The sequence below is a fragment of the Pseudorca crassidens genome, chromosome 6 (assembly GCF_039906515.1).
Source record: "Pseudorca crassidens isolate mPseCra1 chromosome 6, mPseCra1.hap1, whole genome shotgun sequence".
NCBI lineage: Eukaryota > Metazoa > Chordata > Mammalia > Artiodactyla > Delphinidae > Pseudorca > Pseudorca crassidens.
In genome coordinates, this window is record NC_090301.1 from 15,428,648 (window position 1) to 15,500,736 (window position 72,089).

Here is a 72,089-nt window from a genome sequence, read left to right on the forward strand (position 1 = left end):
GAATATCTAATTGGCGAAAAAGTATGGGGAAAAACTGTGATTGTGGTTAAGGGAAACAGTGCAGGAATAGAAGAAAGAAAGAATAAAACAGAGACCATTAGAAACTCCAGGAAAGATGAAAAGGTGGATGAAAGAAAAGGCAATCAGAGCAATAAGCTGATTCTGCAGTGAACAATTTTTACACAGACATCACCATTGGAAACATACTGACTGATTTTCAACTTGTAGAAACAGCCTATAGACAATATATGGAGAACTAAGTTATGGTTACAGAAGAAATTATAAATGGTATTGACCTTGGCAGTGTAAAAGGAAAACGACAGAAGATGGAAGGAGAGAGGACAACTAAAGGAAAGGTTAGGGGTGTTTATATCTTCTTTTGATAATTAGGGGATCACAAGATCTGGGCTGTAGTCTAGAAGAAATAATGGTGCTTAAATATTATTCAAACCATAAGTGTAACTTGTTGAGACCATAGTGATATCATTTGATATGTTGAGAGAATGAAGGAATGGAGAATAAAAGGACCAGAGCCCAACAGATAGTGACTAGAACTGAGTCAAAACAGCAGAATCCTATTAGTTAGCAGTTTTAGACGTATCTACCGGAAGAAATGACTAAGAGAGGAAAAAGTGATTGCCTCTGGGAAGCAGGCTAAGGAGGTGCAGGGGACAGATCAAAAGGCTATTATTTTTCACCATAAATATTTCACTTCTACTAGATTTGAAAAATAAAACTGTATGCCCAGGTGACTTAGATTTAAAAATCATATTTTAAAAATCTGTCGTATGAATGAGGCCAAAAAGAATGCTTCCTTATTGTCACATCCCTTGTTTGCATAAAATTCACTTCAAAATATAATAAAGCTTTTTATGAGTATGCTACCAGTTGTGTAAAAGTTGGAGTGTGTGTGTGTGTGTGTGTGTATGTGTGTGTTATGATGGTTAATTTTGTGTGTAAACTTGACTGGTATATATAGATATAGATAGATATAGATATACCAGTATATCTATATACACTTATACATGCATAAAATATCTCTGGAAAAGCACAAAACATTGCTTGCAAGGAGAGGAACTGGGTGGATTTGTAGCTGAAAGTGGAGATAAAGTTCTCACTCCATATCCTTTAATATTTAAAAATCTTAAATGTTAGAAGTACACCACCTGCACATGATATAAAATAAAATAAATATGTAAATTCAATAAGATTTGCTACGTTTGGTTTCTAGCTAATATTTTTAATTAGGATCCCGTAAAGAATGTATTGCTAAAACATACATTTCTGGAAATTAAAAAACAAAACTAAAAAACGGAGCCAAAGTTCTTTTTTCTTTTTGCGGTACGCGGGCCTCTCACTGTTGTGGCCTCTCCCGTTGCGGAGCACAGGCTCCGGACGCGCAGGCTCAGCGGCCATGGCTCACAGGCCCAGCCGCTCCGCGGCATGTGGGATCTTCCCGGACCGGGGCACAAACCCGTGTCCCCTGCATCGGCAGGCGGACTCTCAACCACTGCGCCACCAGGGAAGCCCCTTTTTTATTTTTCAACATTTTATTTTGAGATAATTTTAGACTTACAGAAAAGTTACCCCCCAAAATGACAGAATTCCCATATATCATTCACCCAGCTTCCCCTTACATTAACATTGTACATAAATATAGTATAATTACCAACAGCAGGAAATCAACATTGGTACAATATCACTAACTAAACTAAACAGAACTTGTAGCCAAAGTATTAACCTTGATGCCCACACAGCATTTAGAAATTGCTTGCTGACTGCAAGAAAAGTCTAGAAGTAAATAATCAGCCAGTAAGTTTATAAAATGCTCTTTTGTTTTTTCCACTGTAGCACCCACAGCAATTTCTTCCATTGTCTAGATGGAAGAAAGGATCATGAAACTCGTTGATTGTACCATTTTTCTTGTCCCTAAACGAGTGCCAGTTTCTGATTCCTTGTCCAGTGCTCAGCAAAGCACTTCCATGATTTAAACTGCAGTCCATTTCCAGCTGACCCCAGGCATAGAGGGGATGTGTACTTACATCTTACCTTCACCATCTCTTCCCCACCTTTCATTGTCACTTTCTGATTTGCCTTCAATCCAGGCAAACGACTTCTTCAGGGGAGCCTCAGGACTGATACTTCTGTACCCCACCAAGACCCACCCTGTTCCCCAGCTCCCACACACCTTTTCATGTCAGGCTTGCATGGCTTCAGTCTCAAAAATGTTGGTACTGGATTGATATGCTGCTCCAAGAGGAATTCACCTGCAATATGGGAGTCCTATAGGCAGCATGATACACTGGGACAGTGTTGATGCGGGAGGGGCAGGGAGCTAAGGAAACCTGAGTGTCTCTAGAACTGTCACTAACAAGTTTGGTGACCTTGGTCAAGTCACTCAACTGCTCTAGGTTTGCATTTCCGGTAACATAAGAGGATGAGGCTAGATGCACATTTATTAATATTTTTGGCATTAAAGATATCTTTGAAAATCTGATGAAATAAATCTAGAGAACCATACTTTCAGAAAAACGCACATTGTGCCTAAATATTTTTGTATAGCTGAAAGGGACAAAAATATGAAATTATAGGAGATCACAAACTTTCCTCTTCATTTCACATCCTAAAGAAGATACTGTATCAGTTCTGCTTTCCTCAGGGCCTTTGTTATACAGTTCAGGGTGATGCGTAGAAAGGAGAATCAGAGGTAACAAGAGAAGCTAGATTGATTTACCTAAGGGTCAGGGCACTAATGCAGAAGGTGAGTAAGAATAGATCTAGGGTAGATAAAGTGTACTTAATCAAAATTAAAAACCTTCGTGCTTCCAATGGCATCATCAAGAAAGTGAAAAACAACACACAGAATGGGAGAAAATATTTGCAAATCATATATCCAGTAAGGGACTTATATCCAGAATGTATGAAGAACTCTTGTAATTCAACAATAAAATGATAATCCAATTCTTTTTTTTTTTTAATTTATGGCTGCGTTGGGTCTTTGTTGCTGCGCGCGGGCCTTTCTCTAGTTGCGTCGAGCGGGGTCTACCCCTCGCTCCGGTGCGCAGGCCTCTCATTGCGGTGGCCTCTCCCACTGCGGAGCAGGGGCTCTAGGCGCCGGGCCTCAGAAGTTGTGGCTCACAGGCTCCAGAGCGCAGGCTCAGCAGTTGTGGTGCACGGGCTTAGTTGCTCCATGGCACATGGGATCTTCCTGGATCTGGACTCGAACCTGTGTCCCCTGCAGCAGCAGGCGGACTCTCAACCACTGCGCCACCAGGGGAGCCCTGATAATTCAATTTTAAAATGGGCAAAAGACTTGAATAGACATATCCCCAGTGAAGGTATACAAATTGCCAATAATATCATGAAAAGATGTTCAATATCATTAGTCATTAAGGAAATGCAAGTCAAAACCACAATGAGATGCTACTTCGCACCCACTAGGATGGCTATAGTAAAAAAAAAAAAGATGGACAATACCAACTGTTGGTGAGGTTGTGGAAAAATTGGAAGCCCCATACTTTTCTGGTAAAAGTGTGTAAAACAATTTGGAAATTCCTCAAGAAGTTAAATATAGGGACTTCCCTGGTGGCACAGTGGTTAAGAATCCACCTGCCAATACAGGGGACACAGGTTCGAGCCCTGGTCCAGGAAGATCCCACATGCTGCAAAGCAACTAAGCCCGTGTGCCACAATTACTGCGCTCTAGAGCCTGCAAGCCACAACTATTGAGCCCATGTGCCACAACTACTGAAGCCCATGTGCCTAGAGCCCATGCTCTGCAACAAGAGAAGCCACCGCAATGAGAAGCCTGCAACGAAGAGTAGCCCCCGCTCACTGCAACTAGAGAAAGCCCTCGTGCAGCAAGGAAGACCCAACGCAACCAAAAATAAATTAATTTTTTAAAAAAGTTAAACGTAAAGTTATCATAGGACCAGCAATTCTACTCTTAGGTTTATATCCAAGAGAACTGAAAACTCATGTTCACAGAAAAACTTGTGCATGAATAATTATAGCAACATTATGCATAATAGCCAAAAAGTAGAAAAAATCCAAATGTCCATTAATAGATAAACAAAAAGTGGTATATCCACACAGTCGGATATATTCAGCCATAAAAAGGAACGAGGTATTGATGCGTACTACAACATGGATGAATCTTGAAAACATTATGCTAAGTGAAAGAAACCAGACCAAAAAAAGGCCCCATATTGTATAATTCCATTTGTGTAAAACGTCCAGAATAGGCAAATCCGCAGGCAGTAGATGAGTGGTTGCCAGGGGACAGGGGAAGGAATAACGGTAAGTGACTGCTAGTGGGTACCAGCTTATTTACGGGGTGATGAAAATGTTCTGACATTAGTGGTAATGGTTTCACAACCTTGGGAAGACACTAAAGCTCACTGATTTGTAAAATAAAAGATCTGGGGGCAGAGGGGGAGAGAACAATGAGAAAGGGAGCCAGCATGGGTGGGAATTTGGGGAAGAAAAAGAGAAGAAAGTTTAAAGCACCTGCCTTATATGAGATATGGGAGAGATGGATGGGTAAAGAGGACTTTTAGGAAGTTTGATATGTATTGGGGATATATCTCCACCTCCCAGAAACTTTACAAATTACATATTTTAAAATTAATTTTGGAATTGGATTTGTGGGTTAGGGGGATGGGATATTGAATTTAGACTGGTTCCAAAGAATCAATTTATTTGGGGTTTACACATTCATTCAGTCAACAAATGTTTATTGAGCAACTACTGAGTGCCAGGCCCTGTTCTGTGGACACTAGGGTGCAGTGGTGAATAAGACAGGAGGAGGTACTGCCCTCCTGGAGCTTACAGTCTAGTGGGGTGTGTGTGTGTGTGTGTGTGTGTGTGTGTGTGTGTGTAGCAGAATGAGAGGCTCAGGCACAGACAATGAGGAAAAGTAAAAACATGATCAATTTCAAGTGGTGATAAGTGTTTTTACTAAAAAGGCAAAGAAAAGGAATAAAGAGTGGCAGGATTCTGAGGGTTACATTTTAGGGGTTCATGGAGTCCTTAAGCCCATGCGTTGAGAGCCTCCAGATTCAGAATCCCTGGACAAGTTAATTTCTATGTATCCCTTTTATCTAAAAAAAAAAAATCTGTAATATATGGAAGAGGTATGAGAGTAAACGTGACAAGAACTCAAATTAAATACGTTAGCAATTTGGAACCTGCCAATTTGGAATTTGTGCTAATGTAAAGAAGAGCTCGGCTGAGATTTAGTTTATATTATCAATAAAGAGTTTGTAGAGATTTCCCTGGTGGCACAGTGGTTAAGAATCCGCCTGCCAATGCAGGGGACACGGGTTCGAGCCCTGGTCCAGGAAGATCCCACACGCCGCAGAGCAACTAAGCCCACGCACCACAACTACTGAAGCCCGTGCGCTCTAGAGCCCGCGAGCCACAACTACTGAGCCCATGCACCACAACTACTGAGCCTGTGTGCCACAACTACTGAAACCCACGTGTCTAGAGCCTGTGCTCCGCAACAAGAGGAGCCACTGCAATGAGAAGCCTGCGCACCACAACGAAGAGTGGCCCCTGCTCGCTCGCCACAACTAGAGAAAACCCGCACAGCAAGGAAGACCCACCGCAGCCAAATATAAATAAATAGTTTGTAAAATAACGATGTTAAAGGGAAACCACCTAACTCCCTCAATTAACTGCAGCATTTCCTCAGGGTCCACCGTGCCGGAGGCATTGAGATAGACAGGGAGGCCCACACTTGGTGGATGATAAAACTGGAAGGAACTTTGGAGACGATCTAAGAGTGACTTCAATCCCTTCATTGTACAGAGGAGGAAACTGATATTCAGAGGCTCAAGTGATTAGCCAAATTTCCACGGTTTACTAGTCACAGAGCTGGGATCACAGTTCAGGTGCCCTAATTCCAGGTCCAGTCAGAACATTCATTTAAAAATAATTGATATGTTAATGCAAGATTGTCTATTTACTAAATCAAGGACCTAAAGTTCCCTCTGAAACAATACATTGCTTCTTTGTTCTGCTTCTACCCGTTAACAATAATGAAACAGCATTTTGTTTGGTGATTTTTTTCACTTATTCAGGTTCCCTATGAAACAAAACATTGCTTCTTAATTGTGTTTTTAGTTAACAATAATGACTGATTTTTCCATTCATTCAGCACAATGCTAGGCACCCACTAGGAACAGGAACGTCGTTCAGATGTAGCCCCTGACCTCAAAAAGGTAAACATCCAGGGCTTCTCTGGTGGCGCCGTGGTTGAGAGTCCGCCTGCCGATGCAGGGGACGTGGGTTCGTGCCCCCGTCCGGGAAGATCCCAGATGCCGCGGAGCGGCTGGGCCCGTGAGCCATGGCCGCTGAGCCTGCGCGTCCGGAGCCTGTGCTCCGCAACGGGAAAGGCCACAACAGTGAGAGGCCCGCGTACCGCAAAAAAAAAAAAAAAAAAAAAAAGTTAAACAGAGGAGAAAATAAGACATGTTCACAAATAATTAGGATGTCGGATAGATCTTGGTAAGTCCATCAGATGCTACCATGTGTCAGGAGGTTCCAGAGGATCAAAGTCATGTCTGCTTGGGAGAAAGGAAATCAGGAAAACACATTCTGACTTTACGAAGCTTCAGAGAAATAACTTCTGGAGTTCATGGAAATTGTTGAAGTCCTTGGGCAACAAAAAACACAGAGACTACAAGGGGAAATCAGTAATTTCCTTAAAAGTACCCAAACAAACCTGTCTTTATTTAACCACAGGACACATTTTCTTAATTGACTGCTGAAACTTTTAGAATATTTAACCAATACTCTGGGAAAATATTTATAATTGCACCCAAGCTGACCTCAACTGTGACTACATTTAGAATAAGATAAATGTACTTAAAAATTCCGTTCTTTCTAAACTTTAGCCTTCATATGCTAAGTTGGCCACCATAACCGTGTAAGAACCTTTTCAAATGACAGCGTTACGTGTGATTAATGAGACTTGATAGTTGAAATGGAATAAATGTCTTTTTAAAAACCCTCAGGTTTGTTCGTGTATAATTTAGAGACAGTAAAATTCGCACTTTTTAGGTGTATAGCTCCATGAGTTTCCACAAATGGGATGATTTTACTGTGATTCCTACAGTTAGCTATCGGCACAGTGAAGACCTACAGAACTGAATGGAGACAAACAGCCTAGGAATCAATGATACTATACAGCAAACATCTCCACATGCACTGTGTGCTCGGACAGGGGAGCGTGCCCTTTGTGTGAACAATCTCAGCTCCTTCTTCCATCCCTATAGAAAATGTTCTTTTATAATCTCTACAGCTGAGAAAAATGAAGCTCAGAGAAGTTGAGTTTTTTGACCAAGGTCACATTCCCAGGAGGTGGCAGGCTCCCAAACAGGGAGAATTTCCTGCCTCTGTCACTAAGTGGTTTTGAGATTTGGGGACATTCATTTGGCCTTCTGGGGCTTTGTTTTTCTCATCCTCATAAAGAGAAGGTCCTACTAGCTTTCTGGTCCCCCAGACCTCTTTGATTCCTTATCAGAGCCCCACCATCTTGATTCACAAGTGGAAATAAAACATCTGACCAGCAGTAGACTCGGGGCTGAGAGTCTCAGACAAACAGCCCCAGAAGTTAGAGAAACAAGTAAGAAATGCCACGCACACTTAGACGGAGCCCAGCCTGCACCCACTCAAACTCTTCCCCGTTTTCTCACCTTGGGCAGCTGGCATGGGGCGAGGACAATGCCATCTAGTGGAGTTCAGGAGGCCAGAGAAACAAATGGTGAGGAAGTACGTTCCGCCTCAGTCCCGCAGAACAATGCGGCCACTGTCTTCTGTCCCAGGTTCTCTGGTCGCATCACATCCTCACCGACCACAATTACAGGGATTGGAGCTGGCCGAGCCACCCTCATTCTCCCAGCTTTCAGTTCTGAGGTTGGCAAACCATCCTCCAGTACATCGCCCCACTAGCTGCCTCCTGCCATGTCTCTTTCTCGCTGTGAACGTTCGTTATTGTCCAGTCGCCTCCGAGGGAAGCGGTAACATGAGGATGGAGAGCTGGGAATAATAAGTGTGCCTCTTCTCTCCGCAGCTGTAGAGGGAGTCTGGAGACCTACTTCTGAATTCTGACTCTGCCACCCAAATGGCTGTGGATGTGGGCACTCCATTATCTCTCTTTTTTTTTTTTTAATAAATTTATTTATTTTTGGCTGTGTTGGGTCTTCGTTGCTGTGCGTGGCCTTTCTCTACTTACGGGGAGCAGGGGCTACTCTTCACTGCGGTGCACGGACTTCTCATTGCAGTGGCTTACCTTGCTGTGGAGCACAGGCTCTAGGTGCGCAGGCTTCAGTAGTTGTGGCTCGCAGGCTCAGTAGTTGTGGCTTGTGGACTCTACAGTGCGGGCACAGCAGTTGTGGTGCACAGGCGGATTCTTAACCACTGCGCCACTAGGGAAGCCGTCCATTATCTATTTTTATTTTATTTTTTTTAAAAGGGACTGAAGGCAGGAAGTAAACTATTTCCTGTATAACAGTTTGTTTCTCTTTGGGGTGCCGATGTTGAAGGACCTGGGGAGGAGTACTGCTTCCTCCTGATCATTCAACATCCTGTGCTTCACTGTCCTTCAGACTTTAGAGCAACCTTTTTTTTTTTTTTTTTGGCCATACCATGTGGCTTGAAGGACCTTAGCTCTCCGACCAGGGATCAAACCTGGGTCCCCTGCAATGCAAACACTGAGTCCTAACCACTGGACTGCCAGGTAGTTCCCTAAAGCAGCCTTTATCCATGTAAAACAAAACAGTATCACACCATGCACCAACATAATAGGCTGAACGCTTTTCTCATTTTTGCCTGTTTCTGGCTGGTTTTTTCAGGGAACTTCAGGTCACAGGTCTTCTCTGAGGCCTTGAAGGACATAGCAGGTGCTCAGCAAACGCTTGCTGATTGTCTGTCATGGGAATCAACAGATAAAGATGGAAATGACCCAACCCTAGAGTGGGGATTTCAAAAACCTTATTTTGTAGGATAAAATTCTTTTCTTAGTGGTAGCATGTCTGATTATTTTTTAATCCTCAAATATCTAACTTATCCAGGGACTCAGTTTCTACACTTGGAAGAGATTAATAATAACTTAAGAAGGTTCCTGTAAAGACCAAGAGAGATAATGCACGTAAAGGCCATGAGTGAGTCCCAACGCATGGCTTCCTGGCACATTTTACTTGATGCTACTCAGAGTAAAGGATGATGTTTGTACAGTGCATTGAGGGTAAATGGACAAGGCAACCAGAGGGATCTATCACCGCCCCAGGGGCTCCAGCAGCCCTAAAGATTCTTGCTACTCCAGTCCCCTCGAAGCAACCCCCAGGAACGAGGGAATCATTAGTTCATCACACATACAACATCTGTGTCCCAAGGTCCACTTCTTGAAAAGCTGTTTTGAACTTTCATACAAATGGACAAATGTAACGAATGATCCTATTGATGTGAGTGGATCATTTTGTCTTCCTTCACTCAGTTGCCACGGGGGAAACTGCCTAATCACCAAGATCATAATATTATTTATGAAAGTAATACAATGACATATTTGGACCAACGGTGAAAGCAGAAATGCTTTTGGTCCCTCCCTCCAAAAAAAAAAAAAAAAACAGGCAAGACAGATTCACTTTGGCTTGGGAAGACTTGAGTTACACAGTTACTGATATTGGTTTGGGATTTGTTGATGCCCAGGCTTTGGACTGGTGTCTTTGGAAATTCCCTTGGTCATGCCCTTGTGGTTGGAAGACGTCCACAGAGAGCTGGAAAATGACATCATCACCCTGTTCCAAGCCAGCCTGCAGAATGTCTTTCCCAGTGCCCTATCTCCCCATCAGGAAGGACAACACTTCCCAGAGGCCCCTAAGCAGACTCCCTTATATGTCAGTGACCAGAACTGGGCCACGTGGGCACTCTTAGCTGAGACTAAGACTGAGAAAGCAAGTATCTGATCTGTTTACTGGGATGCCAGTCAGGGAGAGGGGGTTTTGAGAGGCCAATCAGTAGCGTCTGGCTTGTTGCTATGCAAAGCACCTCTGGTTGTAACTCAAAGGGAAAAGCAAGTCTTCATTCCCCAATATTATCTGAACAGACTTCCCATTATTAAAATATACAAACAAAAAGGTTTAGTAACAGAGCGTCTGTAGTTTCTACAGCACCTGCCAACCCTGTTGATATTCGGCAGCTTGGTCCATAATGATTTGCTCAGATTTCTTAAAACAGGAATTCCCACTTTTCCTCCTGAAAGTTTCAGGATTCTTTCAAATGCCTTCAGATCTTAAGCCCGTGAGCTCCCTTGTAAACTGCTTCTTCCCCCTGGTCCATCGTGCTGCTCTTCTCACTAATTACTTCACACAGAGACTTCAGGTACATTTATAGCTCAACATCTTATTGGGAAGCAGTCTTTTTTTTTTTTTTTTTTTTTGCGGTACGCGGGCCTCTCACTGTTGTGGCCTCTCCCGTTGCACAGCACAGGCTCCGGACGCACAGGCTCAGCGGCCATGGCTCACGGGCCCAGCCGCTCCGCGGCATCTGGAATCTTCCCGGACCGGGGCACGAACCCGTGTCCCCTGCATCGGCAGGCGGACTCTCAACCACTGCGCCACCAGGGAAGCCTGGAAGCAGTCTTCAAGAAATGAGATATTAACATTTTTGCTATTTTAAAGTATATATAATATATTTTAGAATAATATTAAAACTAATAAAAATGTTAAAACACATTTTAATGTTACATGCACGGTTTTGTAAATCAAGTAAGTATTGGCTTATAATAAACAGCTGCAGTCTCCTGTCTCACCTTCACCACCCTCAGTTCCTACTTCCAATCAATAATTTTCTACTCATTTAGCTTTCTTTATGTGTTTTTATCTATATGCTAAATTACATGCTTAAATTGCTATTTCTTGACTTTTAAATTAGACTCCATCTGTTGGCTCTATTCTACACAATAGGAGAATTTGACTTCCTCATACATACATTCCCGCACCTATTTTTCTCCTCCTCCCATCATCCCTGTATGGTTATGTCACTATCTTTTTTCTTAATCCTCTTTTTTACATAGTATTATGTTCTTGTTTTATTGTTGCAAAATTTTCTCTTATCTCTCTAAAGATATAAATTATCATAAGTTTTCTTCCGCTGTCTCCATCTCTCCCACGTTCCTCATCTGTTATATTTGCTCCCGTTGAAGCCTTCCTTGCAATGTCGGTTGATTCTTGGATGTCCGTTACTGCCACTAAAAAGCTGGCCAGCAGCTCTGTGTAAATAGAGTTTATTCATTGCTCGGCATCATGATATTGTGGCAGATGGGGACCCACAAGGACTGGAATCTATATGTCTTCTCTCTTGGGTTGGTTGCCTTCCCCAAAGAGGAATTCTCCAGTCTCCCTTTGGGGGTAATAGAAAACCGGCTGCCCGGGATCATGGGAACCTAGTGTGAGAAGGAGGCTGTGGGAATTACCGTTCAATATGAAGATTGTCACTCAATCTGCTTTAAAGGCGCCTCACCACCCCATTCCCCTCCACTGAGCTTGGTGCCCCAGAGTTCAGAGTTCCTCTAGAATTTCCAAGAGCAAATCTCTTGTGCTATATTCAGGTAGGCGATGGACAGGCTGCAGAAGCTAGGGCAGGGAATCTGGGAGCTGCTTCTTCAAGAGAACTTCGACTACTCTCTGTTTTTAGTCCCCTCCACAGCCAACTTTTTTTGTTGTTTTTTGTTTGTTGGTTTGGTTTTTGGCTGTGCCGTGCGGCTTGCAGGATCTTAGTTCCCCAACCAGGGACTGAACCTGGGCCACGGTGGTGAAAGTGCCGAGTCCTAGCCACTGGCCCTCCAGGGAATTCCCCTCACCCAAATTTTGATAGGTGGTGCCTTCCATCGTTTGGCCTTTCCGAGAATCTGCAATGGGAATCAGCTTGCTTCTCACTGGACATTCCCCCTCAACTCTGTGTGGCATTAAGTTTCTGTTTTTTCTGTTCTGCCTAGTCAGTTACCACTTGTTCACCTGTTTTCCACTTTGCAAAATAGGGTTGACATCACTTTCTCCTCTTATTCCTCCCCTGTCCTCTTTGACTTTTCAACTGTTCACTATTTTTATCTCTTTATTCTCATGTCAGTAGGGTTTCATGAAAGAGTAAAGATTAATGCAAGGGGCTTCCCTGGTGGTTCAGTGGTTGAGAGTCTGCCTGCCGATGCAGGGGACACGGGTTCGAGCCCTGGTCTGGGAAGATCCCACATGCCGCGGAGCAACTAAGCCCGTGTGCCACAACTACTGAGCCTGCGCGTCTGGAGTTTGTGCTCCGCAACAAGAGAGGCCGCGATAGTGAGAGGCCCGCGCACCGCGGTGAAGAGTGGCCCCCGCTTGCCACAACTAGAGAAAGCCCTCACACAGAAACGAAGACCCAACACAGCAAAAATAAATAAATAAATAATTATTTTTTTTTTTTAAATGTAAAATGCCAATGTTATTGTATAGTTGTTTGTCTTTCCAGAATCCATTCGCTCTGATTTTCCTTTGGGGACGCGCTTATCCTCAATTCTCCGACCATGTGGTTCAGGCAAACCAGCCAGCTCCATAACATCGCCGGCTCTAGGGAGGGACACTCAACCACACAGCCCAAGCCAGGCCAGTCGGCATATTCCAACCTCTTGACCACAGCGATGTGTTCAGGGGTGAACACATGATCCAAGTCAGTTCAGTGAGACCCAATCCTAGGGAAAAGAACAGGTCTTTTTCCTCTGGGAATGCTAAGCTGGTAGGATGTATGCCTGCAGCTGTAGGTGCCCATCTTACCACCATTGAGGGAGTCTGAGCATGAAGTCAACACAGTGGAGAGAAGAGAGGAGAGATGATGCAAGACTAGTTCTGATGATATCACTTGAGCATCTGGAATCGTGCCTGAAGCCCTAGACTCTGCAGCTACATGACTCAATACATTTCTTTTTATAAGAAGGAAGCATCAGATTACATAGATATGTATATATTATACATCTATATATTATCCATAGTATATATATTAGGATTATTTCATATTAAAATGATACGTATATATTTAAATATTTATATAGAAATACGCAACATAATTATAAAATTAACTATGAAGTTCAAAAGAAAACAGAAAATGAACATGTAACAGTTTAGAGATACTTTCAAAGAGAATAATCATTAGATCAGTGTCTCTAACACATCACTCTCCTGTTTTAACTAGTACCTAGGGTAATTTTGTCTCTGAATTTTTATGAAGTTGATGCAAACAGACCTTTGAGGGATTATGCAAATGCTTTTGTTATAGTGTCAGTAATTTTCTGGTTACAGTTCTAGACTGTTCTAGAGTTTTCTCATGTAGAGTCTGATCCAGTTTTGCAGTCACTACAGGGCAACTTAAAACAAAATATGTAAAATATATAAGGCTTCCTGACCCAGGAAATCAGCAGTACAGATTTCCTGAGTTAAATGAATCTGGTAAACGTCACTGTGTTCATGACAAGGAACATGACTGGGAAGCAGGTGCTTTTTGTTGATCTCAGGAAAATTAATGTCTGCTTGATAGATTGAACGCGTCAGCACTTTTCAATAATCTGTATTCAAGGTATAGGGCCTATTTGCTGCAGCACGTGGTGGGCCTTCCAAAGCCATTCACACCCTTCTCTCACAAAGGACTGGGGTTCTGTGTTTGTATAGCCCAGGAGCCAAGGATGATTTCCACACTTCTAAATGGTGGAAGAAAGATCAAAAGAAGAAGAATACTTCATGAATATTACATGAAATTCAAAATTCATTGCTCACAACTAAGGCTGTATTGGAACACAGTCACATTAATTCATGTACACATTACCTATGGCTGCTTTCGCATCACACGGCAGAGGTGAGTAGTGGTACCAAATGGCCTGCAAAGCCTAACATATTTACTGTCTCAGTCTTCAAGTTTGCTGACCCCTGCTACAGAGAATGGAAAGTCAATGCTCACTTTCCCAGAGATATTTGTAAGAGGAGGGGAAAACCATGTGACCCAGTTCTGACCAATAAAATGTCAAGGAAAGTTTGTAAGAGGGATGGTAGAAAAGATAGTGCAGATCCTAATAAAGTAAAAGAAGAGAGTAGACTCCTCTCTCCTTCTTCCTGCCTTAAACACAGATGTGATGTCTGGAGCTGTGGTGACATTTTTGTGACCACGATGAAACAAGCACAAGGTTGACTGCATTTTTATCTGATATATTACTTTTTTGTTCAAAGATCTAATGCTTTCTTCGGTCTCTGGCGTTGGAATTGATTTGAACCAGTCTATAGTTTTTCTAAACCTAGTCTAAACAATGGTCACTGGGGAAAGAATAACTTAGACAGATGCTTCCCATGGGAAACTTTCCATTTCTTTAGGAATTTGATTGTGGTCACGTAACCCCAGGCTCCAACTGAGGGGAGTTCAACTTTAGCCCGAGTTAAATTTGCCAAGGTACTTGGGGTGGGAAGGATATAAAACGTTTAAGAAGCTGCGTTCCAAAATTAAATGTGCTCATTTAACTGTGGCAAAGATGTAAAAGCATCAATCACTGCTAGTTCCTACTACTCAGTGAATCTTCTATAAAAGAGAGATAATTTTATTATTGTACGTAAATACTCAGCTGCAATTTGGTATTCTCATATTCAATTCTCCTTTTTATTAAGTTTCATAAGTGACCGTTTAGATCATGAAATCTCTAGCAGAGCTATTCCATCTATAGTCCTTCTGGGAGCAAGGGAGGACTTCCCTGGCAGTCCAGTGGTTAAGACTTCGCCTTCCAATGCAGGAGGTGCAGGTTCGATCCCTGGTCAAGGAGCTGAGATCTCCACATGCCTCACAGCCAAAAAAACAAAACATAAAACAGAAGCAATATTGTAACAAATTCAATAAAGTCTTTAACAGTGGTCCACATCATGGGCTTCCCTGGTGGCGCAGTGGTTGAGAGTCCGCTTGCCGATGCAGGGGACATGGGTTCGTGCCCCGGTCCAGGAAGATCCCACATGCCGCGGACCGGCTGGGCCCGTGAGCCATGGCTGCTAAGCCTGTGCGTCCGGAGCCTGTGCTCCGCAACAGGAGAGGCCACAACAGTGAGAAGTCCGCGTACCGCAAAAACAAAAACAAAAAAAAGTGGTCCACATCAAAATCTTAAAAAAAAGATTTATTTGAATGATATATATATTTATTTTAAATGAAATATATTGTTAAAATAAATATAAATTTATAAATAATAGATTTATATATTTAACATGTACAAGGCAGAACAAAACAAAATAAAAACTTGGAGTAAATGCTATATAAAGATTAGGGCATTTTCTAATATTTCAGACCTCTAAGTATACCTGGAGTTTCAAAAGTCCCAGGGTCTAGGCACCCATTCATTTAAAATATTTTAGAAATCCATTATAGGAGAAAATAATTTCTCCTTGTAGAGAGAGAAAATGAAGCTCAGAAAAGACAGTCACAGTCACAGAATAACTCTCTCCACAGGACCCAGACTCTTGGGGAATACTCACTGTCATTAATTTTGAGGCCACTTGGACAAAAGAGGGCATTAAGGGGAACTCATGACAAAATCTCACTCAAATGTATGGTGACCTTCCAGAGCCTTAAGCCCATCATTCACACTGAATTCCCAGTAGATGGGAAATTTCAGAGTATTATAGGCTATATAGCTAAGCTGGAATTATTCATTTTCCAAAGATTGGTTTAAAAGCTGTTAATACATTCAAAAAAAAAAAAAAAAGCCTCCCTGCCATCCCTCCTACAGGTTGAGGTAGCCACTCGCTCTGCCTTCCTGCCTAGGGTGGCTGACCATCCCACTTTGCTTGGGATTGAGGGGTTCCTAGGATGGGAGCTTTCACTGCTAAAACTGGGAAAGTGCTAGGAAAACTGTGACAAGTTGGCCACCCTATCCTGACTCCTCTGCCTGAGATTCTCCTTTGTGCTCACCGAGGTCTTCCTCAGCTTTGCAAGCCCAAGTCGATTCCATTCCCTCCATGATTCCTCCCGGATCCCCCAGCCATAACTCATCTCTCTACATGGCCAAAGCTCTGGGCTGGTACTGATTCTGTGACAGCTGCTTCCCTCTCTCTCCTGTAACACACTTTCTAATTATGGCCCCGTAGAGGGCAGAACACATGTCTTGTGCCTTGGTTCTTTTCACTGAGTCAGTGCTGGATCAACATTGTCAAATTGACTGAGCAGATGTTCAGAACTGGACCCCAAGCATCTTCCTCCATGCTGTGCCCAGACTTCTTGCATTTACTTGTAGAAATACACCTTGCAGCTCGGGCCTTGGCCCCTCCAAGAAAATCTTTGATTTGCCAGGAGAGGCAGGAAATTGCGATTGAATCTAGTAACTACAAACAAATCTGAAAATAATTCTTCAGCGGATTCTTGCCAAATAATTCTGGCAGGAAATAACCCTGATGGAACTCAGTGAATTAGGAGAAAACACATTATATACCTCAGAGAGAGGATCAGACTGAAGTTACTGCATGCCTTTGTTTCACAAAAAACTAGAGCCCTGAGCAAAGAGACATCACAGACAGGATGGAAGAGAAATTTCTCCTTTGAAATAATGGCCCTGGGGCAGTTTCTAAGCCTATCAAGATGTGGAAAGGAAAATAATACCTGCAATAAAGTCAGGCCAAAATGATGTGCTAACAGCTTCAGAGCAATTCAAAAGTTCAGTACCAATAGTTCATTATGAAAAGGGGTTTCTCTGGCCACAAATGACCACTCAGGCACACTGCTTTGCATAAGCTCTGTCATCTGAACATCTAAACTCAGCAAATTACCCCTAGCCAAATTATCCTGATGGTTTGTTTCACCGAACTCTTAACAGTAACCATGCAAATACATAGTTCTAATGGTCACATTGCCTAGGCAGATTTAAACACCATTTTACTATTCTGTTTTCACTTGACTATTTGATCTTTGGGCTAGTTGCTAATATCATCTGTCAACCTGGCACAGTATTGGGGAAAAAAAATACTTTCAGCTAAGATTTTCAACTGTCCAGACGTCTAGTTAAGAGATAGTGGATTCCTAACAGTCATCAGGTAAATAGCAAAGATCCTTATCATAGTGGTCTGGTAGAGCTAAGAAAATGTGAACTACTAACGTAGGAATCACTCCTTCACGTTACCAGGAAAGGGCCAAGAAAAAGATAGACCTTCCTTCACTGGGGCACCATTTCTGAGATGCCATTTCACTCAGGCAGCACCAGATGTGTTCCTGTCACCTGTTACTGAAATGAAAGTCCTCCAGGACAAGGACACACCATGGAATGGAATGCGAACAGTCCTTTAACGTAAAACGTAGAATCGTGAGACGGCCTCCTCCTCGTGCAGCCCCATTGCTTTCTTATTAACTCTTCCTTACTTTCATGGTCCTTGACCTGACCACTGGCAAAAAGTAAGTTTCTTGGTTGCTTCTTGCAATTTTTTTGTTTGTTTGTTTGTTTTTCTGGACGCGCAGGCTCAGCGGCCATGGCTCATGGCCCAGCCGCTCCGCGGCATGTGGGATCTTCCCGGACTGGGGCACGAACCCACGTCCCCTGCACTGGCAGGCGGACTCTCAACCACTGCGCTACCAGGGAAGCCCTGCTTCTTGCAATTTAACTTACCCCTTCACTTCCTCTTATTTTTCTTTTTCCTGGATTATAGACAAAGTAGAAGCCAATGTTTTGAAAAAAACCTGAATAACAGAAGAAGATAGAAAAGGGGAGGAGTGTGGGTGGGATGTCTGATCAAGGTCTTCCCTGGTTGGGAAGGTCACCCCTCCCTCTGGAGCTGCAGTGCTTTTCAGGTGCAAATATGCTTGTGTCCTGGTTTGAAACAGTACACTATGTTGCAACTTCTGGAAACACTGTAGTGTCACTATGCCATATCTCCTATGTTTACTGGTAATAATAACCACACTAAGTTCAATCAACTATATATTATTCAAAATACCATAAATCAAATCCACCTTTAAAAGTAGAGTTAGTTCCCAAATGAATCACATTTACTTTTCTTCTGAGTGATTTAAAATTTCCTTTGTCTGGATATTATTTCAGTAACAGTAATGAATATATATATATAGCTATACATCAATGCCTGTATCTATAGCTATAGAATATATAAGCCCTTCTGCAAATCTCACTAAAATTATTTAATATGACTTACATTCCATATGCATGGATTCAATGTTATTTTAAACTTAAGTGAATTTGAAATTACAAATTATGTGATCCTGCTTTTATAGAGTCAACCAATCTAAGATAGATCACAGCATTGCTTTATTTCAGCATCACATGTAAAATGCCAGTATCAGGTCAAACTAAAGATCAAACTTCCTCTCCATCTTGAATTTTTTTTTTTTTTTTTTTTTTTTTTTTGCGGTACACGGGCCTCTCACTGTTGCAGCCTCTCCCTCTGCAGAGCACAGGCTCCGCACGTGCAGGCTCAGCGGCCATGGTTCACGGGCCCAGCCGCTCCGCGGCATGTGGGATCTTCCCGGACCGCGGCACGAACCCGTGTCCCCTGCATCGGCAGGCGGACTCTCAACCACTGCGCCACCAGGGAAGACCTCCATCTTGAATTTTTAAAGATGTTGTGGTGAGCTGGAGAAGACAGGGAAGGAGACGTCAAACAGGAGACATTTCTTCTTAAATGTGGAACATGCGGCAATTGTATGGAGAAAAATTTTAAAAGGTACTTAGGAACACACGTATACATACACACATGTGATAAAGAAAATGAATTTTAAAATACAGTTTGGAAGGGGGGAAGGGCTAAATTAGGAGTTTGGGCTTAACATACACATACTATTACGTATAAAATAGATAACCAACAAGGACCTACTGTATAGCACAGGGAACTATACTCAATAGTTTGTAATAACCTATAAGGGAAAAGAATCTGGGGCTTCCCTGGTGGCGCAGTGGTTGAGAGTCCGCCTGCCAATGCGGGGGACACGGGTTCGTGCCCCGGTCCGGGAAGATCCCACATGCCGCGGAGCGGCTGGGCCCGTGAGCCATGGCCGCTGAGCCTGCGCGTCCAGAGCCTGCGCTCCGGACGGGAGAGGCCACAACAGTGAGAGGCCCGCGTACCGCAAAAAAATAAAGAAAGAAAGAATCTGAAAAGAATATATATATGACTGAATCACTTTGCTGTACACCTGAAACTAACATACTATAAATCAACTATACTTCAATTTAAAAAAATAATAAAATAAAATACAGTTTGAAAAAATGATCTTTCCCCCACTAATGCTCTATGTAGTAACAGTTTCCCCCCAAAATCAAGACTTTTAATTAAACAAGTATTCTTCATATAACATTTTAAACTTTGACAACAAATATTAGTCCACTGATGAAACTTCCTCACTCTGTCCTTCTAATGGCAAACACAACATTTTTCCATCTCACAATGGGTCCCCAGAGTTGTTCTCAGCGCTGAGAATGGCTGCCATGCCCACTGGGTTTGGGGAGTGGCCTGGAAATGTAGACGTTTTAGAATAGAATCACGTCTAGGTGGACCTATAAGGAATCTTCACAATCACGTCCCACCTCCTCATTTGATAGGTAAACAATACAAGGTCACTAACCCAGAGTCACGCAGCCAGTTACTGAAAGAGATGGCACACACCCCAGGGCTCCTGAGCCCTACACCCAAAGCATTGGCCCTGGCCGGAGGCCCTGGCATCATGTCTGAGCTCCACCACCCGCCATCAGTGTTGCTTCCACTAGAGCCCTTAGCTGCTCTGAGCCCCAGTTTCCTATGGGATAAAAATAGTACCAATCCATAGGGCTATTTTAAGAGCTAAATGCCATAACTCAAAGTACTCAGCCCTGAATCTGGCACATTGTAGGTGGTCAATAAATGTTGATGGTTATCTTTACATGATAATATTTACTTAGTCTTCAGCTATAGTATTAATAAAATACTGGGGAAAATGAAAGTCAAACAGTATTTTACACCATAATAAAACGGCGTGTTCTTTATCCAATAAAATACTTTAAAAGAGTACTGAAAACACCTATTTTGAAAAGAAACAGCAGAAACACCAACAGGTCTCAAAAATCAAGGTATAAACTTTATCATTCAAAGCGCTGGCATCAAAGGGAGGCCATTTCATTTTTGACACATTAAACAAAAGAATTTTTAAACTTTTTCCTTTATTTCGCCAAGTGTCTGATTGACTTGAGGTTAGAAAACGTCCTTATTGAGACATAATTCACATACCATAAAATTCACCCATGTAAAGTGCAGAGTTTAGGGGTTTTTAGAATATTCACAGAGTTGGGCAACCATCACCACAATCTAATTTTAGAACACTTTCATCATCCAAAAAGAAACGCAGTGCCCACTAGAAGTGATTCACTTGATTGAGAACCTGTACATTTTTTGACCGGCTTTTTAATATTTCTGGATCTGAGAGGTTTCACACTTACTCCAACCACATGAGACCACAGCAATTTCCTGCCTTGTTTCCTCTCCCTGCCCTCTGCTCATGCTTCACCCTGCACACCTGCACTTTTTCGTTAGCCCTGCCCCTGCTTTCTGTCTTGACTTTTATCCCATCATGTGAATTTAAAGGACTGACTCTTCAGTAGGAGAATTTGCAATGCTCACCTTTTCACTGCATTTCCCTTGCTTGTATTCATCTCCAAGTCCAAGTTAATTCAGCCTTGTCAAGGTGTGAGAAAAGGAAAAGCATTCCATCCAAGTGAAACACCACACCCACACAATTGTAACTTGAGCAGAAAACCCATTTATTGGTGAAAACTTTACAAAACGAGAGCTTTTAAAAAGCACACAGCCACACACCCAATAATGAAAATATAAAAATTCACCATCTCCTATAAAGAGTTTAACAAGTAATAAACTGTTATGCCCTAGTTTTGAATGATATAAAGGAGGAAGCCTCATAGATAAATTTCTCTGATTTTTACTTAGAGATTTAAATTATTTCTTAAAAACACCATGATGAAAGGTCACTGTGAAGAAATTTCAGTAGCAATCTGTGTTTTATAAATAACAAGAAAGTGAGACAATCGTTTGAACTCACTACATGTCTTGGAGGAACACAATCAAATGAGGATGGTACAGGAAAAGGAAAAGTCATCACATAAATCTGCATCTCCAACTAGATGTCATCACAATGACCGAAAAAAGGCCAGGGAGAGACCACAGAGATAGAGCCAGAAGGAACCTCGGAGATCATTCACTCCTAACTCTATTTACATAGGAAGCCACCGAGCCCACGTCACACAGCCAATTAGTGGAAGGCCAGAGGCTAAAGGACGATTTGAACATAGAAGCCTGGAGAGCAGAAAAGAATGCGATAGTTACTTTCTCTGGTTGTCTCAACATGACTGCATCCCCATAAAAGAGGGATTGAAATCCAACCAGCAAGACCTTAAGCTCCACGTTGGTTTGGAAATGGAATAGGAGAGAATCACGCCAATTCCCAATGCCTTCGGGAATACAAGGAAGGTCGGATTTATCTTTATTCTCAAGAGAGCCTAAGATAATTCATAACCAGAATCTAAGAGCTATTAAAAAAAAAAAAAAAAGCAGCTGTGACAAGCCAGCTGGAGGAGGCTGAAGCCAAAATGGACTGGGGCTTGGAGCAGACTGTGAGGTGACAGAAACTCTGCTTGCTCCCCTGTCTGAGGTTCTGTCACCCGCCCTGGGCCTGAGGCAGCCTGCCCCATCCTGCTGCTCTTATAAGGCTCCAGTGGCTAAGCCTGTTGTTGGAAACTTGGGCTTTGCCCAGGACACATCACCAAAATAGCTCTTGCAAAAAGGAAAAGTCAACAATGCAGTGTACTGATCTCAAGAAAGGAAAACGTTCTTAATACCAATAAGACAGAGCTTGCTGCAGAGCTGTTAAATTCCTTGCCTTAAGTGTATTTTTAATCGTACTCTACTTCTTTGACACTTTTGCTTTATAGGAGGATTCCTGGGTTTACTAATCTACAGTCACAGAATAGCAGTACCTCCTGTTCAATCTGGAACATGGGGTCAGTTCCAATGCGTATTAAACCTCACTGGGGTTCAGCTGCTTCATCTGCAGAAGGAATATCTGACAGACTATGAAGTCCCTTCTAGCTCTAAAACTGGGCTTCCACGGCACCATCCGTCAAACTTCCTGGTCGATGCCTCAAGCGTTCACGGAGAGATGGCAGAAGTCGGCTCTCTTTGGGCCAGGATCGAAACACACGCAAGGCACCGTTTCTGCCACTGAGGAACTCATCACCCCATGGGTTAACTATGGATTGAGATAAAATTTCTTCTTCTCATAGAAGATTATTAAGGCACTAAGTTGATGGTGTTTGGGAAGGAGTAATTCAAATAACTAAAATATTGGGTTGGCCAAAAAGTTCGTTCGGGTTTTCGTAACATTGAAATCTGGAACAAACTTTTTGGTCAACCCAATACGAGGCATTAGAGAAATCCCTCTGTTTTAAATATAAAGAACTGCTTCTGTGTTTACCATCCTAGAGAAACAGGAGCAACGACTTGGTTATTTCGACACTGCCTTGTTTTTCTCCTTTAAAAAGATATACACATTCTACTAGAAGGAACTCTCCCAGCCCCACAAACAGACATTTTATCACCTAGCTTAGAAAAAATATATATATATATGAGAACTAGCAAACTTGGGCTATTGGAGAAAACCAACCAACTGACAGATCCCATCCACATTTTCTCCTGTTTCAGAGGAAAAGAAGACGAAGATAACGCACCACAAACATGTTTTCAGATTTATCACCAATTTGGCAGTCTGCACCAGTGAGGTAGTTTGGAAGAGACGCAAAGTTACAGAAGTAAGGGCACTGAATCTAGATTCCACCTCCTGTGCTTCCCTTGACAGAAATATACCTTCTACTGGAAGTAGGGATTTTACTTTTAACCCTACACAAATAATAAAGGCTCACTCATCACCCCTGACTTATACAGACTTTGACTGTTTTCACAGTCCTGGTGAAGGGTTTGCATAAATCACGCAGCATCCCTTGCCCCGGTTCCCCTTGAGACAGAGCAAAACTGGTTGGCTTTCATAAGCACCAAAGCTGCAAACCTCATTGTGAACGTCACAGACCTAGCTGGGTAGGGACAATTTCAATACTTCTAGCTGCAAGACAAAGGAAATGACTCAGCCTGCACCTGGTGTGCAAAGGAAACAGGAGAAAGAGATGTCCAAATCAAATAGCATAAATGCACATTTTCTTAAGGCAATCTGCCCAGTTTCTCTTCCGGTGTTCTGGGGTTATTTCTGTTGTTGTTGTTGTTCTTGTTATTTTGTTTTGCTGTTTAAATTTTACATGCAATTATATATTAGATGAGAAGCTTTAAAGTTGAGGAGATCTCCATCCAACCATACTAGTGAATACAATACATGGCTCACGTTTGTGTTGTAGCAAAAATTCTTATAAAAATATTCATCTGCGGGCTTCCCTGGTGGCGCAGTGGTTAAGAATCCGCCTGCCAATGCAGGGGACACAGGTTCGAGCCCTGGCCCGGGAAGATCCCACATGTCGTGGAGCAACTAACCCCAGGAGCCACAACTACTGAGCCCACGCGCCTAGAGCCCGTGCTCCGCAACAAGAGGAGCCACTGCAATGAGAAGCCCACGCAGCAACAAGGACCCAACACAGCCAAAAATAAATAAATAAATTTATTTATTTTAAAAATACATATATATTCATTTGCAGTCTGTAGGACTGTATGGAACTTACAACTATGCTTTGAGTTTATGAAAGGACTTCTGGCTTTGCTGGATTAAGACCTCTGGAGATCAACTCCCTAATACGTACCTGAAAATAAGATTTTATGTATGCCAAAATTAAAGTTGCCGATGTCTAGATTTTTTAAATGGCATAATTCTAAATAAATTCATCAGAGCAGAACTTTTCCCAGTTTTCAGGGCCTCTGCTTTCCACACATGGGCTTTAACTGCTTCCTAGACAATCCAGTGGAGGTTGGTGGTCATCTTGGCCCCCTCACTACTGAGTGTGAGATTAAAATTCATACCTTGTGAGATCGCAAAAGACTGTGTCATGAGATTTTCATAAACTTCTCCAAAGGAATGAAGTTCATGGATTTTATAATACTTAAAGGCCTTTAGTTGTTGTGGTTACTTGGGCCTCACAGCTCTGTCAGAAAGACTTACCCCTGACCAGCTAGGGCATAGTTTTATGTAAATGGCGCTCCTTTTACATTTGTTTGGTATTGAATAATACCAAAAAGGATTTATCGTCAAATTATCCGCATCTATTAAAATAGGATGTGTCCTGGGAATTCCCTGGAGGTCCAGCGGTTAGGACTTGGCATTTTCACTGCCAGAGGCCAGGTTCAACCCCTGGTCGGGGAGCTAAGATCCCGCAAGCCACAAGGAGAGGCCAGAAAAAAAAAAAAAGAGAGAGAGAGAGAATAAAATAGGATGTGCCCTGTTCCCTGCTTTGACGAAAGAACTGATCTAATTTTAAGGCCTTGGGTCAGTGGCCTCCTGGACTGCTCAACCATATGAAGCCAAAGGGATGCTGGCCTAAAAGTCTTCTATAGAACAATTGAGAAGGTTCCCTTTTTCGTGTGTGAAATGCCTTTCTACTCACGGCATTACCCAGCATGACTGTGTTTTGCTGTTGCTACACCCAATCCAGGCTCTAGCCCAGGGCCTGATGTTTTAAAAATTAGGGGTTTTAACACATATTAACAGTAAGTTAGAACAACTCAGTAAAGTTGCCCCCAAATACTGAGAGTGGAGGAGGTATAGAAAGACATGTGGCAGTGGAGATCACTTGGAAACTAGATATTCTTCTTACTTACTGGATAATTACTTAATGCTTAGTGACTAATTCTCAGAAACCCTCCTCAACTTGCTCTTTACAAACCAGTCTGCGATACTGTCAATTACTGGCACGGGACAATCACACATAAATTACCTCCTTCGGAAAGTACGTCTTTTCTGAGAATAGGTTTCATACTATGGTACAGCTTAAAAAAATTCTTCACCTATGGCAAGGTTTGTGAGTCCACCTAGAAATACGCCCATTCAACAAGTACTTATTTCATGCCTACTACGTATCATGAGCTGACCCAGGCACTAAGGAGACATCCATGAACAGGAAGGACAAGGATCCCGCCCTCCCGGACCTGACATTCTGGTTTAGGGAGAATCATATAACCGGAGTCAACTGGTCCCATCTCTCCAGAGGGCGCTGCCTCTCAGAGCTCATCTTACTCGAAGAGGCCATATTGGAAGACAATTAAAACCCCTCCTTTTACTGTGAAAACCTTTTGGAATTTCAATGTCTTAAAACCCGTCCAAAGCATGTCTTCCAAAAGACCTCCTTACCGGTAGCAAATGAACATATTTCTAAGCAAATGGCAACAATGAATATTTCTAAGCATAATTAGAAAAGAGAAGACATGCTCTCATCCACATGCGTTTCCATATGGTAGATTCATCCTGTTTCCAAAATGGCATTAAAATTCTGCAATATTGTATAAAAATGCGTTGGTTGATATGACCTAAAGGATCAAATTATCTAAGTCTTAAAAGTAACATTATTCACTAATAAATGGTCTGTTCAAGCAGAAAAAAAAATGATGTCCTCCAGTTCTACATGGCAAGTTATTTTACACACTGTCTCGTAAATGTTCCAGCTGTGCTGAACAACAGCTGTCATATTCAGTGAAAAAGCCACATTAAGTTATTGTAATATTTAGTAAAGGGGTCTAATTATTTTTTTTGAAGCTGTCATTTTTTTTAAGCACATGAATAATTTTGGGGGTATTTTGGCTGCGTTGGGTCTTCATTGCTGCGCACAGGCCTTCTCTAGTTGTGGCGAGCAGGGGCTACTCTTTGCTGTGGTGCGTGGGCTTCTCATTGCAGTGGCATCTCTTGTTGCGGAGCATGGGGTCTAGGCACGCAAGCTTTAGTAGTTGTGGCTCACGGGCTCAGTAGTTGTGGCTCGTGGGCTCTAGAGCACAGGCTCAGTAGTTGTGGCGCACAGGTTTAGTTGCTCTGTGGCATCTGGGATCTTCCCAGGCCAGGGCTGGAACTCGAGTCCCCTGCATTGGCAGGTGGATCCCTAACCACTGCGCCACCAGGGAAGTCCTGCACGTGAATAATTCTAAACCTTTTCTTAACCTGTAAAATAATTTTTACCTTCCTAAATGAGGAAGACGATTAAAAGGCTGATAATCATCTCCAACCTTACCCTACAGTCACCCACTGGATTTTTAGTTACCATAGATAAACATCAACATCTGTCACCATACATAATACTTCTCAGTTGCAAATCTGATTCCTTCATCAAAGAAAAAATTTAATTTATTTAAAATATTTGTTCTTCCAACGGGATATTCTCTCGCCCTCTTGCATGCCTTCGAGGAGGAGGGTTATCTAAAAATGAGAGTTTCATTTTCTGGAATACCATACTTCCCTTTGTGCTCCTCAAATAATTTCCTTAGCTCGTCCATATAGGTCTGATGCAACTCCTCAATCTGCTCTGGGGTTGGGTGCAGGGTCTGACGAACAGGGATTGGGCGGCCAACTGCAAAAACAGAGAATACATCATACATAAGAAATCAAAACCACTCCACCACAAACTACCACCTCTAATGGACAGCCCTAGAAAGATCTCCCAATCAGAATCTGTCAGGCCTGCCAGCTCCCATCCCTTTTTCCTTTTACTGGCTGCCTGCCGTAGTCACACCATCTCTTTTGGTAGCAAATAAAGAGCTTTCCTTCTCAGCAGACGCTGGATTGTCAGGATGCTTGTGGTTTTGACTTTGAGTCAAATGAACTACTGTGCTGGCTGCAGCTGGGAGATAAGAGGACATTGCTGTGTGTGCACGTCAGCAGCTCGCTCCTCTGGTACAGCTGACAGCCAGACCACAGTGCTCTATTATCACTGCCTGGGAAATCTTAGCTCATGAGGCAGCAGCCCTCTATTCTGGCTCTGTTTAATGTCATCCTAAAAAAATGAAAAGAATATATATCTTCACTGCTAAGTATCTGTACCAGAAGACATACATAATCACAAGGATTCCACTGTCTGTAATGGTGGAAAACAAAACCAACCAAAAGTATTAATAGAAAAACACATTAAATAAACCACAGACCATTCATTCAGTGGAATCCTAGGCAGCAATTCTTTTAAAAACTAAATGATATTTTTGTAACTGTGTATGGTGACTTATTGTGGTGATCATTTTACAATATATACAAATATCAAATCAACACTTGAAGCTAACTGTTATATGCAATTATATCTCAATTTAAAAAATGAGATGTCTAAAATGTTGTAGGTGGGGAAAAGTTGTAAAATAACATAGTATGATCCTACTTATTAAAAATGTCTCTATTAGGTGCATTATAAGCTTTTAGTGCACTAAGCAAATCTACACTGATAGCCCTTACCTGGAGGGAGGGAGGAAGAGCTGGGGGAATTTACATTTTATCTGTATTGTATGAATTTTCTACAATGAGAAGGCATTGGTGTTATCTGTATAATTAAAAATGAACTAATTAATTTTTTAAAACCTAGCAATTTCTACATGTATTTTAAGGCATTTATATAATAAATAACTTTTATCTCACTTGTGTCAGATTTTGAGACACTAGATATACATGGCCCCACCTCCTGCTGCCCTCAGTCCTCTCTGCTACTCATAGCGACCTCTGCTGGCCTGATGCTGCTACCGACGCCAGGAGTTGAAAAGGTACAGGATGTTCAATGAACGGCAAACTGCTGACTGCATTTGATTAGCTTGGGCATGAGGTCAAATGGGGCTGTAGGTAACAGAATGGCACTCGCAGGGCCTCCTTTGCCCACCCGGAGTCTCCCCACGCTACATCCAAGGTTCGATCCATGTTAGTAACAAAAGGTGATTAGTTAAGAAGGTACCAGAGAAAGAAGGAAGTGATAAATAACAGTAGAAGGAAGTGTGACAATAGTATGGGAGGTAAGGGAGCACAGAGAAGGGAATGTATACACACAAACACACACACATATATTATAATATATTATATATTAAGAAGATATCTATCTATATCTATCTATATTTATATACAATGTTACACATAATCTATATATCCTATGTATAGATATATAACCTCCTTATCACAACATTAGTATTCTCAAATTGCTACGTTTTTAACCATATATAGCCTCAAGAAGCTCCTATGCAGTTTTCCTTGAAAGCTTGGATGTCAAACATACATAGTAGACATCAGTCCTTTGTAATTTAACATAACTATCTCGCTGTCAGTGTGGTTGACTTTTTTTTGTTGTTGCCACACAGCTTGCAGGATCTCAGTTCCCTGACCAGGGATTGAACCCAGGCCCAAGGCAGTGAAAGCACTGAGTTCTAACCACAGAATGGCCAGGGAACTCTCATGTCATTTGTGGTTGAGATACAGACTAGGAGAGGCTGAAATGATGGGGTGGAATTGGGGGTTGGTGTTGCACAGGAAGCACCAGGCTAGACCAGATCCAGTGCTAGCTCACCAGCAGGTACACGGAGCTAGTAAGTAACTTCTTCTCTGGCCTTAATTTTCACATGTATGGAATAAAAGAGTAGGCAACCTTGAAGCTTCCATCCAGCTCCGATGTTTGTTGTTGTCTGAGGAAAGAAACTGAGAAATTTACGTGCTCATTGAGAAATCTACCTGCAAATCTACTAGCAAATCTGTGGTGTTACAGAAATAGCTTCTGTTTTCTTAGTGAAATTATCCCAAGGAGAGAGGTTAAGTGCAACTATTCTGGGTGGGAAGGGGGATTTATAAAGAGATACAGTGGTCCAAGAAGATGAAGAGTGCTGTTCCCAGCTTACTTCAATTAGGCCTTGTGAATTCTGAATTATTGAGTCTTATTTCCTGAGATATCCTACAGTTAATTCCAATCCTGTTCTTTTCCTATTAAGAGTTTTATTATATTTCAGATAGTTCTTCCAGAGGGCTCAAACACGCTCCTCTAAATTGAATTTAGCATCATTAGATTTTTCCCTTTAAACTGTGAGACAAACACAGTCATACTTGTCTTTCTCTTATTTACACACAAAGAAACTGAGATGCTGAAAGTTTCTAAACTATACATACACATACACAAAAACAAACAAAAACCAAAGGAAATGAAGATTTAAACCCAGCACTTCTGCCTCTCGTTACTAAACTAACCCAAAATTGGATTAGAGAGCAAGAACCTTTCTCAATTACTTTTTAGGGATACAGACAGAGGTAACAAAACAAAAACTTGCAAATCTGAGAAGGGTCCCCGGAGCCCTAGAAGACCAGAGTTCCCTCTCTCCACAAAAAGGAGATTTTTACTATCAAGGAGAAGAAAGCTGTCTTCCACATAAGACTGGGTTAGTTAGAGACTGCTGCCTGACTCCCTTTTTATAACACAAAGGAAAAACCAGCTGCATTAGATTGCTCTGGAGGTAGAACTCCTTGCCCTGGAAAAATCAGCTAACATCTACTTGTGGCAGAGTCAGGAATCTTAGCTCTTGTTTATGTTTCAGTGCTTTTTATAGCTGGCATGCTCCTTTGTTCCCTTTTCAATTCCATCCAACAATTCAGGATTAGTTATGTCTTTATTGCCTTACACAGCAGGCTTGCTCTAACTCCTGTGATGCTGCGCTGTATTTACCTAGATGGAGAATAAGCAGCTTCACGAGCTATTGTATTTGCAGCTGGAGAAGAGCTTGGAGATGGGAGTTATTTTCTTCTCATTGAGGCAAAGAGTTGGTATTTCTCAATAAGGAGCCTTTTTTCTATTTCTCTGTAATTGTGAACATTTTGCAGTTTTCTCTCTCTAATGGTCTCACATAGGAATTGCTCTTTCTTTAGATGCTACATAGCCATACACAAGAGACAGACCAGGCACAGAGCTGGGCGGAGTGGGATTTGGGAAGAGTCAAAACCTGGGTTCAAGTAAACCTCTGGCTTATGATGGAGTCTCAGAAGACGCCCAATGTAAGTATGTGTGTATATAAGTGTGTATACATATGCACACACACACACTCATGAACATTTACTGAGCACTTAATACATTGTACTGGGCACCATACTAATTCCTTTATTATTACCTCCTTTAATCCCTACTTTACAATTAAAATTTAAATTAGGATCCCCTTCCTTCCTTTCTATTTCAGAAAATCCATTAGCCTGCTTTTTTTCCCATTAGGATAGAATAATGACTTGAAACAAAATGGACTACTTTTGTCCTCAAGTGGTTCCAAACCAGTTTTATTTAAATAAGGTACATTCCCTTCCCTAACTTTTTTATCAAAAAAAAAAAAAATTCAAACCTATAGAAAAAAATAACACAATGAGCACTTGCATGCTCTTCCTCTAGACTCACCAGTTTTAAACATTTTGTGCACACACACACAATATGTATACGGATATACACACGTATTATTATTTTTATTTTTGTAGAACCATTTGAGAGTAAGTTGTAGACATCATTGATTCGATCATGCTATCTGCCTTAAAACTGCTCATGCTATAAAGACGAAGTTGAAAACCTAATCCAGCTTAAAGTAGGCTAAAGAAAGTGAAAATTAAATGCAATGTATGATCCTGCTATGGGAAAAAAAACTGCCCCCCACCAAAACACATAGCTAAAAAGAATGTTATTGTGGCAACTGATGAAATCTGGGTATGGCATGTACACTAGTTAATAGCATTTAATCGATGTTCAATTTCCTGAATTGTACTGACATTATAAAAGAGAATAATCTTGTTCTTAAGAGATAGACATAAAAGTAATTAGGAACAAATGGTCATGTTGTTTGCACTTAAACAGTTCAGCAATAACAACAGTAAAAGGTGTATTTATGATACCATTAGAGAGAGAGAGAAAAACCGTAGCAAAAATGTTAACCGGTGAGTCTAGGAGAAAGGCACACAGGAGTTCGTTTTACTACTCGTGAGACTTTTCTGAACATTTGAAATTTTTCAACATGACATTTTAAAACTTAAATCCAACACATACTAGGACACATGAAATTTCCTCCTTTAAACAGCAAGTTTCCCTTGTATTTTACTTTCTTACCCAAACAACTTTCTGTCATACCACCTGTACTGGCTCTACGACTCGAACTTAATAGTAAATTCATCTTAAAAAATTTTAATATGTACTTGTTCTATTTCTGAAAACTTAAGAATTATAATCAGACAGGCCTAACTAAAGACTAGACTTTAAGAACAGTGTGTAAAGGGTCACAGTTCCTTGCAAGAATGTTGCTTTTGTTTGTTTGTTTCTGCATCACAGACCTCCAGGAGGGCAAGGATTTTGCCTTATTTGTTCTCTGCTATGTTCTCAGTGCCCACAGGGTAGGAGCTCAAGACACATTTGTGAATCAACGAATTAGTCTTTAGTTAGTTCCTTGCAACATTCTTGCAAGGAACTGGACCCTGTACACACTGTTCTTAATGTCTAAACTCATTTCCTTTTTCTCTCCCAGTTGTCATGATGGATGTGACATTGAAATCAGTTTCTCTCCATTATTATGTAATAAAACATAATCTATGTGAGCACTTTATTGTACTCGGATAAACTGATAATAACCCGGAGAAAATATATAAATGACATACTATTTGTGACACATAAAGAAAATGTATGGTAGCTTCTTTATAAATTATGTCCATTGAGAATGACCCTCAGGAAAGAGGAAAGAAGGTCTTGATGGAAGATGCAGAGAAACCTGATGGTTTAGCAAAGTCTGGTGTAAGAAATATGCAGAGACTGATGATGGCATCTTAGAATTAGCCAGAGCACATTTTTAAAGGGATTTTAACTAACAGGACATTAACAGACAAAACCATTACAGTCCTAGGGAATCTTAGTGAATCTTGCTCACACTACAATGAATGCTCTGGGGACTTCCCTGGTGGCGCAGTGGTTAAGAATCCGCCTGCCAATGCAGGGGACACGGGTTCGAGCCCTGGTCCGGGAAGATCCCACATGCCGCGGAGCAACTAAGCCCGTGCGCCACAACTACTGAAGCCCGCGCTCTAGAGCCCACGCTCTGCAACATGAGAAGCCACCGCAGTGAGAAGCCCGCACACTGCAATGAAGAGGGGCCCCCACTCGCCTAAACTAGAGAAAGCCCGGGCACAGCAACAAAGACCCAACGCAGCCAAAAATAAATAAATAAAATAAATAAATCTATTTTTAAAAAATGAATGCTCTGGTTGAAGTTGCTGATGAAGTGGGGTCTGAGAGACATGGGGGAAAACTATTTACAGGATGGAGAATCAGAGCATCTCTGGACACCTGGGAGTGAGAGGATTATAGATGCAGTAATGATTTAGGGTGAATTCAACTAATATTTAGTGAGTTCTTGTGATGCAAGGTGGAGTTAACAAACTCTTAATTAAGTAGAAGGGGGAGCAGAAGGACCCCAAAACAACTTGCCACTCTGGACGCTGCCTGAATTCTGCTTGGGGTGTGTCAGGGAGTCAGCAGAGAAACAGCTCTGGGTTTGAAGTGCACTGATTTAAAACAGAAATGAGCATAGCAACTTAGATCATGGTTTCAATATCATATTGTGTTTTATTCTCTGGCGCATGTGAATGATACATAACTTTTGCTTTTGTTTATGGAACTGTAAATAACTTAGCCCTAACTTGTGTTTCTCCAAGTAAATAAAAGTCTTTAAATACACATTGTCTGAGGGTCTGGTTCACACAAACCAGGCTGCTCTCAGCCATCTGGCTCCCACCTGATCACCATAAGAGCATGCAGCTGAGTCTTTATGCAACATGCATATCCTTAGCTTGGTTTTTAAAAGGCTTCACATAATAGCAGGATTCTGAGGATGCTAGAGACTAGAATTGGTGTTTCTGATGTAATCGTTCGGGGGGTAAGTGGAAGGATGCACTGAAGCAATTTTCTTTTGTTCTGAGTCTTTAAGAGATGCATGCTTGCGCTTCCCTGGTGGCGCAGTGGTTGAGAGTCCACCTGCCGATGCAGGGCACGCGGGTTCGTGCCCCGGTCCGGGAGGAGGCTGGGCCCGTGAGCCGTGGCCGCTGAGCCTGCGCGTCCGGAGCCTGTGCTCCGCAACGGGAGAGGCCACAACAGCGAGAGGCCCGCGTACCGCAAAAAAAAAAAAAAAAGGAGATGCATGCTTGACAGGCATTAAGTAAAAACCAGAGCTATAAACACGGAAGGACCTAGAGATGATCATACTAAGTGAGGTGAGCCCGACAGAGACAGACAAATACCATACGATATCGCTTATATGTGGAATCTAAAAAAAAAAAAAGATACAAATGAACTTATTTACAAAACAGAAATAGACCACAGACTTATGGTTACCAAAGGGCAAAGGACGGGGGGAGGGATAAATGAGGTGTTTGGGGTTAATGTCGTCGTCATCATCCTCCCCCATTTTAATCCTCCCACACGTGCCATTTTTAAAGATAAAATCAGTCTATATTAGGATACATGTATCTAGTTGGGGAAAAAATGCTTTTGCCGTATGAACTGATGCCTATGTGAACTGAACATGACGAAGACATCTATTACACAGAAATGTCCACATATTAATAGACTCTGATGTAACATGTTCAAAGAACTGCTATGTTGTAATCTGCTAGTACAGAGAAATAGATTCATCCTAGAGTATTAGAAATTCTATTTCTAAAATTGAATTCTATTTGTAGTTCAACAGCAATATTTTTAAAATAATTGATTCCCATTCAAATGGAAAACATAGTCATTTCGTAAATAAAAGGCAGACTGTAACTGAAGCTCAAATAACACCTATAGGATTATTATTTTAGGAAGGTCTTACTCAAAGCTATCTCAGTAACAATAAACATAGCTCAGAGCAAGGTAATCCTTTTTACTCAGTCTTTGATGTACATACCAACAGTGTGGATGGGCTTCCTATAGGGCATTAGGCCAAAATTGTATTGAAAAACTCCTCTGGCGTGGAACAGTGGCAAAGCAAATCCCATGATCTTCTGTAGTTTCTCCTGCACAGCTCGAAGCCATGAGCCTTCAGGGTTGCTAACTTGTTTAAACAGTTCATTTTCACCAAAAGAAAAAACTGGCACCAAATAAGCACTGCAAATAACAAGGAGGAAGAATAAGCATTTTCAATGAAAAGGATTTAAATATTTCATTTAGCCCAGCTGACTTTTACAACAGAGTCCTAACAATCCTTTAACGTTCCCAAGCCTCCCTATAGCGCTAAGTTCATGTTCCACACATTGAAACTGACTTATACCTGAGGTCCTTTGGGGAGGTACCTCAGCAGCCTTAGTGGTTTGTGGAATTTTATTCTATAGAAAATCAAGGTTCCAGGAAGCTTCTTTGTCATCTGTGGTTTTGGCCATGGTTCATTTGTTCATTTGGCTGGGAATTTATACTGTGCCTATAAAATTTTGTGTTTTTTGGTTTTCCTCTTACAGACAAGTTGAATTGCTGGATGCCATGACATTGAATTACCTTAGTGGGAAGGTTGTATTTCATTCCCCATAAACATCCACACCTGCTTTCATTGGGAAGCCGATTAGGAGCTCCGTCTTTAAGGGCCAGAAAAATTACTTCACTTCTTTGTGTTCATTTAATAATGTGTTAACTACCCTGACCCAGTTGCCTGAAATGAAAAGCCACTTACCCATGGGTCAAAGCAATTTTCACAAATCCCTTCCGCTGGCGGATGAACAGAGTGAACTTTCCAGGATGGGCATCCAGTGATTCCTCTGCACCCCCAAGCACAATGACTGAGATGTTTCCACCTCCTTCCTTGCTCAGCACGTGAGACACGCTTCTCCTGGAAACTGAGACTGGCCCTTAGTGAATAAAACAAAAGGTGTTAACTAACTACCCTTTTACACTCTTATCATAATAGTCTACGGCACCAGCAAATACGTCACAGACTTTCCTAGACTGCTTACATTTGGAGCAGTTTGCAGGTTTATAATTTTTTCATAGCTGACTCTTTGGTAATAGATTCCATTAATAAGATCTAACATTCTGGCAGGGGACAGGGTTAGGTCTTTAAAATGTCACTTGCTTATTACTAGGTCTATCACTTGTTCAGGTAGGTTGTGTACTGCTCATTTCTACAGATTCCATTCATATTGCATTATAAGTAAAAGGTGCCCCCTGGAGTTGTTCAGTGCACAACCCTGCACAGCTGTATGCGGTAATCTTGATCGTTATCCTGGCAGATCCTTGCTCAGAACCAAACAGCATAACCTCCAAGAGGTTGGCCTGGATCTTTTGAACACACAATGGTCTGTTTTCAGGTATTCTTTATGGATTCTTATTTCTCAGACATGGATGCATAATGTAAATGGGTTCAAAAATTCAGACATCTGACAAATAACCTACATCAATTGCTAAATCTGTGCGTGATTCCCAAATGTCTAGTTTGACTTTGGTAAACTGTTTATTTAAGACGAAAGTTACATAATTGTTCAGCCTTTATATCAGCCTTTCCCATGTAAACATAACTTTAAAGACTCCTTTTCAGATTTTAAATGGACTACGTACTCTTGGAGGAAAACACTATGAACTCTTGGAGGAAAACAGTAACAATGAAAACACAAACAACTTGTGACCCATATTTCAGAGACAACCACTTTTTAATGTCTTATTGTTTCCTTCCATTCTTGATTTTATCCGTTTTCTTTTTTTTAGTCATAAAAGAATGTGGGGCTTCCCTGGTGGCGCAGTGGTTAAGAATCCGCCTGCCAATGCAGGGAACACAGGTTCGAGCCCTGGTCCAGGAAGATCCCACATGCCATGGAGCAACTAAGCCTGTGTGCCACAACTACTGAGCCTGTGCTTTAGAGCCCAAGCGCCACAACTACTGAGCCTGCGTGCCACAACTACTGAAGCCCGCGCACCTAGAGCCCGTGCTCCATACTAGAGAAGCCACCGCAATGAGAAGCCCGCGCACCGCAACGAAGAGTAGCCCGCGCTCGCCGCAGCTATAGGAAGCCCGTGCACAGCAACGAAGACCCAATGCAGCCAAAAATAAATAAATATTTTATTAAATAAATAAATAAAGGTCAGAGCCTTGAGAATGGGCTATCCTGTATGTCAAAAAAAAAAAAAAGAATGTGTTAGTTTTATCAGGACACGGCCCTTCGTCTCTTGAAGGAAATTACATGCTCATTTTACTGTGGGTTCCTATTACTGGGGGAGAATAAAATTAGGACAGGATTCTGAATGATCAGCGACTCTCTGAAGAGAAGAGGCAGAGGGGGGTAGGTTAGAGGGTAGAGAACCTGAGCCCAAATAGGTGTGACCTTTCACTGAGTTCAAAGCCACGGCCATTCTGCTCTGCGTGCAGAGCTGGAGGCATTGCTTCCACTGGAAAGAGGGCCTCATGGATTTCCAGACACCTGGCAGTCCTCACTTGCCTCTGGACACTTCTCAGTTTCCTCCTGAGGCTTCCCTTCTTCAGGCCATGCTTAAATGCTGCTATTTCTCAGGGCTGTTAGGGACTAAATGTTTACGTTCCTCCAAAATTCATATGTTGAAACCTAACCCCCAATAGGATGGTATTAGGAGGTGGGGCCTTTGGGAGGTAATTAGGTCATGAGAGTGGAGCCCCCAGGAACGGGGTGAATGTTCTTATAGGAAAAGGGACAGAGCTAGCATGTTCTCTCTTTCTACCATGTGAAGATACAATGAGAAGATGGCCATCTGCAAGCCAGCAAGTGGGCCATCACCAGACACCAGATCTTCCCAGCCTTCAGACTGTGAGAAATAAATTTCTATTGTTCAAGCTACCCAGTCTATGGTATTCTCTTACAGCAGCTGAACTAAGACAGGCTCCTTTTCTGTCCCTGTTGTCTTTAACCTTATCTGTACATGTGGCACATGGATTCAAACCCCACTTATGTGTGCTGAGTTCTCCCAAATCCATCTCCTTAGAGTTTTACTCTAAGAAATTGTAAACCCAGCTGGTTTGGGAGGGGACATTCTATGTGGTCCTGCCCACCCAGAACCCTAGAGAAACAGTGATCTGCCTTCACTTACCACTACTCATCAGATATTCTCGGAAGAGCGGACACCGGAACCAAAATGGAAGCACGTGAAGATACGCAGTGAGGCCAGGAAACAGCTCCTTGAAGTTTGAATAATTTGTACAAAAGTTTCCAAAGGCTCCAGCAACAAGCACTCCATGGGGGTGAAACCCGAATATGTAGTTGTGACTTGGATTCAAATCCCGAGTTTTGATGAGCTATAGTGCATTTATATGGACAGAAAAAAATAAAATTTTCCCTGATTAGTTTCCAATAAGAAACAGAAGGACTCAGAATTAGTTCTGTGTTCAAGAGGAAATGAAGAACACGACTCATTTTCATTTCCTGGGGTAGAGCTGTTTCCAAATTTTTAAACTGTTTCCTGAACCCAGAGCCCCTCACACACAGCCTTCTAACTTTTGTCAATTTAGGTTAGACTCCATTTAGTAACTTGGGCTGAATGGCAGGCTCTCCCTCTAAAAAGGGAAAACTTGAAAAATATGTAATAACACATTTGAATTTTTTTCCCAGCTTAAAACCATACCATATAAAACAATTCTACTCACATGAATTGGAAAATAGTCCTTAAAGTACCTCCAAATGGTCCAGCTTCTGACCCAGTCAGATCTCCTGCCTCCTTGCTCTGGGGTTTGCCAGTCAAAGTAAAGCCATGTCAAATAAGGGATGTAGAGGAACCAGTAGTTGTATATGATCAGGAACACAATGACTCCAAGGCACACCTGTGCTGTAAGAAAGGGGAAGACCTCAGGAATCAGGGTCAGTTAGCATCTACTCACTGTACTGTACAATCATTGGCCCAAGGTAGGGGGGATCTAATATATACAAAGTGTGTTCAACTGAACCTTGGTTCAAGTGAGGTGATGTAACTAGACAGCAATGGTACAGTATGACCTAACATTTCTTGGATGTTTAGTATATACCAAGTACTGTATTGTGGATTCCACCAAAATATTTTTAAATTTAATCCTCATATAGCCACAGCATCAATGAAGCAGCCCTAGCACGCCTAACATTCTTTTTATAAGAGGGAAGATAGCAGCTTAGGGAGGTTAAGTGAATTGCCCAAACTACACGGGGAAGTGGCTGACCTGTCTAAATTCAAGGTCCATTCTCAAAGCCCATGGCCCTACACCATCTCCCCGACGTGATACATGGAGGAACTGTCGCTGACAGAAGGAATGCAGAGGAATTCCTACAAGTGTTCACCTTGATTGAGCAGCTATTACGCATGTGCCCATGAAGAGGGCACATTCCAATGACAAACGTCATTTCCCAGAAGTCTATTGCCAGAGATAGATATGGCACAGGAGGGACTCTACGCCTTAGCTCACCTGCCACTTCTCTTGACATTTCATAACAACAGAGCAATCCTATTTGTTTGTGCACCTAATGCTGTAGCTTCAAACAGATGAAGCAGGCATTGATAAAACTTGACCTGGGCAGTAGGGACAAGAATATTTGCCTTAAAGTAATACATTAAGCTAAGCTAGACATTTTCTTTTTATGTCTGTGCTATGGTTATACTAAAAAATATTTATGAGAAGAAAAATATATCAATGGGGAGGAGCACAAAGACTTTAAGCCTGCGGCTTCCCCGGTGGCGCAGTGGTTGAGAGTCCGCTTGCCGATGCAGGGGACACGGGTTCGTGCCGCGGTCCGGGAAGATCCCACATGCCGCAGAGCGGCTGGGCCCGTGAGCCATGGCCGCTGAGCCTGCGCGTCCGGAGCCTGTGCTCTGCAACGGGAGAGACCGCAACAGTGAGAGGCCCGCGTATCGCAAAAAAAAAAAAAAAAAAAAAAAGACTTAAAGCCTGGCACAGAGTAGGTGCTCAATAAATGCCAGCTATTACTGTTGGTTTAAGGAGTGCCATTACCTCTTTCTTCTTTATTATGTGCTACAGTCTCTAATCTAGAACTAACTTTGGTCTCCCAAGCTGCTATCCATTCTCAACCTTATTAAAAAGAGCTTTGTCCCCAAACAATCCATCATGGTATCTGACATGAGCACCTTTGATCTATTATTGTTTTATAGTTATAGATGTAGGTATAGATTTGGGTTTTTTTTTGGCAAAAACAGAACACGTTTATATTTCTAGAAATATATAAATCAATAAATTTCCCAGTACAGATTTAACCCACATACTGAATTGAACCCATCAGAGGACTGACTTGCTCTCTCCAGGGTGGGTTAAAGGTTAAAAGTGTGTGAAAGGTTAAGGAAGCATGTGCCCTCCACCGTTCAGTGGGGTGTCTTCTTGCATTCTGGAAGTTTCCACAAGTCTAGAAGTGAGACCAAAAGAGTGTCCTCTGCCCTCATTCCTACCAAGATCACTCTATTTTGATTTACCTGCTTCCCTCTACCCAGGTCTGTGTGCTGACAATGTACCCCTGTTAATTAATTTTATTGTATTAAAATGTGCAAAACATTTACAAGAAACATAAATAGGTCTCATTATTCTCTACCCCAAGCTGGATCAGGTGAGCTATGATGGAGCAAGGGAGGGAGGGCATAGGTGCTGAGTAGTAACTGTCTCGCATGGGCAACCTTATTTACTCCTCCTTGGAACCCTCAAGGTACAGAGTTCTGTCCCCATTTTGCAGTTGTGGAAACTGAGGCTCAGGGAGTTTGAGTGTCTAAAGGACTTGAACCTGGATCTGCCTAATCCTTAAACCCAGGCACTTTTTTTTTTTTTTAGAAAACCAAACTATCCCCAGCTAATGGTCATAACACCATAAACATGTGTTTATTACAAGTACATAAGCAGGTTCATAAGCATAAAGAATCAGGCACATGAAAGGTTTTATTTTCTTTACTATAAAGGTGGAGAAACTAAGAGCAAAAGCAAATTGACTTAATTTCAATCACAGAGTGAGTCAAGAGTAGGTCCAGAAACAAAGTCCCCCAGCTACTAATTCAACGGTCCACTCACCCAACCACATTCCTCTAGGTGAATACACACTGCATATCTCTAACATTCATTATGTGTTTTGCATGTACAGTGGTTAAGACATGGATGGGAAATTGGACTCCTTATGTTGGAATGTGCCACCAACCAGCTTCCTGACCTGGGGTGAGGTCCTTTACTTCTTAAGCCTCGATTCCTTAACCTGTGAAATTGGGCTAATAACAGCGCCACTCTCCAAGGACTGTTGGGGGAATGAACAGAGAGATGTTACACTGCCTGGCACAGAGCAAGCGCTTGACAAATGGGAGCCATTTTTATAATAACTGTGTTTACTAGGGTACATTTGGAGAATGCAAAAAGTAGAAGCAGACAAGGTAACTCATATTCCTGTCACCCAACAAAAACTACTGTTAAATTTTCCCGTCTTTTTTTTTTTCTCCGTCAAACAGGTTATGTTTTTTTAACACAGTTGATCACACATATTTTTTATTCTGTATTTGATCACTTACGATTATCTCATCTTAGCTGCTTGGTATTATAAATTTGGCATTAAAACCTCTCCATAAGTGTTATTTTTAATGACTGTGCAACATTCCACTGGTTGTCAGTACTAATTCAAATTCTTTTGTTTTTGAATATTTGGGCTTCTAACAACTTTTCTCTAATAACATAATCTTGCATAAAGATTCTATTTCATATCATAAACAGCACCAAAATAGTTTTTTAATCCCTTGATCCTAAACTGGATAGAAAGCAGAAAACACTATAAAAACTAGGTGACTAGATCACCTCTATTTTCTATTTTTATCCCACTAAGCAATCCAAGGTAACACGATTCTCCTAAACTGGAGGTCAAACAGAAGAGAAAGTTAAAAAGATTTACTCCAAAACATTGTGCAGCTCTCAAAACTAATGTTGATACTTCAAAAAAAATTGTTTAGATTCACAAACCAAGTTGCACTGAAGGCCAAAATTTCAACTGCCTTTTTTTTTTATTAGAAAAATTATTTCTTTCTTCTCCTTTCACACATCTTATTGTTCAGGAAACAGTCTTACATACATATCTGAAATGATGTACTGTCACACACTCTGTTTAAAAGCAAAGCACCACAGGTAAAGCTGATCGGCTGTCCAGAGTTCTCAGCTTATCGGATCTCACTTCCTGATTTTACATTAATTTCTGAAGGTCAGAAATGTCATCTCCAAAAAATGTCAAGGGGTTTGTAAAAAATAATCATTTTATTCAATATTATAGTTGTAGAAATGAAGTATATTTTCTTTAAGAAATAAAATTTAAAAAAAGAAGAAAATGCCACTTAACATCGTTGGTGTGTCAGTACAGGCCAGCAGGAAAAAATGCTTGTCTCTTTGATACCAAGAACGCATTCTAGTCCAAGCTATAATATATAATATATATAATACGCTTCCTATGTTTTCACTAGATGTTTCTTTTCTGCTGCTTTTCATCCTTTTCCATATTTCATATCAGAGGACTGATACAGCCTTGAAAACTTCATTAACAGGAGCAAATTCAGTATCCACCGATTTCTTCTCAAAAGGCACTCTAACCCATCAGATAGCCCGGCAGTTTCATTCTCATGAATACTCTAGCCATGAAAAAACTCAATAGGACACAGACGAATCCAATGAATAGAAGGAGAAATCTATTGAGCTTGGGAATGTTTGGTGCACTGGATCGGTCCAGGATTATGAAACCTAAACCTCCCATTGTAAACAAGAAGCTGGATGGGAGTCCTTCCATAATATCTTGTCCATTGACTCTGTAGGCCAAGAAAGCTACTGGTCTCTGATGCCCATGTTCATCAGTCATGGAGCCGACACTTGGAGGTTCGACAGTAACATCATAAATGATTCCTCCGGCGATGAGGAAGTAAGACACCACCACCAGAGCATACATCGTCATGGCCGACGGCATGTGCACCCAGGGCGGCTTCTTCAGTTTCAGGTTGGGACATTCGAGCACTAAGAACGGGACGCGGTACAAACTCTCCATGTTGGTGGCGGCAGGGGCAGCTGTCGGCCGCCAGCCCCACGCACCACCCAGGAACAGCTCTCCTTTTTTTTTTTTTTCTTTGGCTGCATCACAGCATGTGGGAATCTTAGTTCCCCGACTGGGGATGGAACCGTGCCCCCTGCGGTGGAAGCGCAGAGTCCTCGCCACTGGACCGCCAGGGAATTCCCCTAAATTTCAGCTTCCTTGACTTGGGTACATTCTGGATAAGAAACCACAAGTCAGCCCCCAATCACTTATACTCTATTTTTACTTAACTGCCATAGATTCTACTTTCTCTACATCACTGAGGAAGCTGCCTCCCGCTATTTTTTTTTTTTGAGGTGAAATTCACATAACATAAATTAACCATTTTAAAAAAAACAATCCAGTTGCATTTAGTACATTGACATTGTTGTGCAACTCCCACTTTTATCTAGGTCCTAAACACTTGGATCATTCTGAAATAAAGCTCTGTACCCATTAAACAGTTACTCCCTGTTTCCCTTTCCCCTGTCCCTGGCAAGCACCAATCTGCATTCTTTTTTGATGGATTTACCTATTCTAGATATTTCATATAAATGCAATGATCCAATATGTAACCTTTTGTAGGCTTTCACTTACCATCAAGTTTTTGAGATTCAGCCATGCTGTAACATGTATCAGTACTTCATGCCTTTTTATGGCTGAACAATATTCGCATGTATGGATAGATCACAACTTGTTTATCCATTTGTTTATCTGTTGATGCACATGTGGGTTGTCTCCACCTTTTGGCTACTGTGAATAGTGCAGCAATGCCCCTCTCCTTTAACAGCACTGAAAGTCAGAAAGGCTCAGCTAAAGTTTATGCATCGTCACTAAGTTTACCATCATCAGTAAAGGGACAAAGTGACATTTGCCTCTTCTTATGATCAAATGGGAAATAGACCCCATCACCTTTGTGACCTTGTTGCCAAAAATGTCTAACCTGACTCTAATCATGAGAACATATTTAGGCAAGTCCAGACTAGGGGACATCCTACAAGATAATTAGCTGGGGCTGGTTTAAAAATATCAGTGTCATAAAAGATGAAAAAACAAATAAAAAGTATAGAACAGGTCTAGTTTTAAAGGAAAATTTGAAGACAATTAGGGAAATTTGAATATGAGCCATGTATTAAATAAGATTATTGTTTCAATGATACATTTCTTGGGTGTGATAATGGAATTGCAATTGTGTACAAAATCCTTGTTTTCAGGAAACACATTCTACAGTATTGAGGAATGAAGTGCAATGATTTTTACAACTTAATTTCTTACTTTCAAATGGTTCAAAAGCAACAGTAACAGGGCTTCCCTGGTGGCACAGTGGTTGAGAGTCCGCCTGCCGATGCAGGGGACACGGGTTCGTGCCCCGGTCCAGGAAGATCCCACATGCCGCGGAGCGGCTGGGCCCGTGAGCCGTGGCCGCTGAGCCTGCGCGTCCGGAGCCTGTGCTCCGCAACGGGAGAGGCCACAACAGTGAGAGGCCCGCGTACCGCAAAAAAAAAAAAAAAAAGCAACAGTAACAACAAACTGTGTGTGTGTCTACAGAAACAGAGAAAACAAACACTGAAAAATCCTAAGAGTTGGTGACTCGAGGTAAAAAGAATGTATACTGAGCTATTCTTTAAATACTTCTAAATTTCCAAAATTAAAAGACGGGGGAGGGGGCTTCCCTGGTGGCCCAGTGGTTAAGAATCCCCCTGCCAATGCAGGGGACATGGGTACGATCCCTGGTCCGGGAAGATCCCACATGCCGTGGAGCAACTAAGCCCGTTCACCGCAACTACTAAGCCCACGTGCCACAACTACTGAGCCTGCGCTGTAGAGCCCGCGTGCCACAACTACTGAAGCCCACGCGCCTAGAGCCCATGCTCCACAACAAGAGAAGCCACCGCAATGAGAAGCCCGTGCACTGTAACGAAGAGTAGCCCCCGCTCGCTGCAACTAGAGAAAGCCCATGCGCAGGAACGAAGACCCAATGCAGCCAAAAAATAAATTAAATATATTTTAAAAAATAAAATAAAGAAAAAAAAGATGGGTAAATGTATGAATTATACATGTAATTGATAATAACGCATAATAAGTGAAGCACTGCTATTTGACTGGGAACAAGTTGGCACCTCACAGAGAGCCCTACGTCTGCAGCAAAGTCTTCATCTCCAATCTCATACATACAGAGGGAACGATCGATCCAATGACCCACTTTTAGCTTCAAAGCTGCCTTCAGGTATCCCTAGCTTTATAGAAAGAAGTGTTCCAGCAAAATCAGGGATATACATTTCCTTTTTTCATGAACTAAAGACTTTTGGCAAGGAGTGGTGGCCAGGTCGACAGCTTTTGGGTGGTGGAAAGTCCTTCAGTGCTTACGCGGACTTTTCCTACCTCTGCTGCCTCCATCCGTTCTGGCTTCAAGGGATTCAACCTGGATACTTAAAATACAGGAGAATACAAATGAAAATGTAGTGTAGTGTTTGACCCATGGCAAATGCTCCATAGATGATAGCAGAATTTGAAAAGTAAATGAATCCTAACAACACGCTTTGCCTTTGGCATTTCTTCAATCAAGACCTGATGTATATAAGTTGAAAATTTCTTTTAAGTTCTAGGTTTTAGTTTCCCTTCTTTATCAGTTTTTTTAAAATTTAATAAAGTATTATTTATAATATGGAAAAATAATTGGTTAGTGAAACTTAAATAAAATAACACACAGAAAGCCATCAGAACAATGATGGTGCAGGAATTCCCTGGCAGTCCAGTGGCTGGGACTCCACGCTTTCACTGCCGAAGGCTCAAGTTCGATCCCGCCAGCCACGCAGTGTGGCCAAATAAATAAATAAAAGGAGAACACTTAAAAACAAAAACAAAAACAATGATGGTATGATGGTGGAAGCAGCTCTTCTGCTCCTTTCCTGTTTGCCCATTTCTGTTCCCCTCTAACCTTACAAGAACCTAATTATAGGAATGAGATCACTAAGCAATTGAAACTAACTCCTGACTTTTGCTCTCCTGAATGCATACCATGCTTTGCCCAACCTGCTGATTGTTTTCCTAGATAAAAAGAAGTAAAAATGAAGAATTAAGCAGTAAAAAATGACTAGCTCTCTACCCCCAACAGCCCCCCTAAGCAATCCTGCAGACAGATCACACAGGCAAGATAACATCTGAAGAGAGTCAGCCCATCTGCACTCAATGGAGAAGGATGCAGAACCCAACCTCCTGCCTTGACGATTCACTGAGATTCTTCCTCCCTCCCCCATTTTTCCTTTTAAAGACTATCATGGCTGAGCAGAATCTTCAGAGCTGGTCTCTGGACATGAGTCCACCTTCTCCCCAGATTGCCGGCTTTTCTGATAAAAACACCTTTCCTTTCTACTGACACTTGCCTCTTGAATTACTGGCTTACAAGCGGCGAGCAGCTGAACCTCGGTTTGGTAACAATGGCATACAGGAAACTCTCAATAAATGTTAGCTATCAGCCATCACTGACTGCTTGAGACCTTTAAAAACACCAGTTTCATATGGCTCAACCCAATGTATTATTTTCTAGCGCATATATTATTTTAATAATTTTTTTAAATAGGTAAACAAGAGGAAAGGAATATGCCAAAACATTTACAATAGTTATCTCTGGATGGGAATATGGACTTTTTTCTAGTCTCTTCTAAAAGCTCTTCTACAGTTTCCAACTTTTCTAATAACTAGCATGAACTACCTTATAATCAAAATTTATTTTAAAAAGATAAATAAAATGGTTCCACTAAAGAGAAAAAAAAGAAACTAAACACTGCAGAACAAATCCACTTATGTAAGAATATTCTCATCTTTAACATGATTCTATTAAATCTGATGAGCAAACTCCATCAGAAAAACATTGTGAAAACTAGTGGAAGTTTACTTACTTGCGTTAAGTAGCGACCAGTGACCAATTAAGAAATAATTTAAAATATTTAATTTGTATGTGTATCCTTTCCACTTGTATCCAAGAAGTTTTCATTTTTCCCCCTAGGAAAACTGTTTCTATACTTATTTTAGCCATTTAACATAGTATGGAGAAAGAAAACAACTGAGAGGCAAGCAAAATCTTTTAGCACGTCACATTCTTTTCCTTTTTATTCCTGAGGCATTGTATTTCAAAACATCAATCGGTGTCATCTGCTGAGTACAAGAATATAAGCATAACATTCCTCTAATTTTTAAAATTCCTGCTTTAAGAAAACTTGCCTTCCAGAGTTTCTTAGGATGAGGATGGGGCTAAAAGACAAATCTCAGAACACTTTGCAGAATTTTTCAGCCTAGTATCCCTCATATGTGGGTCTGCTCCATATCGCCTTTAAAAATTATTGCCATACAAGGATCTGCATTTTTCTTGTTTAAAAGTGAATTCATTATTGGACCTATTTCTTTGCCTAATGAAGTCAAATAAATTATAACAAGGATCCAGTTGAAACCAGTCCCATTTTCATACTATTTCAGAAAGCTTTACGAGCTGAAGGACAAAAGAAGCACAAATACTTTGTATACCTACAAACTGAAAACCACATAAATAATCCATGATAAAAGAGGCACAGTAGTGTTTATGCAAGTCCAGGAATCTAGCATGAATCACTAGAGTGAATGTTAAAATGTGCTCCCTCAAAATTTTCCAGATTAAGGGAGACTAAAAAGATGTAACTACATACAACATGTGGATTCCTTTGCTATAAAGGACATCAGCGGGACAATCGCTGAAATATGAATAGGACCTCTGGATTAGGTCATAGTACAGCAACACTGTTATTTTTCTGATTTGGATAATTGTACTGTGGTTATGTAAGAGACATATATTAGGAAATATGTGCGGAAGTGCTTAAGGATAAAGGCAGACCATGTCTGCAACTTACTCTTAAAAAGTTCAGATGATGATGGTGATGATATACATGTGTGAGAGAGAAGGATAAAGGAAACATGGTAAAATGTTAATATTTGGGGAATTTGATGAAGAAATACAGAAAATTACCAAAAAACTTACAGTTATTATTTTTGAAGTTACTTCAAAATAAAAAGTGAAAACAATTTTAAGGGCCCTCCCGGACACCTACAGAACCAAAATCTCTGGGGAATTTGCATTTTAACAAGTCCCCAGGTGATTCTTAGATATACTCTAAAGTTGAAAACTTCTGATATAAATAAACTCAACAGTGGAAGACAGCATTTTTTGACATCAATTTTCTCCAAATTAAACTATAAACTAATCTCAATCAAAAAGCAATTCCAATGAAAATCCCAGCAGGCTTTTTAGTATAAACGGACAAACCAATTCTAAAATGCATATGAAAATGTAAAGAACCTATAATAGTCAAAACAACTCTGAAGAAAAGAACAAAGCTTGAGGGCTAACACTACCTGATTTCATGAATTATTATAAAGTCACAGTAATCAAAACAACATGGTAATGGCATCAAGATAGATAAACAGATTAACAGTACAGAATAATCCAGAAATAAATCCACACATATATGGACAACTGATTTTTGACAAAAGCACAAGCCCAATGCAGTAAAGAAAAAACAGCTTTTTTTTTCCTTTGAACAACAGAGCTGCAACAATTAAACATATGCCAAAAAAATGAACTTGGACCTTGTACTATATACAAAAATGAACCCAAAATGGATCATAGATCTATATGTAAAACCTAAAACTATAAAACTTGAAGAAAACGCAGAAAATCTTTGTGAACTGGGATTAAGCAAAGATTTCTTAGATATAACACCAAAAACACAATCCATAGAGAAAATATGGATACGTTAGACTTCACCAAAATTTAAAATTTCTGCTCTTCAGATACACAAAAGATAACCCATAGACTGGAAGAAAAAAATCTATGCAAAGTGTATGCCTGATAAAGGCAGAAGAACACAAACTCTCAAAACTCAATAATAGGAAAGCAAGCAACCCAATCAAAAATGCGCAAAAGATTTAAACAGGTACTTCAACCAAGAAAACATACAGGGACTTCCCTGGTGGCACAGTGGTTAGGAATCTGCCTGCCAATGCAGGGGACACGGGTTCGAGCCCTGGTCTGGCAAGATCCTACATGCCGCAGAGCAACTAAGCCCATGAGCCACAACTCCTGAGCCCGTGTGCCACAACTTCTGAAGCCTGCCTGCCTAGAGGCCATGCTCCGCAACAAGAGAAGCCACCGCAATGAGAAGCCTGCACACCACAACAAAGAGTAGCTCCCGCTCACCACAACTAGAGAAATGCCGTGCGCAGCAAAGAATACCCAACACAGCCAAAAATAAATAAATAAAACAAATAAATTTATATAAAAAAAATGAAATAAGACTAAATTAAAACATTATTAAAAAAGAAAACATACAAATGGCAAACAAGCACATGAAAAGATGTTCAACATCATTAGACACCAGGGAAATGTGAACGAAAGCTACAATGAGAGACACCACTACACACCTGTTAAAGTTGCAAAGATTAAAAGGACTGCCTATATCAAATGATGGCAAGGATATGGAGCAACTGGAACTCTCATACGGTGCTGGTGGGAATGTAAACTGGTACAACAGCTCGGGAAGAAAGTTTGGCGATTTCTGAAAAAGTTAAACCTGCTCCTACCATAACATGATCAACCGTTCCATTCCTAGGTTTACCCAAGAATAAAGAAAGTATACATTCGTTAAGACTTGTAGGTAGGGCTTCCCTGGTGGCGCAGTGGTTGACAGTCCGCCTGCCGATGAGGGGACGCGGGTTCGTGCCCCGGTCCGGGAAGATCCCACATGCCGCGGAGCGGCTGGGCGCGTGAGCCATGGCCGCTGAGCCCGCGCGTCCGGAGCCTGTGCTCCGCAAAGGGAGAGGCCACAACAGTGAGAGGCCCGCGTACCGCAAAAAAAAAAAAAAGACTTGTAGGTAGAAGTTCACGGCAGTATTACTGATAATAGCTACAACGCAAATATTCATGAATACATGAATGAACAAACAAATTGCAATATATTCACTCACTAGAATACCACTCTGAAACAAAAAAGCTATGAACTACTTAATACACATACAAAAAGAATAAATCTCAAAGTAATTATATTCAGTGAAAGAAGCCAGACCAAAAAAAAAAAGAGTACGTATGCTGTGTCTCCATTTATATAAAACACTAGAAAATGCAAACTAGTATTATGAATGACAGCAACCACATTAAGTGGATGCTTGTAGATGGGAGAAGGAAGGGTTACAAAATGGATATGAGAAACCTTTGGGGATGATGGCTATATTTACTATCTTAATTGTGGCAGTATTTTTTTCAGGTGTGCATATGTGACAACTTAAACTGTACACATTAAATATGTGCAGTGGGAATTCCCTGACAGTCCAGTGGTTAAGACTCTGAGCTTTCACTGCCAAAGGCCCTTGTTCAATCCCTGGTTGGGGGTCTAAGATCCCACAAGCTGCACGGCACAGTCAAAAAATAAAATAAAATAAATATGTGCAGTTAACTGTTTGACAGTGTCACAATAAGGCTGCTTAAATAAATAAGTAAATAAATAGACCCATTCAGTAAAAGATCACAGTCTCACCACATGGTCTTAGGTAAGATACATACCTCTTGAGCTTCAGTTTTCTCACCTAAAAAAAATAAATCTAATAATCCCTGCCACAAGGAGTTGTAGATAGAAGATGGTCAATAAATGTTGGCTCTCTCTTTTTCAGTTTTCCACTTTTCAGTTAGCAGGTTGGTAGCACACAAGCTAGTAAGTAATGTTTCCGTTTCTTGAATATTAAGATTGGAAGATAGGTGATCCAGCAATTCCACTTCCCAGCATTTACTGAAGGAAATGAAATCACTATCTGGAAAAGATATCTGCACCCCGTCATGTTCACGGCAGCATTATTTACAACAGTCAAGACGTGGAAACAACTAGTGTCCATCAACAGACGAATGGATACAGAAAATGTGATATATACTACATATATGAAATAGAATATTATTCAGCCATGGAAAGGAAATCCTGCCATTAGTGACAACATGGATAGACCTTTATGCTAAGTGGAATCAGTGAGGCAGAGAAGGACAAATACATAATCTTACATGGGTGGACAAACAAACAAAACAAAAGAACAAGCTCATAGATACAGAGAACAGATTGGTGGTTGCCAAAGGTGGAGGTATGCGGGGGGCCGGGGGAGGTAAAATGAGTAAAATTGATCAAAACGTAAAAACTTTCACTTATAAGATAAATAAGTCCTGGGCATGTAATGTACAGCATGGGGACTACAGTTATCAATACTGTATTGCATATTTGAAAGTTGCTGACAGTAAATCTTAAAGATCTCAACATAAGAGAAAAAAATTGTGTGGTAATGGATTTTAACTAAACTTACTGTGGAAATCATTTTGCAATAGACATATATCAAATTATTATGTTGCACACCTAAAAATAATACGATGTTATAAGATTGGAAGACAGGCACTTAACATTTATCTCAAGGAAACAGTATTTGATTTCATGACTAAATGAAACATTTTGCTTTTTTTAAAAAATATATATATATCCCAAGTGCTAATAGGTTAAACTCATTTCCTGATGGTGGAAAGAAAAATGCATTCCAAGATTTTGATTTAGAGACTTTAAAATACATAGTTAATAAAACTTCTCTTATCACCATTGGAAGGAGATACTACACGAACTCCTTACTTTAAAATAATTAAAATGGAAAGAAATAGGTAAGCGTTTATACTGCCTTTATCATAAGAATTGAATTGCAGGGTAACCAATGGCCCTAGATGATGAGGAAAAATTATTCCTGGCATAAATTCTAGTTAATATGTGAAGAATGAATGATAGAATATGAAAATTACCATTTTGTAGTCCCAAATAAAACAGTTAATTTGGTCAAGGATCATTAATGGAGACTAGGTGAAAGGTCAACGGTCAATAGGGAACTTTTATTTGCAGCATGTCAATTACCACCCCTCACATTACTTCCTACCTGTACCCATTGACCACTCTCATAAGGGACAGCTAGGCACTATGTGCATTCTGACATAATGCAACAGGAGCACACAGCAGCACCTCGGCAAAGGACTTGCAAAAAGGTTTCACCTAAATCTAATCAAACCTTTAGCTCCAACTTCCATTTTAGAAGAAATACAGGGAATTGAGGAACATGTTAACCCTACAAAATAGCAATCAGAGAACTTCTGAAGACACATCTTGCAGGACAGATAACCCGGCTTCTTCAATGCTTCATTGACAAGAAAACAAATGGGGGGGAAAACTGTTCTAAATTAAAAACTAAATGCAACCCAGGGGGCTTTTTTGGATCCTGGTTCAAGTAAGTCACACATAAAAGTGTATTTGGGGCTCAATTTTAGGAAATATGCATATTGACTTGGTTTAGATGATTTTAAGCAATTAATGTTAATTATGCTACATGGGACAATGTTACTATAATTTTGTAAAATAATTTTATAATAGGCATACTAAAGTACTTGGGATTAAAATGCAATGTGATTTGCTTTAAAATATTTTTGCAAAATAGGTAAAACTAATATAGCAAATTGTTAAAATAATTATAAATCCAAGTAATGGGTATATGGGAGTTTATACACTTCTCTACTTTTCTGTGTGTTTGGAATTTTTCATAATAAAATTTCCAAAATATATGATAATACAAAATAATATGCTCCTAGTAACACGAATGTCAAATGCATGCAATAAGAGCATTTAAATGAATTGTCTGTCAAGCCACTGTAGTTTGATTCAAATTAGGACTGGTGGGCCATGTCTAAAGTCATTAGTCCATTCCCATGTGACACATAAGGCTCTACCACCCACCTTGTGACCTTGAGCAGTTACTACACCTCCAAGCTCTATCTTTGGAAAATGAGTACAGGGGTTAGCCCCTACCTCTAGGGTCACTGTGGGGATCTACATACATGAGTTGATACAAATAACGACATGTGGGGTGGACCACTTCCCTTTTGGGTGACAGAGTGAAGACATTCAACCAGTACTTATTGTGTGCCTTCCATGAGCCAGGCACGGGCTGGGTACTCCCTCACTGAGCCTGTGAACTAGGATGTATCAGGGAGGAAGAAATTTTCCTCTACCCTCCTACGTTCCTCTGGCTGATCTAAGAATTAAATTGACGTGAGACAGATTAATGGGAGGAAATCAAACAAAATTTTAATAATATGTATGCCTGGGGGAGACCCAGGAAAACTGAGTAACTTGCCAAAACGGCCAAAACCCTCCCCTTAAATACCATCCTCAGGGCTTCCCTGGTGGCGCAGTGGTTGGGAGTCCGCCTGCCGATGCGGGGGACGCTGGTTCATGCCCCGGTCCGGGAAGATCCCACATGCCGCGGAGCGGCTGGGCCTGTGACCCATGGCCGCTGAGCCTGCGCGTCTGGAGCCTGTGCTCCGCAATGGGAGAGGCCCGCGTACCGCAAAAAAAAAAAAAAAAAATACCATCCTCAGCTAAAGACAAAAAAGGATATTGAAGGTGGGTTGAGTCAGTTATGGGAGGTTATGAGGAAAAGCACAGTAAGGAAGGGTAAGGTTTTACGCAAATTTAAGTCCCTGCCTTCTTCATTGGTAGGTTTTTAGAGATTTGGTCATCATCCTCTTCCTGGTACAGCAAGGGAGACACCCTTACAAATGGAGATTTCCCTTATAAATGTAAATATTTCTTACAAAAGGGTAACTCCCACTAGGTTTTCAGAGTTTTTCCCATGTCTGCTGGTTCTTAGAAAATAACCAGCTTAAAATAATTAATATACCAAAGAAACATACTTGGGGCTGGCAAATTCTGCTCTCCTACAGATGGCCATAGAGACCTTTCTCAAGTAACCACAGACACACACAAATACAAGCAATGATAAGGGCCATGGAAGGAAAAGACAGTGGGCTATCAGAGATGTGCTGGCTGATGAGCAAGAAAGTCAGTCTCCAGTTTCAAGGCATTAAATTGGACAGCACAGTGGTTAAAGCAGGAACTCTGGGTAGAATATTTGGGTTTGCACCCAGCCCCTCCACCTCCTACTAACTGTGTGACCTTGAACAGTTCACTTCACCTCTTAGTTCCCTCAGCGGTACAATGAGCACAGGAAGACACAGTCCTTACCCCACAGGGCTGTTGTGAAGATTACATGGTTAATAGTGTATGGTGCTTAGAACTGTAGAGGTAGATGGCAAATGCCAAGCTGTAGCTGGCAGAACAGTACCTGACACACACAAGGCCCGCGATAAGTGTAGCTGTTACCTCAATGGTACTTTGGCCTAGAGCAAAACAAAGTGTAATGCTGTCTCAACAGTTTGGCCTAGGAGGACTTAATGAGTTAATTATTTGAATTTCCTTTTTCAGTAAACTCTAGCTGTACTTGGAGAGTTTATTAAAAAAAAAAAATCCTGATGTGCAGGTTCCTTTCTGAAACAAATGAATTCAAAATTCTAGGGATAGAGCCTGGGTATCTTATTTTTTAGAAATTCCTCCAGTGACCTTAATGTGCAGCCAGGGTTGAGAACCACTGATCCAGGCATTCAAAATGTAAAATGGTTTCAAAATTGTAAACCTCTACAGTGTAATGAATTTATTATTACTGTGGCCTGGACAGTGTACCACCCATGAACTTATAGCACACAAATGACTTGGGCCTTCTGAAGAGTTTAAGTTCCCAGTAGTTCCTGTCCTCTTACACCCCCTCCTTTCGCCTGCCCCTCCCCATGCCCCCACCCCCCTCAAGGGCAGAACAAACATCCAGAGAAAAAGCTTCCAGATAAGCCCCCTGCCCCATCTAGTGACTGGCTCCTGCGCATTTCTACCTGGGCTTAATTTGGCAACTGGCTAGAACACACTCTCCTGGGTCGAATTATTTACAGAGAGAGGCCATCCAACCCAACCTAACGTGTGGTGCAGTCTTCTTTGCAGCAAGGTAGCTTTCTGCATCCGGAAAATCTTCAACACGGGAAAGCTAACGCAGATATTTGTTATGAGGGGGGGAGGATAAGGAAGGAATCAGGTTTCAAATCCTTGGGCATTGTTTTTCCATTTATGAATCGATAATTCAAGAAACGAGTTTATCGACTTTTGAGGGGCTTAAGTGCAACGTCCTATAGCTCGATTGGGTCGTGGTTACACTTGGCTGTATACATTTGTCAAAACTCATCGAGTTAAAATCTGTGCCTTTTACTGTGGGTAAAGTACACCTCGAGTTTTAAAAACAGCACAGGGGAAAATAAAGTTGCCAATCAGTGGCTTGCTACAAGGTTCACGTGGAAAGATGAATCAAAGAGGGGAGTCCTAAATTAGCTACAAATGCCCTCTGTGACCTGCCTGCTCTGGCTTACAAGGGAATTAGTGATGTCCGGGAGGGTGGAGACGGAGCCCCAGGCACCGCGGTGTTTCGCCCGGATCTTGCGTGGCCGGGAGTCCTTACCGAGCAGAAGGAAGGACAGGACCCACTGCAGCACCGCCGCCGTCTGCAGCCGCCGCGCCAGCGGGATGTTGAGCGGCGCAAACTCGACCTTCATGGCCCGGCCGGAGCGAGGACTGCGCCGAGCGCTGCCGCCTGGGACCTCGCTGCTCCGCGGCGCCTGCCGGGTGTGCGCTGCCTGCCGGCCCAGCGCCCAGCACCCCGGCGCAGAGGAGGCGGCGACCGCCCCGGAGTGGGCGCGGACTGGACTTAGTCTTGGGTGGGAGGGCGCGCCGGGGCTGAGGCTGGAGGCTGCCAATCACGCGCCCGGGCTCGGGAGCAGCTGCGGCGCCCGGGGCGCATTGGCTGGCGCGCCGCATTGGGCACAAGGGTGGACGAGAGGGGTCACCTGGCACCCTGCCAGAGCTCGGCGACGCGGGCTCCTGCAACTTCGCCCAAGACCTGGGATCTCCACCGGGCTGGTTGATTCAACTGGTGTATTACTGTGCGCGAGGCTTCAGCATGCGCCTTTAAACCCACCTCTTCCTCCGACGGTGTCTGCAGCTGGGAAAGGGTTAGGATCTCCCACCAGCTGGAGGAAGGCGCAGGAGTTAGGTTCTCTGGAGCTTGGTACCCATCTGTTTGTTGGTCTGTGTTCCCCACACCACCCCCAAACTCTGGGGCCTCCTCATCTTTGTGTCTCAGATTCCTATACGAATCTTGGAAAACTTTCGCTTATTCATTCAAAGGACATTTATTGAATACCTCCCACGTGCCGGGAACCATTCTGGGCGCTGGGGATACACTCAGTAACCAAGTCATTCATCGATTCCCAGAGGGTACAAATTATGGGGGGGGGGAGCATAAGGAAAATAACCACACAGTTGGGTGTGTAATTGCAAAGTAAAATGCTACTATGAGTGAATGAGAAGGTTCTAGGACTTAGACTGGAAGGTCAGTCTCGGAAGAAGTGACCTTGACTTTAATTATAACGGTGAATCTAATTCAAGCAAAGGGAAGCACATGTGCAAAGGTCCTGTGGCTGAAAGTCAAAGAAGACCAAAATAGTGGGAGCTCAGGGAACAAGGAGGAGAATGGAGTGAAATGAGTCAAAAATGGTAGCCAAGGACCAGATCCTTGCAGGCTGTGTTTAGGGTTCAAGTCTTTACCCTAAGATTTGCCAGTGAAGGGTTTCAATTATGTGTTAAATAAATGGATGGATTCTAAATTGTGCCTCATGCTGTGAGCGCCCACTACATTTTCTTTGTAAATCTTCCTGTATAGTTGACCAACACCAAGTGGCAGGTAGCTGTCAAGTCATTGCTAGAAGGGATCTGGAAGAGGGCAAAACAACAGAGTTGACTACCCATCCCCCCACCATGCCCCTTTCTCCTTCAACGTTTTAATAGAAAGTTAGATTAAAAATAACAACCACTGGGTAGTTCAGGGGAGCTGTTTGTGACTTTTTGTATGCAAAACTTGCGGTTGGTTTTTTTTGGTTCCTAATTGAGAAATCACTGTTTTGTGTGTGCCGCATTTTCTTTATTTCAAGCCACAGGTCTACTTGGAGGGTCATGCAGCAAGTGGCTTACAAATAAAATCAGAGTCTATGAATAGTGTCAGCACATTAAAAGACAGAACCACTGAATTTTCTTGTCAGGTAAAGAGCTCACATCTTTGGAATCCATGACTTGGTATTATTTATGGCACACCTGAGAGGTACCTTGCTCCGATTAACATTACCATGCTACTCACTATAAAAAAGCCCAAGGGTAAACTACTGAAGATGCTAGGGTCACCATTTTCCGAAGACTGAGTGCTAACCCAACCCACGGACTTCATCACAGCTTTCTTCCATGTAGAATAACGAATTTCACTTTCCTTGGCGTTGATCTGAGGTTCAAACCGCTCCATCGTGACAGCTGACAAATCCTCAGGCTCGAGACTCCAAACGCCAACCCCTTCTGCAGCCCCGGCTGCCATGGCAGCTCCCAGGGCAGTTGTTTCAGGCATCAAGGGCTTCACTACTGGGATATACAGAATGTCTGCTTGTAGCTGCATAAGAATTTTGTTGTTGCTCATTCCTCCGTCTACCTGCAAATGGCTGAGTGCAATTCCACAGTCCCGGTTCATGGCATCCAAAACCTCTCGGGTTTGGAAACAAACAGCTTCTAATGAAGCAAAAGCAATATGGCATTTATTGGTGAATTGGGTGAGCCCACAGATGATCCCTCTTGCACTGGGCTCCCAATACGGTGCATATAGCCCTGAAAAGGCTGGGACAAAACAGCAGCCACAAGAGGAACCTACTTCTTTAGCAAGTTTTTCAATTTCCTCTGAGGTCTTTATAATTCCAAGATTGTCTCTGAGCCAGCGAACAGCAGCACCGGCTATAGCTACCGAACCTTCTAATGCATAATGTACTGGTTTGTCTCTTCCGAGTTTGTAAGCCACTGTGGTCAGAAGGCCATGTTCAGAAAATATACACTTATGGCCTGTATTACATAGTAAGAAACAGCCTGTTCCATACGTGTTTTTGGCTTGTCCATCCTGGAAGCACTGTTGTCCCACCAATGCAGCAGATTGGTCCCCCAAACACCCAGATATTGGCACACCTTCCAAGGCCCCAGCTTTCATTAGGCCATAGATCTCAGAAGAACTCCGGACATTTGGAAGAATTTTCATTGGAACTTGAAAAAATTCACAGAGCTCTTTATCCCATTCCAAAGAATGAATGTTGAAAAGCATCGTCCTGCTTGCATTTGTTACATCCGTACAATGGACGCCTCCACTGGCTCCTCCTGTCAAGCTCCAAATAAGCCATGAATCAATGGTCCCAAAAAGGGCTCTATCTTCTTCAACTGCCTTTTGAACTTTTCTCACGTTGGCAAGGAGCCAACGAAGTTTCACTGCACTGAAGTAGGTGCTAAGTGGAAGGCCTGTCTTGGTCTTGACAAAGTTATTATTTACTGGAATGCTTTTACGAAGACTCTCAACGGTAGATTGGGTTCTTAGATCAAGCCACACCACAGCATTGTAAAGAGGTTCTCCAGTTAACTTGTCCCAGACCACAGTGGTCTCCCTCTGGTTACTGATACCAATAGCTTTTATGTTAGAAGTATTGAGCTGTCCAAGTTTCTCACACGTTTTCTCTATACACTCACAGACGGACTGCAGGATTTCCTTAGGGTCTTGTTCTACCCATCCTTCTTTTGGAAACTCTTGTTTTATTTCCACTTGATGATAACTAAGTAGTTCGGCTGTTTTGGGATTGAAAACCAAAAAGCGCGTCGAGCTTGTGCTCTGGTCCACTGCTCCCACCAACTGCCCCAAAACTGCTTTCTTCGTGGCTGCCATGAAACTCGCTTAGGTCGGCGGGCTGGCGATAGCGTCCCGTTTCCCGGGTGACGGCGGCGGGAGGGGGAGGGGCGGACGGCGAGCCGGGAGGGCCAGCCAGCGCGCGGCCGTAGAACGCAGTATCGGCAAGGAGCTTCTCGCCCCGCCCCTCCCTCTTCTCTTCTAGATTCTTCTAGATTTCTTCCCTGCAGCTTACCCCACTGGTAGTGGTGATGCGTTGAGTACACACCGTGTCAGACATTGTGCAGAGCCCTTCACCAGCCTGAGCTTATCCTGGAGCAACCCCGCGAAATAACTGTTAGCTCATTCGGCAGTTAATGAAGGCCAGGCTCAAAGTCACACAGCTGGCAGAGTGAAGATTCAAATACGGTTTTGTCGTCTAAAACCTGGAAAGGAGTCATCCCTTCATCAGTTGACCCACACGTGGAACAAGTATGTAGGGAATGCCTGCTTGGCACCGGGAATTGCCCTGCGTGCCGATAGCGCAAAGGTGAATTAAGACAGGGTCTCTGAGCCTTTGAGAATTCCCACGCATTCATTCATTGATTATCTATGGAAAGGCTGGTATGTGCTAAGCACTAGGTGAGGAGTGGAGATGGGCTGAATAAGATGGGATGAGTAAGAAAGGTCTCTGTCCTCGTGGGGTTCACGGTCTAGTGAGAGAAACAGAAAATAAACCAAATGTGTGCTAGTGCCCCGAAAGAAACATGCAAGTTCCAGTGATAGAGAATGAGCACCTAATTAGAAGAGACTGGAGGTAACAAGAGTGGAAGTGGGGAGACCCTAAGGAGGCTGTTGTAGGGCGAGAGTAGAGGATGGTGGCTTGGTCTACTGTGTTAGCAAAGGAGAATAGAGATGGATTTGACATAAGCCTGGGAGATGTGAATGGCAGGACTGATTGATTAATTGGATTCACAATCTATTAGGAGATAAGAAGAGCAGCATACCCGGAGCTCCTTCTCCTAGTCACTTGGAGCTAACTCGTCTGATTCATGCTCTTGTCATCTTCCCCGGGCCCTCAGCAGGTAGAAAAGACCTGTCATACCCCATCATAGCTCCTTTAAGCAAAGCAGGGACCCATGAGGGTCCATCACCATTTTAATGAACAACTAAATCATTCACTCATTTGTTTAACAGTCAACATATGTTTACTTGTGTACCAGGTTATTGGAGGTAAATGGTGAGAAAATTTTAGTTCAACAAGCTATTCAAAACAACTTTTCTGTAGGAGTTTTGTTGATCTCTAGAAATAAAACTAATAGGAAAACATGAACCTTACACGTTTTCTTTCCAAACTACACATTTTGTGGAATAGGGAGCTTACAGCAGAGAAGATGAGGGATTTGCCCAAGGTACCCCAGCCAGTTACTGGCAAGGAGTAGACCTAGATCTCTTTACAACTCTACTAAAACAGATGAGCAGAAGCAGTGTCGTGTAGGATCATGGTTTCAAACTTTGACTTTAGCAGGGGGATTTTTTTTAAATCTTCAAATAACTCCAATTTATAAAAGAAATCAAAGTGAAACTGCTCTTGTTGGAAATGAATGGGGATCCTGACTCCCACCTTCTCAGTATCTTCCTCCTTCCCAAGGTGTATCTTTAGCAAAGTGAAACTGATATCAAACAGTTACAGAACCTCTGAGGGATCAGCAAAACCCAGGTTGGAAACCACTTTTTTTTTTTTTTTTTTTTTTGGTGGTGGTGGGTAGGCTAATATTTGGAGAAATACAAAGTTTAAACAGGGTTGCAGTTAAAAAACTATATGTGATATATACGCTTTACTCAGTGCTTACCATCTACCCGGTACTGGGCTACATGCTTTCTGTGCTGTGTTTGATTTAAGCCTCACAGCAACTCTCCAGGGTAGGTACTATTATTCCTTTACCAGTAAAGATAGTGAGGCTAGAGGTCAAGTTAATTGTTCACCTAGTAGGTAGTAAAACTAAGTTTCTGTTTTTTAAAAACAGGCTTGTCTGTTTCTAGAGCCTGAGCAAGTAACTGCCGTACTAAGCTCTTCCTCAAATGATACCACGAGGGAGGAAGGGGATATTGAAACAGAGGAACCGGTCACTGAACCTCTGGTAGAAGAATGCAGAGGACCAACTTTGTCATGGTTTGCGTTGGGGTTAGGTATTCATTCAGTCAACAAATATCGATATTTACCAGTCATATACTATGTGCTTGGCTTTGGGTACATATGAGTGAATAAAACATGCATAACTTTTCAATAATTCAACAAAAATTTATAAATCACCTCTGCCGTGGTTAAGTCCTGAAGTGGCCATGGTGATAGGAAATCAACACTGTCCGGCTTGAAGATCTGAGATTCTGGCGATCGAGTGTGGTTCCTCTTTCCACTTCTCAGCTCTAATTAAGGAATGAGAAGGTGATAGTTTAGATTGCCTTATAGATTACAAAAGCCTATCCTTGGAAATGAATAACTAAAAATCACTTCCTCTTTTTATTTTGTTTCCTGTGCATTTTACCATAGCTAACTCCTACTAACAAGAAGATGACGTTTTTCTATTTTACTGTAGTTTAAGTTAAAATGTTCCTTTCGTTAAGTTTAAAAGGAAACAGCATTCTCTCTAGATTGAGAGGCCTTAAAGGGGACAGTTTAGGACAAAGGTCACTGTTCTGGTTTTCATAAGATGCATTAGTCATAAAGATAATATTTCTCTCTCATTCACACACACACCACATAAACTGTGAACCCAACCATCACAGTTACCATAATTCATTGAGAGTGACTGGCTCGGGTTAAAGTCAAATAGAGGACCATCACTATGGTAATTCTGATGGAATGTCCTTCACGAAATTCTATTCTCAAGGCTCTTCTGAACAAAGTTCAAGAAATTTGCCCAGGCCCCTCTGTTTTCTTACTTTCTTCTCAATGAACTATGTTATCAATCTGACAGGGCTGGAGTATGTTTGTTCTGGGCAAAGTTTCAGGAGTCTTTCCCAAGAGAGTGAGACTTTGTAGCCACCATGATAATGGTCCGAAGTTTACCTTTCCTCTGTGTTTTCTTGTTGCTATAGGCACATACAAGTTCTCAGACTCTATATACTATGCTTTCTTTTCACATTCTCCTTTGAAAGCTCCATTGATAGAGGTTCAATTTTTACCTTTCCATTAGTTAACGTTAATATTTGTTATTTGCTCTACAAAACAGGTGCTTCCATAGCTGCTCTTTTAAACAATTATAATACTATGAACAATTACTCTGAGAAATTATTACGGTAATCACTAATATTTATGAAATGTCCTTTCCCTTCCCATGAACCTCTCTCCCCTTTTGTTTGCACCCAGCCTGGGAACCTACCTGGGGCCCCAGCAACCCAAACAAGGGAAAAACTAGGGGAAAGTGACTGGGAATGCCTACTGCAACCAACCTGGGTCCAGGACAGGCTCTTGAATGAAGCACTCAGCAACTCAAACAGCAGTGTCCTTGGAGGCGTGGCAAAGCAGGCTCCATCATTTACTTCCAGTTTCCAAGAAGGTCCAATCCAATGGACGGGCTTTCACTCACGTTTGTATCTTTCTGGTTGTTTATGGTTACTTGGTATATGACCTGTTGATTCCTCGGATCTATTATTATTACTTTTTTCCCCAACACATGCCATTTCCCCAGCCTGGCTGCTATCATTTCTCCTCTGGATTATTGCAACCTCCTAAGTGATTTCCGTGCCTTGAGTTTCGCCCCTTGAACTACCACCCCTAATCCCTTCTCCACAATGTACCCAAAGTGACCTTTCCAAAATACCAAGTCAATCATGTCATTTCTCTGCTTAAAATCTTTTTTAAGATAAAGTCCAAACTCTAATGTAGTCCTAAAAATTTCAGGGTAATCTACAAAGGGATTAGAATGCCCCAGGAGACTTACAGGAAAGGCATAAAAGATTTCAGCCAGAACAGAACTCGTTTTGGATACATAGCAATTACAACAAAGTCAGTTATTGTAAATTGTATCATCTATCACCTCAGTTTGCAACAGCAACCCCACTTTTACTAAGCTTAATAATAGAGCGAATTAATAGTCTCCGATCACTTGGATTGTTACCTGGAATATAAATGTCTAATATTCAAAAGTACTTAGCGTGTTTCAAATTGTTTCCACATACTTTATCCCCAAACCATCCGGAGAGGTCCTACCCTCACTTTATGGATGAGGAAGTGGACACTGTTTGTTTTAGGAGAAGAAATTACAGACATAAAAGCTTACCACTTTATTCTTTTTTCCCTAATCAGAATTTTTGCATATGTTTCTTTTTCTTTTTTTTTTTTTTTTTTTTTTTTTTGTGGTATGCTGGCCTCTCACTGTTGTGGCCTCTCCCGTTGCGGAGCACAGGCTCCAGACGCGCAGGCTCAGCGGCCATGGCTCACGGGCCCAGCCGCTCCACGGCATGTGGGATCTTCCCGGACCGGGGCACGAACCTGTGTCCCTGCATCGGCAGGCGGACTCTCAACCACTGCACCACCAGAGAAGCCCATATGTTTCTATTTTTATCGAGGTATAGTTGATGTACAATGTTATATAAGTTTCCAATGTACAACATAGTGATTCACAATTTTTAAAGGTTATACTCCATTTATAGTTATTATAAAATATTGGCTATATTCCTTGTGCTGTACAATATATCTTTGTAGCTTATTTATTTTATACATAATAGTTTGTACCTCTTAATTCCCTACCCCTATGTTGCCCCCCCCCCGTTCCCTCTTCCCCACTGGTAAACGCTAATTTGTTTTCTATGGCTGTGAGTTTGTCTCTTTTTTGTTATAGTCACTCATTTTATTTTATTTATTTATTTAACATCTTTATTGGAGTATAATTGTTTTACAATGGTGTGTTAGTTTCTGCTTTATAACAAAGTGAATCAGTTATACATATACATATGTTCCCATATCCCCTCCCTCTTGCACCTCCCTCCCACCCTCCCTATCTCACCCCTCTAGGTGGTTACAAAGCACCGAGCTGATCTCCCTGTGCTATGCGGCTGCTTCCCACTAGGTATCTATTCTACATTTCGTAGTATACATAAGTCCATGCCACTCTCTCACTTCGTACCAGCTTACCCTTCCCCCTCCCCATGTCCTCAAGCCCGTTCTCTATGTCTACGTCTTTATTCCTGTCCTGCCCCTAGATTCTTTATAACTTTTTTTTTTTTTTAGATTCCATATATATGTGTTAGCATATGGTATCTGTTTTGCTCTTTCTGACTTACTTCACTCTGTATGACAGTCTCTGGGTCCATCCACCTCACTACAAATAACTCAATTTCGTTTATTTTATGACTGAGTAATATTCCATTGTATATACATGCTACATCTTCTTTATCCATTCTTCTGTCGATGGACACTTAGGTTGCTTCCATGTCCTGGCTATTGTAAATAGTGCTGCAATGAACATTGTGGTACATGACTCTTTTTGAATTACGGTTTTCTCAGGGTATATGCCCAGTAGTGGGATTGCTGGGTCGTATGGTAGTTCTATTTTTAGTTTTTTAAGGAACCTCCATACTATTCTCCATAGTGACTGTATCAATTTACATTCCCACAAACAGTGCAAGAGAGTTCCCTTTTCTACACACCCTCTAGACCAGCACCTATTGTTTGTAGATATTTTGATGATGGCCATTCTGACTGGTGTGAGGTGATACCTCATTGTAGTTTTGATGTGCATTTCTCTAATGATTAGTGATGTTGAGCATTCTTTCATGTGTTTGTTGTCAATCAGTATATCTTCTTTGGAGAAATCTATTTAGGTCTTCTGACCATTTTTGGATTGGTTTTTTTTGTTTTTTTGTTATTGAGCTGCATGAGCTGCTTATAAATTTTGGAGATTAATCCTTTGTCAGTTGCTTCATTTGCAAATATTTTCTCCCATTCTGAGGGTTGTCTTTTCATCTTGTTTATGGTTTCCTTTGTTGTGCAAAAGCTTTGAAGTTTCATTAGGTCCCATTTGTTTACTTTTGTTTTTATTTCCATTTCTCTAGGATGTGGGTCAAAAAGGATCTTGCTGTGATTTATGTCTAGAGTGTTCTGCCTATGTTTTCCTCTAAGAGTTTTAAAGTATCTTGCCTTACATTTAGGTCTGTAATCCAATTTAAATTTGTTTTTGTGTACGGTGTTAGGGAGTGTTCTAATTTCATTCTTTTACATGTAGCTGTCCAGTTTTCCAAGCAGCACTTATTGAAGAGGCTGTCTTTTCTCCATTGTATATTCTTGCTTCCTTTATCAAAAATAAGGTGACCAGGGTATCCCTGGTGGCGCAGTGGTTGAGAGTCTGCCTGCCGATGCAGGGGACACGCGTTCATGTCCCGGTCCAGGAGGATCCCATATGCTGCGGAGCGGCTGGGCCCGTGAGCCATGGCCACTGAGCCTGTGCATCCGGAGCCTGTGCTCCGCAACGGGAGAGGCCACAACAGTGAGAGGCCCGTGTACCACAAAAAAACAAACAACAACAACAACAAAATAAATAAGGTGGCCATATGTGAGTGGGTTTATCTCTGGGCTTTCTATCCTGTTCCATTGATCTGTATTTTTGTTTTTGTGCCTGTACCATACTGTCTTGATTACTGTAGCTTTGTATGATAGTCTGAAGTCTGGGAGCCTGATTCTTCCAGCTGCGTTTTTCTTTCTCAAAGATTGCTTTGGCTATTCGGGGTCTTTTTTGTTTCCATACAAATTGTGAAATTTTTTGTTCTAGTTCTGTGAAAAATGCCATTGGTAGTTTGATAGGGATTGCATTGAATCTGTAGATTGCTTTGGGTAGTATAGACATTTTCACAATGTTGATTCTTCCAATCCAAGAACATGGTATATCTATCCATCTGTTTGTATCATCTTTAATTTCTTTCATCAGTGTCCTATAGTTTTCTGCATACAGGTCTTTTGTCTCCTTAGGTAGGTTTATTCCTAGGTATTTTATTCTTTTTGTTGCAATGGTAAATGGGAGTGTTTCCTTAATTACTCTTTCAGATTTTTCATGATTAGTGTGTAGGAATGCAAGAGATTTCTGTGCATTAATTTTGTATCCCACTACTTTACCAAATTCATTGATTAGCTCTAATAGTTTTCTGGTAGCATCTTTAGGATTCTCTATGTATAGTATCATGTCATCTGCAAACAGTGACAGCTTTACTTCTTCTTTTCCGATTTGGATTCCTTTTATTTCTTTTTCTTCTCTGATTGCTGTGGCTAAAACTTCCAAAACTATGTTGAATACTAGTGGTGAGAGTGGGCAACCTTGTCTTGTTCCTGATCTTAGTGGAAATGGTTTCAGTTTTTCACCATTGAGAACAATGTTGGCTGTGGGTTTGTCACACATGGCCTTTATTATGTTGAGGTATGTTCCCTCTATGCCTACTTTCTGGAGGGTTTTTATCATAAATGGGTGCTGAATTTGTCAAAAGCTTTTTATGCATCTTTTGAGATGATCATATGGTTTTTCTTCTTCAGTTTGTTAATATGGTGTATCATATTGATTGATTTGTGTATATTGAAGAATCCTTGCATTCCTGGGATAAATCCCACTTGATCATGGTGTATGATCCTTTTAATGTGCTGGTGGATTCTGTTTGCTACTATTTTGTTGAGGATTTTTGCATCTATGTTCATCAGTGATATTGGCCTGTAGTTTTCTTTCTTTGTGACATCTTTGCCTGGTTTTGGTATCAGGGTGATGGTGGTGTCGCAGAACCAGGTTGGGAGTGTTCCTCCCTCTGCTATATTTTGGAAGAGTTTGAGAAGGATAGGTGTTAGCTCTTCTTTAAATGTTTGATAGAATTCTCCTGTGAAGCCATCTGGCCCTGGGCTTTTGTTTGTTGGAAGGTTCTTAATCCTTCCTTTTCAGTGCTTGTGATTGGTCTGTTTATATCTTCTATTTTTTCCTGGTTCATTCTCAGAAGGTTGTGCTTTTCTAAGAATTTGTCCATTTCTTCCAGGTTGTCCATTTTATTGGCATATAGTTGCTTGTAGTAATCTCTCATGATCCTTTATATTTCTGCAGTGTCAGTTGTTACTTCTCCTTTTTCATTTCTAATTCTATTGATTTGAGTCTTCTCCCTTTTTCTCTTGATGAGTCTGGCTAATGGTTTGTCAATTTTGTTTATCTTCTCAAAGAACCAGCTTTTAGTTTTATTGATCACTGTTATTGTTTCCTTCATTTCTTTCTCATTTATTTCTGATCTGATTTTTATGATTTCTTTCCTTCTGCTAACTTTGGGTTTTTTTTGTTCTTCTTTCTCTATTTGTTTTAGGTGTAAGGTGAGGTTGTTTATTTGAGATGTTTCTTATTTCTTGAGGTAGGATTGTATAGCTATAAACTTCCCTCTTAGAACGTATTTTGCTGCATCCCATAGGTTTTGGTTCGTCGTGTTTTCATTGTCATTTGTTTATAGGTATTATTTGATTTCCTCTTTGATTTCTTCAGTGATCTCTTGGTTAAGTATTGTATTGTTTAGCTTCCATGTGTTTGAATTTTTTACACATTTTCCTGTAACTTATATCTAGTATTATAGTGTTGTGGTTGGAAAAGATACTTGATATGATTTCAATTTTCTTAAATTTACTAAGGGTTGATTTGTTACCCAAGATATGATCTATCCTGGAGGATGTTCCATGAACACTTGAGAAGAAAGTATATTTTGTTGTTTTTGGATGGAATGTCCTATAAATATAAATTAAGTCCATCTTGCTTAATGTATCATTTAAAGCTTGTGTTTCCTTATTTATTTTTATTTTGGATGATCTGTCCATTGGTGAAAGTGGGGTGTTAAAGTCCTGTACTATGATTGTGTTACTGTCGATTTCCCCTTTTATGGCTGTTAGTATTTGCCTTATGTATTTAGGTGCTCCCATGTTGGGTGCATAAGTATTTACCATTGTTATATCTTCTTCTTGGATTGATCCCTTGATCATTATGTAGTGTCCTCTTTGTCTCTTGTAATAGTCTTTATTTTAAAGTCTGTTTTATCTGATATGAGAATTGCTATTCCAGCTTTCTTTTGATTTCCATTTGCATGGAATATCTTTTTCCATCCCCTCACTTTCAGTCTGTATGCATCCCTAGGTCTGAAGTGGGTCTCTTGTAGACAGCATATATATGGGTCTTGTTTTTGTATCCATTCAGTCAGTCTATGTCTTTTGGTTGGAGCATTTAATCCATTTACATTTAAGGTAATTATTGATATGAATGTTCCTCTTACCATTTTCTTAATTGTTTTGGGTTTGTTATTGTAGGTCTTTTCCTTCTCTTGTGTTTCCTGCCTAGAGAAGTTCCTTTAGCATTTGTTGTAAAGCTGGTTTGGTGCTGCTGAATTCTCTTGGCTTTTGCTTGTCTGTAAGAGTTTTAATTTCTCCATCGAATCTGAATGAGATCCTTGCTGGGTAGAGTTATCGTGGTTGTAGGTTTTTCCCTTTCATTACTTTAAATATGTCCTGACACTCCCTTCTGGCTTGCAGAGCTTCTGCTGAATGATCAGCTGTTAACCTTATGGGGATTCCCTTGTATGTTAGTTGTTGCTTTTCCCTTGCTGCTTTTAATATTTTTTCTTTGTATTTAATTTTTGATAGTTTGGTTAATATGTGTCTTGGCATGTTTCTGCTTGGATTTATCCTGTATGGGACTCTCTGTGCTTCCTGGACTTGATTGACTCTTTCCTTTCCCATATAAGGGAAGTTTTCAACTATAATTTCTTCAAATATTTTCTCAGTCCTTTTTTTTCTCTTCTTCTTCTGGGACCCCTATAATTCGAATTATAATTTTAATGTTGTCCCAGAGGTCTTTGAGACTGTCCTCAATTCTTTTCATTCTTTTTTCTTTATTCTGCTCTGCAGTAGTTATTTCCACTCTTTTATCTTCCACATAACTTATCCATTCTTCTGTCTCAGTTATTCTGCTATTGATTCCTTCTAGAGAATTTTTAATTTCATTTATTGTGTTGTTCATCTTTGTTTGTTTGCTCTTTAGTTCTTCTAGGTCCTTGTTAAACATTTCTTGTATTTTCTGCATTCAATTTCCAAGATTTCAGATCATCTTTACTATCATTACTCTGAATTCTTTTTCAGGTAGACTGCCTATTTCCTCTTCATTTGTTAGGTCTGGTGGGTTTTTACCTTGCTCCTTCATCTGCTGTGTGTTTCTGTGTCTTCTCATTTTGCTTAACTTACTGTGTTTGGGGTCTCCTTTTCGCAGGCTGCAGGTTCGTAGTTCCCGTTGTTGTTGGTGTCTGCCCCTAGTGGCTAAGGTTGGTTCAGTGGGTTGTGTAGGCTTCCTGGTGGAGAGGACTAGTGCCTGTGTTCTGGTGGATGAGGCTGGATCTTGTGTTTCTGGTGGGTAGGACCACGTCTGGTGGTGTGTTTTGGGGTGTCTATAACCTTATTATGATTTTAGGCAGCCTCTCTGCTAACGGGTGGGGTTGTGTTCCTTCCTGTCTTGCTAGTTGTTTGCCATGGGGTGTCCAGCACTGTAGCTTGCTGGTCATTGGGTGGAGCTGGGTCTTAGTGTTAAGATGGCAATCTCTGGGAAAGCTTTCGCTATTTGATATTACGTGGGGCTGGATGGTCTCTGGTGGACCAATGTCCTGAACTGGGTTCTTCCACCTCAGAGGCATAGGCCTGACACCCGACTGGAGCACCAAGACCCTGTCAGCCACACGGCTCATAAGAAAAGGGAGAAAAAATAAATAAATAAAATAAAATAATATAAAATAAAGTTATTAAAATAAAAAATATGTAATAAATTTTTAAAAATTGAAAAGTAATTTAAAAAGAAAGAAGAGAGCAAACAAACCAAAAAACAAACAAATCCGCCTATGATAACAAGCGCTACAAACTATACAAAAAAACAAAACCACCAAAAACCAAAACAAAAAACAAAAAAACCAGACAGACAGGACCCTGGGACAAGTGGTAAAAAGCAAAGCTATACAGACAAAATCTCACAAAGAAGCGTACACATACACACTCACAAAAAGAGAAAAAGGAAAAAATTAATATATCTTTGCTCCCAAAGTCCACCTCCTCAGTTCTGGGATGCTTTGTTGTCTATTCAGGTACTCCAGAGATGCAGGGTACCTCAAGTTGATTGTGGAGATTTAATCCGCTGCTCCTGAGGCTGCTGGGAGAGATTTCCCTTACTCTTCTTTGTTCGCACAGCTCCCAGGGGCTCAGCTTTGGATTTGGCCCTGCCTCTGCGTGTAGGTCACCGGAGGGCGTCCGTTCTTCGCTCAGACAGGACGGGGTTAAAGGAGCCGCTGATTCGGGGGCTCTGGCTCACTGAGGCCGGGGGGGAGGGAGGGGCACGGAGTGCGGGGCGGGCCTGCAGCGGCAGAGGCCAGCGTGACGTTGCACCAGCCTGAGGCGCGCCATGCGTTCTCCCGGGGAAGTTGTCCCTGGATCCCAGGACCCTGGCAGTGGCGGGCTGCACAGTCTCCCCAGAAGGGGGGTGTGGATAGTGACCTGTGCTCGCACACAGGCTTCTTGGTGGCGGCAGCAGCAGCCTTAGCGTCTCAGGCCCGTCTCTGGGGTCCGCGCTTTTAGCCGCGCCTGCGCCTGTCTCTGGAGCTCCTTTAAGCTGCGCTCTTAATCCCCTCCCCTTGCGCACCAGGAAACAAAGAGGGAAGACAAAGTCTCTTGCCTCTTCGGCAGGTCCAGACTTTTCCCCGGACTCCCTCCCAGCTAGCCGCGGTGCACTAACCCCCTGCAGTCTGTGTTCACGCCGCCAACCCCAGTTCTCTCCCTGCGCTCTGACTGAAGCCTGAGCCTCAACCCCCAGCCCCGGGTGCGCAGACAAGCCTCTCGGGCTGGTGAGTGCCGGTTGGCAGCGATCCTCTGTGCGGGAATCTCTCCGCCTTGCCCTCCGCACCCCTGTGGCTGTGCTCTCCTCCGTGGCTCCGAAGCTTTCCCCCTCCGCCACTCGCAGTCTCCATCCACCCGCAGTCTCCGTCCGCGAAGGGGCTCCTAGTGTGTGGAAACCTTTCCTCCTTCACGGCTCCCTCCCACTGGTGCAAGTCCCGTCCCTATTCTTTTGTCTCTGTTATTTTCTTTTTTCTTTTGCCCTACCCAGGTACGTGGGGAGTTTCTAGCCTTTTGGGAGGCCTGAGGTCTTCTGCCAGCGTTCAGTATATGTTCTGTAATTGTGCCACATGTAGATGTATTTCTGATGTATTTGTGGGGAGGAATGTGATCTACATGTCTTACTCCCGCCATGTTGAAGGTCTACCCACTTGTTTTAATTTTTAGATTCCACATATAAGTGATATACAGTCTTTGTCTGACAGCATAATACCTTCCAAGTTCATCTGTGTTGTTGCAAATGGCAAAATTTCATTGCTTTAATGGCTGAGTAGTATTCCATTGTGTGTGTGTGTGTGTGTGTGTGTGTGTGTGTGTGTGTGTGTATCTCAGTCTCACATCTTCTTTATCCATTCATCTGTTGATGGACCAGGCTGCCACTATCTGTTGCTCTAGTGTGAGATGTCATCAAACACAGCATTGTATTTTCCGGATCTATGTAGGAAGAATTTCAGATCTGACAACATCTCTTTCTCAACTGTTGCCTAACCCACAAGCATTACAGGAAAGTGGCCCAATCATTTCAGAAACTTTCTCTGTGTTACGTTACATGTTTTACAGACAAAAGCAAACATGATCCCACAGGTCTACACAACCTATGTGGTGATGAAAGAGTGAGGTTGTCTACCAACCTTGGTTCTTCTCCTTGATTAGGCAAGGAGAAGAACCAAACACGATTGGTTTTTCCTCACAATAGAAATAATCCTGTTAATTACAATTCTGTAAAATACAAAAGGTACAATGACAAAAATTATCTCACCACCCAAAGATAACCACTTAGCACTTTGGTGTATACCATACTAGCCGTTTTAGTTTTTTTCACACTAACATACATACATGCATTTAAAAAATCATTTTAAGTATATTGTTTAGTAACTGATTTTCATGTAATATGTTGTAGACATTTCTTCATGTTAAAAATTTTAGTATCATTTTTAATTTTGCATGGTATTCTATTGTATGGAGGTATCAGAATTTATTTAATCAAGTCCCACATTGTTGTACATTTAGGTTGTTTCCAAATTTTCTGTATTACAAACAGAATACTTCCTTGATTACTTCCTTAGAATAATCCCAAGAGTGGAATTTCAGGATCAAAGAGGATACATATCTAAAAGTTTGATTCTTATTGTCAAGCTACTGTTTATATTCCTGACAGGTGTGCCTATGAGTGGCAGCTTTCCAAATCTTTGCCAGCACGAGGGCAGATCATTTATTTCTTTAATCTTTGCCACTCTCCTTGGAGAAAATATCGCTTTCACTGTTGTTTTAATTTGCATTTCTCCTCCCCTCCTCACTTTTTGGTTTTTGTTTCTATTGGTTGAATTGTTTGTTACTATTCTTTGCCCATATTTTTCTATTGAAGTATCTATTTAAAAAAAGAAAAGATAATACAATAGATATAATATATAATAATATATTATTAATTATATAAATATACGATATTCCTATCATTAAAAGAAAACTTCAAATATTTATCTAGGGTCTGCTCTGTGCCAGTCACTGTTTAAGGCTCTTGGCGTATATTAGTACACAAAAGTCTCTGCTCTATGACATTTATGTTTTATCAGGGAAAGACATTTATATCTAATAACCATAATGAATAGTATAGTCAGGGATACTTCTTTCTGAGAAGACTTGTTGGAGCTGGCCCTGCAGGAGTCTGGGGGCAAAAACATTGTAACAGAGGAAACTGCTGGATCTAAGGTGGACCACTGCCTGATGTGTTTAAAAACTTGCATGGAGGCTGCAGATCTTGGATAGAAAAATTCCTAAATTAACCCATAAATTACATTTGATTCCTAGTAAAACATCAAAAGAATGTTTTTCAGAACTTGACAGAATTCAAAGCTCATGTAGAAAAAGTAACATGAGAGAATAGTCAGGAAATTTTTGAAAAAAAGCATTGAACACTTTCAAATATTAAAATGTATTATAAAGCTATAATAATTAAAATAGCTTTGTACTATCAATGGAATAGATAGTTCAGCAATATACCCAAATATATATGGAAATTTAATATGTGCTAAAGAAGGTATTTCAAATCTCTGGGGAAAAAGAAGTTTATTTTATAAATTTTGTTGGGCTCACTAGAGAGCTGTTTGAAAACAAAATAAAGCTGGTTAATTCACCATCTCTCAAAACCAAAACAAATTTCAGAATGATCTGAGATTTAAATGGAGAGAAAAAAAAAGAATCCATTCAAGTCCTCTAAGAAGTATATGTGATTTAAAAAAATAATAACTTCGCGTGGTGAAAGACCTAT

General features: G+C 41.5%; 1 protein-coding gene and 2 pseudogenes across 4 annotated transcripts; all 3 read right to left on the bottom strand.

Moving 5' to 3' along the window:
- Window positions 1-18,281: 18,281 nt before the first annotated feature.
- Window positions 18,282-54,641, bottom strand: MOGAT1 (monoacylglycerol O-acyltransferase 1). Of its 4 annotated transcripts, none has more exons than XM_067740424.1 (7): window positions 54,412-54,641; window positions 37,590-37,768; window positions 37,037-37,241; window positions 34,659-34,833; window positions 33,903-34,102; window positions 19,609-26,572; window positions 18,282-18,622 (listed from the first exon to the last, which is right to left on the bottom strand). In XM_067740424.1, exons 1-6 carry the CDS (start codon window positions 54,503-54,505, stop codon window positions 26,418-26,420), a joined length of 1,008 nt encoding a protein of 335 aa, XP_067596525.1. In that variant the 5' UTR covers window positions 54,506-54,641; the 3' UTR covers window positions 18,282-18,622; window positions 19,609-26,417. The 4 variants fall into 4 exon arrangements, with proteins under 4 accessions (XP_067596525.1, XP_067596528.1, XP_067596527.1 ...); XM_067740427.1 differs by having other exon boundaries at window positions 18,282-18,663; XM_067740426.1 differs by having other exon boundaries at window positions 18,282-18,666.
- On the bottom strand, window positions 41,357-42,007 carry LOC137226158 (oligosaccharyltransferase complex subunit OSTC pseudogene; annotated as a pseudogene).
- A 1,359-nt stretch (window positions 54,642-56,000) lies between the features above and the next one.
- On the bottom strand, window positions 56,001-57,744 carry LOC137225755 (glycerol kinase pseudogene; annotated as a pseudogene).
- Between the last annotated feature and the right edge of the window lie 14,345 nt (window positions 57,745-72,089).

Excerpts from the sequence above, each read along its gene's own strand:
- MOGAT1 (XM_067740424.1), bottom strand. The coding sequence starts at position 54,505 with ATGAAGGTCGAGTTTGCGCCGCTCAACATCCCGCTGGCGCGGCGGCTG. Across the intron at positions 37,769-54,411 it reads CCTGTCCTTCCTTCTGCTCG|CACAGGTGTGCCTTGGAGTC; the intron begins GTAAGGACTCCC and ends CCTTTCTTACAG. Across the intron at positions 37,242-37,589 it reads AGGACTATTTTCCAATTCAT|CTCATCAAAACTCGGGATTT; the intron begins GTGAGTAGAATT and ends AATGCACTATAG.